The sequence below is a fragment of the Lotus japonicus genome, chromosome 5 (assembly GCF_012489685.1).
Source record: "Lotus japonicus ecotype B-129 chromosome 5, LjGifu_v1.2".
NCBI classification, from domain to species: Eukaryota; Viridiplantae; Streptophyta; class Magnoliopsida; order Fabales; family Fabaceae; genus Lotus; species Lotus japonicus.
This window is the reverse complement of record NC_080045.1, coordinates 15587229-15656249: the sequence shown is the minus strand read 5'-3', so window position 1 is coordinate 15656249 and position 69021 is coordinate 15587229. Positions and strand designations below refer to the sequence as shown.

Below are 69021 nucleotides of genomic sequence, written 5' to 3'. Positions count from 1 at the left end.
TTATCGATCATAAGGCAATCCTTGAACTTTTCCTGAACTTTCTCCTTCATAAATATATTTCATTTAATGAACTTTTGTTCAGGTTTCCCTTCACATTACATCAACCCTAATCGTGAATAAGGAATTTATTCACTTAGCATAAGCTTAAAAACTTGGGCCTTACATTGATAGTGCACATATTACAACCACGACAGAGCCGCTTGAGTTGTTTGTTTTGGGAGCGGTGATCAAAGGATATGTTATGTTCGCTTAGCAGTCTTTTAGCTTCTCTTGTTATTGAGGACTCTAGGGGGCTTCTGATTGACCTTTAGGTTTTTGCATCATGTTTTTCGGCTGGTTGTTAGCTTGAGCGTGCATGCTTGGTCCTCAATTTTTTATGTTTGTGTGCATTGTTTTAGCACTCTTAGAGACTTGTTGCATATTATAAGTGTCATTTTGACAACTTTTTGAGTTTTATTCCATACACCTTTGACCAAGAAAAAAATTGTGAGCTAGAGTGAAGGTACTATACTACTGTGTTTCTTATTAATTGTTGAAAAATTTGTTTCTATTTATTTATTTGTAAATGTAGAATTTCTAGAGAGCATTTTTTAAATAATATCTTGTGAGAAGAATAAATGAGTAGAGATAAAACACATTTTAGTGAGTAAAATAACAAAACAAATAATACTTTTATGAAAGTTAATAAAATTAACTGCATTACTTTTTTTTTTATCAGCAAATTGAAAGTGTAAAAATATATAGGGGGCACAAGGGGTGCCCCAACAGAAAAGCAGGAGTCTAAACTGCATTTCTTACCGAGGGGGTGGTGGTCGGGGGAGAGGCCGACCAAAGAAACTTCTCTCAAGAGGAAAGCAAAAGAAGGTTGGTGGAGCTCTTACTAATTTGGACTCGGGGACACTAGTGCCTGATGTTCTTGCTTTGGAGTCGTTGCTCATCCTTCCTGAGGCGTCGGGGTCAGTTGGCGTGATGACGAGCGCTGGAAGGGATTTGATAATTACCAAACAGGTTGGAGTTGTTTTTAATGGGACTGATGATGAAGTCCTTCAGAGCTACGTTGATCATCTGGTAGCTAACCATCCGAGGTTATATGGAGGTTCTTAGTAATTTTGGTGCTTTGTCTTTAAGTGCTTGGTTCTTGGGTTCGGGGGTTTTTGGCGGAGGTTGTTTTATTTCTTTATAGGCTTTGTTGTTATAGGGTGGTTTTTCCCGAGGCTGTTAGGGTTGTTTTCTTTAGTCTGTTGGGGTCTTTTTGTCTTGGTTTTTTTGATGATTTTCTCTTTTCTTTGAAGCAAATCATTCGTGTTTGTCTTTCCTTTGCGAGAGGCATGCTCTCAGACCTTGATTTTTTTTTTGAAAATGAAAGTAGTATTATTAATAATGAAGCAAACATGAGGAAAATTCTCATGGCAAGAACAAAAGACCAAAACTGCACCTCCCAAATACAAAATAGCTCCCAAAAGTCTCCCCACAAAAAGACTCAAAACATAATCTTAAAGATGAGCCTCATTAAAACCTTGCAAGAAAAACCCATTGGGAAAAACCAAGCAAGGAAAAAGAGTACTACATCCTTAAGATATCCAGTTCTGCATCCCTAATTCAAAACCCCTATCATGAGCCTTACACATATCAATTACGCCTTACCCAAAGAAAGCATCTGCTTTAAACCCAGCAACACCAGCCAAAACGCAAACCCCAAAACCATGCAGCAGTAAACAACAACAGCAAATTCGTATAACAACAGGAAATTAATTGCCAGCAGCAACAACACACAACATCAGCAGAACAGCAACAGCACAACAAATTTATAAACAGCAACAGCAACAAGACCAGCAACAACAACACACAACATCAGCAGAACAACAACAACACAACAAATTTATAAACAGCAATAGCAACAAGACCAGCACAACAGCAACAACAGCTTCCAAAAATGCAGCTTAAAGAACAACCTCTCTAGCAGGAAACGCAACAGCACAAGCTAATTTTCATAGCAACAGCATGACAAGCTCCAGCAAACATCATTAGCCACAACAGCAAACGCACAAGCTAATTTTCACAGCAACAACACACAGGTCCAGCGATTAAATTAATCAGCAACAGTAGTAGCAGCACAAATTAACAGCAGCAGCAGCCAGCAGGAAAATAAAACAAAACAGCAACAGCTCCATCATCAATGACAGCACCAGTAAAACGTTTATAAGGAAACTCCCGCTTCAAACACATAAGACCCCCCGCTGTCCCTTCAGAGTGACCTCCGCATAATGCATCTACATACCATGCGTCCATGAATCTACTTTATGTTGCTCACTTAAATTAGTCTCCTGACACGTCATCTGAGATGTGGATGATTTTGACGAATTTGAGCCTCTAAACCTCTTATCATCAAAGCTTCTGACCTTCTTGGCTTCAGACCCAACTGCTTCCCAATCAGCCACGTTTGTTGCGCGCGTGTCGTCACTCCATCTTCTCCTGGAACTGGCTCCAAAAAATCAATAGGCAAAGGCTTTGGCATACCTTCGACACTCCCGTAATCATAAGTAGCATCATCCTTCTCAATTAAAATAATACAGGAAGTACCTCCAACATCAACAGACATTGTAAAACTTTGTACTAACGGATGATGCATCCTAACTAAAATTCTGGCATAATCAGCCCGATGTCGCGACACAGTTGCAGTATCAGACATCACATAAGTCCCTAGTCTATTTCCAACAGCAGTAAAAAAAGGTTCAGTCCATAATCCCAACGGAACTTGCCAGAGACGAAACCAAACAAGGTGTGCAACACCAAAAGTAAGAACACTACACGGTCTGATATCAGATAACTTCTGTTCCAAAAAATATTTGCATTCTGTAATCGTGTCCTGCATCTCTTCCTTGTTTTCAAATTCCAATATCACTTCATTTGCTCCCAACGGAATGAGTCGAAAATTGTACAAGCCAATTTTACTAAATTCATCTTGCAAAATGTCCACTGACATGGTCTCAAGTGTGCGCGCCTGAGCACATCTCTGAACCCACCCCTCATCCAAATCTGACATCGTGAAACACAACTGACGACCCTCTGTCTGTCGTGGAGACTCCTTAGGCTGATCTGATGATTCATTTTGTTTCGTAACTGCACCTTGTTCACGCACCTGTGGAAGTCCCTTTGGTCTCCAAAATTTTCCTTGAATTTCATACTGATATCGTCCCGGCGACGGCACCTTTGACCTCCAAGAAGGCCGCTGAAATTTTGCCTTCTGAACCACAATGAAACTGCCTTCCAACTGCAAGCCATTAAACATACGAATCGCCTTCCATGCCTCATCATTGCTCTGAAAGCGAACAAATCCATAGCGAAATCGTCGCCCATACTTGGTTTTCTGCTGTATAAACACGCCACATATCCTCCCTGCTTTCCCAAAAACAGACCTTGATTTATTAATATAATTTTCACTTTCAAAAATAAAAGTTAATAAAAAACAAAGGTAGTACATTTTATGTTTCTATTTATAAATCACTTTTAATAAATTCACATGAATTAATAAAAATTGTTAAAATTAGTTATCATTTGGCTTAATTAGTTATCGACGGCTAAAAGTCATCGGTAAGCCAAAAAAATCGTCGATCATGCTTAATTACCGACAGTCAAAAAGTTGTCACCATTTGGCTTGTCAGTTATTTTTTCCAACAACTTTCAAAAATTGTCTGTAATTACCGATGATTTTTTATGTCGCTAACTTAGCGATGATAGTTATTGGTTAAGTGATTGATGATAATTGTGATTGGTGAGAATTAAATGTGGTAGCTGAGAGATGTAATATTAAATGATAATATATATGGAAGAAGATGTGATAAATAGTCTTGAATTTCTAAAACAACAACCATTTTGGAAAATATGTGAAAAGCTAAAACAACAACCATTTTGGAACGGAGGGAGTACTAATCATCTCAAGAATAAAATACAATTCATTCCTTTTGAGATTCTTCCATAGGTCTTCTGTACCAGGAATGGAGGAGATAGAACTAAAAATTCTTTTTTTATCCTACTTACCCCAAGGGAGCACATGATCTTAGACTTCCTTAGATTGACTATTAGTCCATAAGCTTCAAAAAATTCATGAAGAACTGAAGGCATAAGCTTAATCTAGTTACTATAAGCAATGTAGAAGAGAAGAAGATCATCCACGAGGAGTAAATGAGATAAACCAGTTATGCGCCACATGAAAAGGCTTTCAAAGGCTCCACTATATGTTGAATGTGGATAGACAGCTTCTCCATACACAAAGGAAATGATAAGTGGATAAGTGATCACCTTGCTAAAGGCCTTTCGTGGGAGAGGATGAATCAAACCTAGATCCACTCCATAGAATGAACAACTCAATTAACTGGACACACCACATGATCAAAGAAATATTAATGTCCGGACGACCATATTCCTATAGGGTAAAACAGAGGTAATCCCAACTCATATTATCATATTCCTTATCAAGGTCAGTCTTGATAGCAACAACCCATTTCCTACCTTTAGTGTTCTACATATGATGCATAACCTCCGACACAAGAGTAGCATTGTCCATTATGCCCCTACCGGGAACAAAACTTCCCTACATAGAACCTATGAGATTAGAGATGAAGGGTCTCAATCTCTTAGCAAGGAATTTTATGATGATCTTATACGCTACATTCTAAAAATTGATCGGTCAAAAATCCCTCAAGAGTTTAGGGTGATTCACCTTCGGGATGAGGATGATAAACATATCAGACAATGCACGGTCAAATTAAACATACCTAAAGTAAATACGTCCTTCACAAAAATCCAAACATCCTTTCCTATAATGGGCCAATACTGTTTGAAGAAGAAATGTTGAAATCTGTCTGGCCCAAGAGCCTTGAATGTTTTCATTCCCATTACAACAAGTTGGACTTCCTCCATGGAAATCGGGGCAAGAAGAGGCTCGGAATCATGCAATTCAACTTTGAGGAATATTGTGATCTAACAATATTTATTTTTCTTTATTAGTTTATTTAACTATTCTTTGTTGATGCATGGAGCATATCTCAGCTAAGTGTGTTTTTATCAACATAGTCTAAAATTGTTTTTGATAGAATTAATTTTGAAAAAATTAATTATGATAGACGTGAGTTGAAAGTGATGTGATTTATGTTTGCATGCATTTATAAGAAAATGGATTTTGTATAATAATGTCGTGAAATTCAATTGTAAAATCTCATAATTGATTGTGTTCAACACATAAGTTACTTTATCTAACTTATAACAGAATTTAACATAATCAACTGAAATCAAGTCTCCAAAATAACACTCTCAAACATTTATATTATCATCAGAATTGATTTTACTCTATTATAATTGATTTTGAGGTTCCCAACAGGGTACCAAACAGACACTGTAGTTACCATGGTGCTTGGTTTTGTCACCACATCCATGCTTGATACCCCAAAAATCCAGCTAAATCTCCAGCTCTGGCTTTTACATAAGTAGAATGTTCTTTAACTAAATCTCTGTTCTTTTTACTTACCCATTTTCCAATATGATAAAAGCAACTGAAATTGAGAAAAAGAAAGAAAAAAAAAAAAGAGCACAGATTTTGATTCCTTGCTGCTACTGCGTGCATAATGTACCAATGTTGTACTTTTTCAAGCCTTGTTGGCTCAACAAGTGACTGCCAAAGTTTTTAGATTTGGAACGCCAATCTCGCCTTGAATCTCTGCTGCTTTATTCTTCTTTTGCTTTTGCATGTTCATTGGGCCAGTATAGTGTCATTCTAATGCAACAACTGACCAAAATAAAAGAAAAAAGCTGAAACAATTCCCTCACTTTTTGAGGCAGCATGCCCATGGAGGCATAGAAAGATGAGGAATTGTGGTATTACCGTAAATGCCCCCACCCATGAGTCATTCATTACCCATCCCTTCATTTTGCATTTTACATTGCAATTGCAAAGCATCAAAATGATTTAATTTGGATCTACGTTAAACCTTCCTAATCACTTCTTTTTTCATATAAGCTAGCTACCTCTCTAATTACTTTGTTTCCATCATAATGCATGTTTAGGTCTAGGAATGCGATTAGATCCACATCTAAAACAAAAATGTGTTTTGAGAAGCTAGCTACTGAAAGTAGTTTATGCAATTGTGAATTGATTCTAAGTAAACTTGAAATTGATCCAAACATTCTTTGCTTCTGAGAAAATTATGGTTTCCATAACATGGAAATAGTGTCACATATCCAAACACACATGCGTAGGGTTTTAAATTACGATCACATTCACAATTATGCCTTAGAACGAATGTGGGTTGACGATGCGTGTGCAATAGCAGTTGCAATATTATTATAGACCCTAAAAACCTTTATGTTCCCGTCAAAATTGTGTTTACGGGTTGCAATTATGTTTGTGGACCGCAATTTAAAAGCATGCACATCCATTACAACATAGAACACGTTTGGTTTTGAGATTGAGAATTTCATAATCATTTTAAAAAAGAAATTAAAGTGTAGTTTTTAATATTATAGTGTTTTTGGTGCAAACATTATAGTGTTTTGAATTGTTTCCATTTGTCAACCAACCACATTAAACAAATACTTTATACTACCATTTAGCTTCATTAATGATTCATGCAGTTTTTTTTACATAATACATGCAGTTTGCGGCGGTCTCTAACGGTCACAAAATTAATACTATACCGTTTGTACATGTGGCGCTCTAAAACAGTGAACAGAAAGATTTTATCAATTGTTTTGGGCCAATTTCAAATACTATTTTGACAATGCAAGCTGTATTAGGTGCGATTTACTGCGATTGACTTAAGTAGCTTTGACAATTTTACTCTGATTATCAAGTTTGAAATTCAGTCATGTTCCTCGCATTTGCATGTTTGCTTCGATCACTGCAGGGTTAGTGTGGGAAAAACTTTGCTTGCTCATGACTTAAAGTGGAGACTTCTTTTTTCTTCCACGACATGGAAAAGAGGAGCAGCAGGCAAATCAAATAATGGACCACTCTGTTTTGTTGAAAGCCTCAAAAGTTTTCCCAATAAAATAAAGGTTTAAATATGCTAGAGGTCCCTGGAATTGTACCCTATATGAAAATAAGTCCCTGAAATTTTTTTTCCCGATTCTCGGTCCCTAGAAATTGTTTTTTAATCAGAATAGGTCCCTATATGTGGCTCATTTTTTACACAATCATCATTTCCACGCGGATTTCTTTTTTATTTTTAATGCTTAGGTGTCTCTTTCTTATTTAAATTAATCTAACTTAACACTAACCTAATCAACATTAATTTTCAATCCCTCATCTTCTTCTAGGAAAGAACCATTAAAATTTTCTGGAATCTAAACCCTCAAGCCACCACCACCACCCTCAAGCCAAAACCCACAACCACCATCCTCAGCACCAACACCAGCCATGGCCAAGTCGTGCTCCACCACTCCCACCATGCAAACCACCTCCAACTCCTCTCTTTTCTCTCCAAAACCCAGCCACAACCAAAACTCAGATCTGAAAACAACAAACCGAAACCCAGAATTTTCAAAACCTAAATCTACAAAGGAAAATAGAACATGGTAATTCAGGAAATGCAATATCAAACTGCATTTTCAAGCCCAGAAATCAACCGCCCCAACCCCAACCCATAACCTTCAACTACCACAACCGTTCCCAAACCAAAACCTTCAATCACCACAGAACAAGAAAATGAAGAAAGGGAGAGGCAGAGTGAGGCACAAGAAGGCGCATCTGATCTGCTCCGTTTTGTTTAGCGCATCCACTGCCCCTCAGGCCTTGATCTCTTCTTCTTCTCTTGACCAGAAACATGGCGGGTCTGCTTCAAAGATTGGGGCGAGGGAGCGGTTGTGCGAGAGAGGATCTGCTTTCTCCAGCGGTTGATCCTTCTCTGCTGCTCCCACCATGGTTAATTTATGTGATCTCTTCTTCTCTATGGTTACCTTCTCCAGCGACATCAACCCTCACCCCCACCCTCATCTGAAACCAAAAAACCCCAAATCCACCAGCACCACCAACTCATCTTCTGGTTTTTGGATTATTGGGTTAGGATTTCTGGGTTTGAGTTAAGAAGAAGAGTAGGAACAAGGTGGATGAGGATAAGAAGAAGACAATGAAGAAGGCGTTAATTTTTTTGTTTTGTTTACAGAAGGCGTTAATCAGAGATAAAGAAGTTGAGAAATGTGTTTTAGTTAAAGATTATGATATTTTGTTATTTTTTTTAGTTATCAGATTAAGTATTTTTTTGTAATGTTGTTTTTTGATTAAGATTAATTTGTTAATTATAATTGATTAATTTTTTTTACAGAAAAAGAATTATAATTGATTTTATTAGGGTTAATTATTTTTATTTATTAAATTAATTGATTTATCCATGTGGAATAAAAGAAAATTATAAAGGCCACGTGGAAATAACAACTGTGCAAAAATAGAGCCACCTAAGCTTTAAACACGCGTAGGGACCTATTCTGATTAAAAAAAACATTTCAAGGGACCGGGAATCAGAATTTTTTTTTTCAGTGACTTATTTTCGTATGGCGTACAATTCCAGTGATCTCTAGCATATTTAAACCTAAAATAAATCATTTTCATTCTGGTTAAATTATAATATGACCTGTGAAATTTGCACAATTCAATTTCATTCACACAGTCAATAATTAGTACCACAGTGGTCCACAGCTCAACAAAAAGAATTGTTATAATTGTGGACCATTCAATTTCAAACTCCTTCTTTTTCTCCACCAGAAATTACAAAACAAACTTTCAAAAAAAAAATTACAAAACAAAAAAGTTCAGCATGCAGACAAAGATGGTACAACAAGAGCTATTCTAATTTTCAACTTTCTAACCTAAAATGAATTAAAGATAAGGGGAGTTGAAAAGAGGGTCATATGACAATATAGTAGCTAACGAATTGAATAATTATATCTTCACACCTCATATACCTCAAAAATGAGGTGTGAAGAGGTGGAGGAAGAAAGAGATAGGAAGAAAGGAGAGAGAAAGTAAACATGTGATAGGTGATTTGATTGATAGAGAAAAGAGAAATAGATATAAATGAAGGTGGAAAATGAATGGAGATGTGTGTATATATCATAACTCGTAACTAACTATAGAAAATAAAGAGTGAACAAGGCAATGTTAATTCATGTAAAATCTTAACACCATGACTCTCAATCTCTAGAGATATCCCATAACTTTTTAGAGATTATTTATCATCTTGTAATAATCCGATCAACAGGAGGTAATAATGTTTTTTTAGTGATCTCAAGCGGTCTTGTGTAGTATCACAAGATTACATATATTGGTCTTTAATTTCCAGTAGTGTTTAGTAATTAAAAGTAGCATTTCAGACAATTTTACACGCTCTATTAGGATTTTGAACTTAATTTCTCTGTTCATTCTCTCATTGTCGAACAATAGCCTACTTCTCCCTTAACCTCTATATTTCGAAGCAGCCTAACCTTCTTTCATTATTGAACAACAACCATATTTCTCCAGCCCAGCACTCATGACTCATGAACCTTAGATTTGGAGATTTTAGTTATTGTTACATGATTTGGTTAAGTTTCAATGCTATTAATGTGTCTTCATTATTATTATGGGTTTTTAAATATTATTTTTGCATTACGTTTAATGATTACCTCATCTCCACAAGATTAGCTAATCTCTCGAGATTGACAACCTTGCTCGAGATATTTGCTTTAAAAGTCTTTTCTCATTATATTTATTTAGCTCATTCCTAGCCTAAAATAGGATTTTAAACTCACACTAAGGGCTTATTTGATTACAATTTTTGAAAATTGTTTTCTGTTTTTAAAAATTGAAAAATTTAAGAACTTGTTTGTCGCAATCTATTTTCAAAAACTGTTTTTGAATACAGTTCTTATTTTTCAGATTTTTAAAAATATCATAGTTGCATGTTTTTAGTTTTCAAACTATAGTTTTTTTTTTAATTGAAAAACATCTCATTCAAACAGTTTTTTTTCTTATAAAAAATTGTTTTTAAATACATAAAACTAAAATTGTAACTGTAATCAAACAAACCCTTAGATTGTCAACACAAATATCCTGTTATAATCCTAGCTTAATTATAGATTTATAAAGATGAAATTTTTCCACTAAGAAGGGGCAACGATTTTATGAGGGAATATTAAAAATTAAATAAATAAACAGTCACAATACATAGACATCCGCTAAAGTTAGACACATCTCTGGCATTCGGGTTGGTTATGGTTTTCAACCACCATAACCTGCAAGCGTTTAAAAAATGTGAACCACGCACAAAACTAAATGTTCAAAGAATGTCGACTCGCCACGAATGTCTACTAATCTTTTTACATGAATAAAAAAGGAGTATACATGGATTGTGGGCTATCATAATATGTGGGCCGAATGGGCAAGCGTCAAGAGTTGGGCCTGCTAGGTGGTGGACCAAAGAGTTCGTATGTACGAAAGAGCGACTTCACAGAGCGGCTCACATGTTAGCCGGACATACCGCGGTTGGATCATCATGTTTTGGGTCAGGCGGAGGAGTCCCTTGAGGTTGGCCTTGTAGCTTGATGAAGAAACTCCATTGTCCTCCAGGGAAGGTTCCGCAATTCCTTCCTGATTCAGCGGCACGTGTCCAATTAGTCAACCGAACGGATCTCGTGATTCCCACCCAACTAACCCGATCTCGCGGATTAGTCAACCGATAAGATATTATGTACTTGATCTAGGGTTAGGGGCTCACCTACTATATAAAGGGGGTCTTCGTTACCAATTGTATGTTCACCTTCTCACTTGAATAATACTTGTAAGTTTCTTTGCTCATTCATCTAGGTCTTAAGGTTTTATTCTAGAACAGATTATATTAGGTAGATTATATTAGGTGGTTTGTCAATAGTCAACCTCCTTTATACTTGCAAAATAAAGCAAAAGTTTTACCTTAATTAGAGGCGGCAGCACCAAGAATTCGTATGCTCATATAACCTTATCGATCAAAAGCATCATTGCATGCATTCATGACAAGAACTAAGGACCTATTTGTACACAATTCATATCAAAGAGAATAGAACACTATGAAAGAATTAAAAACAATTATGTACACAATAGATGCAGCAGACAGTAATATGTGAAATGACTGTAAATAATTTGTCTGAACAGATCCCACAAGTGTGAAACACTTACTCCTACTTTTTTGCATATATTGAGACTGATTCCCAACAAGATGTGGTATATTATGGTCAATTACCTTGTGAAAAGATGAGCAGGTTTCCATTAACTATTAGTGTAATATCAAAATAATTCCTCTGCTTTTCATTTCATTAGTTGCCTTATTACTATATATCATTTAATTGATAATAGTCAAACTACATGTTGCATAGCAAAAGAATCAATTAATGACTACCTTCTACAAAAGAAACTATAGGAATATAGTTTTTGCCTTGTTACTAGAAACTATTCTGAGTAGCTTCTATCATAGCTACTATCTTCCAAACGTGTAAAATTAATGAGTTTTCAATCTCACACTCAGTGAGTGTTGGTCAAATTCATAACATATTTGAATCATTTTTTTTTCAAAATTAATTTTGATACTAAAATGTTACTCACATAAGCTTCTACTCAAAATTGATTATTGCTTTCAATTGAAGAATAATTTCCACACATGGATTCAAAGTCATATAACATAACAAATTTGTATGTTTGGGTACACAAACTTTAATCTTACTGTGATAAATTACACAATGAACCGCCATTACATTATAGGAGTAGTTACAATTCGTTAGTAGTAATATTTTAGGTTTGTTCTCGCGCATGCTGTTGCCTCATTGATATGTTTGATTTAAAAGTCAAACTGGAAATATGGTTTGTGATCTCTAAACATGGGTAGCAGTGAAGCCGCGTAATCCTGTCGGATAGAACAGAGCACTAGCCCTCCTTTGCAGCAAACTTCTACTGAAAACCAGATTCAAATATTGAGCTTGCCTCTCAAATCTCTCATCTCATTAATTATTCCAAAATAATTCACTAAAAAGCATATATGATCATTTTTGTATAACCAAAGGTATATAACACTAGTACCTTAATAAAATAATCATACTTAGTATATATCTTTGTTTGTTCCACAAGTATCTTGCTCTTACTAAATTCGTCCTAACATTGGATCAAACTAAGGCTGGATCCATTCTATAGAAGTAGTACTATAAAGCTCTGGCAGACTGGCACAATACATTATACATGAGATCACCAGAATCAAGAAGCATGGCATTTTTCCCTTTTCTTTTACCCTATATATCACACAACATACCAACCAAAAGAAAAAGCAAAAACCTTGTTGTTCAGCCTCAGTGACTGTATCTTCAATAAAGGAGTAGTGGACAACAGCAATCATTCACACAACAACCATTCCCTCCCTTTAATCATCAAAAGATTCCCTCTGTCCTTATCACAAAGAACATATAATAATACCTCCACACTCACCCTCATCATTCCCATGATAATCACTTTACAATTTTTGCCTCAAAATTCTTCATCATAATATAACTCTTATTCACTCTCACTCATTTATTAAATTTTTGAAAAACACAACCATTGTTTTGTTTCCACTTCATTCCCGCCAGAGAGTACAAACAACAACATGAACCATGTCTTGTTCTTCTTGTTGTTCTTCTTCTTCCACTTGGTGTTACCATGTCTGTCGACACTGAGTCTCCACCATAATGACACACATGCACTCACCCTCTTCCGCCGCCAAACTGACTCACACGGCCGCCTCCTCTCCAACTGGACAGGAGGCGATGCCTGCGTCGCCGCCTGGCGCGGCGTCGCTTGCTCCCAAAACGGCCGAGTCACTTCCCTCTCCCTCCCTTCCCTCAACCTCCGAGGACCCATCGACGCTCTCTCCCCTCTCTCCCACCTCCGCCTCCTCGACCTCCATGAAAACCGCCTCAACGGCACGGTTTCCCCGTCGCTCCTCTCCAACTGCACCAACCTCAAGCTCCTCTACCTCGCCGGAAACGACTTCTCCGGCCACATCCCGCCGGAGATTTCCTCCCCGAAGTTCCTCCTCCGCGTCGATCTCTCTGACAACAACCTCGCCGGCGACCTCCCCGGAGAAGTTTCTCATCTCTCCAGCCTCCTCACCCTCCGCCTCCAGAACAACGCCCTCACCGGCCGCGTCCCCGACCTCTCCGCCGCCATGCCGAACCTCACAGAACTCAACTTGACCAACAACGAATTCTCCGGCCACGTACCCTCCTCCATGCTCAGCAAATTCGGCGAAGAAACATTCTCCGGCAACGAAGCTCTCTGCAGTGCCAGCGCCGGAACACTCCCTGCTTGCTCCACCGCCGACAACCTCCCTTCTCATCCTCCTGTTCAAACCGTTCCTTCAAACCCGAGCCGGTTCCCGGAAACCAGCATAATCGCCAGACCGGGAACCAAACCACCGCGCAAGGGTTTAAGCCCCGGCGCCATCGTCGCCATAGTGGTGGCGAATCTCGTCGCGCTGCTAGTTGTAACTTCCTTCGTTGTAGCTCATTGCTGTGCCCGAGGAAACGGGTCCCACCCTAACTCCCTGGTGGGTCCCAGTGAGAAACGGAAGAGTGGGAGCAGTTACGGCAGCGAGAAGAAGGTGTACGCGAGCGGCGACAGCGACGGAACCAGCGGCACGGAGAGGAGCAAGCTGGTGTTTTTCGACCGGAGGGGTGAGTTTGAATTGGAGGATCTTCTCCGTGCTTCGGCGGAGATGCTCGGGAAGGGTAGTTTGGGAACGGTTTATAGGGCGGTGCTTGATGATGGATCCACCGTTGCTGTGAAGAGGCTCAAGGATGCAAATCCATGTGCTAGACATGAATTTGAACAGTATATGGATGTGATTGGGAAGCTTAAGCATCCAAACATTGTTAAGCTTAGAGCTTATTACTATGCTAAAGAAGAAAAGCTTCTTGTCTATGATTACCTCTCCAATGGAAGCCTACATGCTCTTCTTCATGGTTAGTTTTTCTCTATATTCATTTTAGACTTAATTGCACTTTTCGTCTCTAATTTTAGACCCTTGTGCAATTTTGTGTTTGTGTACGGACGTTGCTCTCATAACATAAAGTTTCTGGATCTGTCACTTTCAACTGATAATTAGTCTTTGCCTATTCACTAGTTTGTTGCGCTCATAACATAAAGTTTATGGATACGTTACTGATTTGGTTGGATGTTGATAGGGAATCGTGGTCCGGGGAGAATTCCGTTGGATTGGACTACTAGAGTGAGCTTGGCGTTAGGAGCGGCGAGAGGGTTGGCTCGGATTCATGCGGAGTACAGCACGGCGAAAGTGCCTCATGGGAATGTGAAATCTTCCAATGTGCTTCTGGACAAGAATGGTGTGGCTTGCATCTCTGATTTCGGGTTGTCATTGCTGCTGAACCCGGTTCATGCGATTGCGAGATTGGGTGGTTATAGGGCACCGGAACAGGCTGAGCAGAAGAGGCTTTCACAGCAAGCTGATGTGTATAGTTTTGGGGTGTTGTTGTTGGAAATTCTAACAGGGAGAGCTCCTAATTCATCATCACAGTATCCTTCCCCTGAGAAACAAGAAGCTAGTGTGGATCTTCCAAATTGGGTTCGCTCTGTTGTGAAGGAAGAGTGGACTGCGGAGGTGTTTGATCAAGAACTTTTGCGGTACAAGAACATTGAGGAAGAGCTTGTGTCAATGCTGCAAGTTGGGTTGGCTTGTGTAGTGCCGCTTCCGGAGAAGAGGCCAACCATGGCGGAGGTTGTGAAGATGGTTGAGGATATCAGGGTGGAGCAATCTCCTCTGGGGGAGGACTATGATGAATCGCGAAATTCGCTTTCGCCTTCAGTTCCAACCACTGAAGATGGTCTTGCTTAGCAGTACTAGCATATATTTAGCAGTAAACTGTGTTTGCATGCTCCTCTTCTAGTTGCATTGTCTTGCTGCAAATTATTTATTGATGTTTCTGGCTCTTAATTCTGTTAAGTGTTCTTGTAAAATTTAATTGTGAGCTTTGTGGAACTCCATTGTTTAACGTAGCAGAAATCTTATGATCTTGAGATTGAGCTTAGAATAAGTCTTCTTGTGTAGTTGAAATTGTATAATGTACATTTGAAGTTTGCAGCAGTGGACATTACTGATATATTTCAATGGGCAATCATGAGTTGTGTCACTGACTCACTGTCTGGTGTTTATTTGACACTTGTTAATTGAAAATTGCTTTGTTAAATTTCTACCATTGGTTAAGGGGGAAAGCTAGTTCACAAGCACCAAATCTCTCTCACAAGCAACTTTGAAATCATGGGATTTGCTTAAAAGCGCTTTCAAAAGCTAGCATGCGACATATGATTTCAGTTAACTGCATGCCATTACAATTAGTGAATACCTTTAAATTATTCAACACAAGAACTATAAATCTCAGGCAAAATTCAAAAAGTTTTCACGTTCCACATTAAGATATTGTTTTAAGGAAAGACAGCTTCATTGTCAAAAAATGAAAAAAAAAAAAAAAAAAAAAAAAAAAGAAGAGGAAAGAAAGCTACTTCTCAAAATCATTTCAATTGAAATGACTAAATAAAGCTGAAGACATGCCTCAATTATTCCACACCTCTGTTTTCTCAATTCTTTTTCCACTTTTTTTTTTTTAACCTATCTCTTCTTTTCTCTGTATATTATTTATTAATTTTTTACTTTATCTTTTTTATTTCACTTTTCTTTTTACTTCTCTTCCCTGCATATCTTTCTCCCTTTTTTTCTTTTTCTTTTTCATCCGTCGGTGTCATTACACTCAAACCTATAATATATTCAGCCCCCTTTGGAATTCACTTTGCCCTCCCCCTAGTCGATAGTGAACTTTTCCCAAGATTCACCAGATGGAATATTAGGTTTTCTTTTTTTTTTCTCTGCTATATTTTTTTTTTACTCTTTTTTTCTCTACTTCCGCGGGAAACACCTTGCTCTAAACGAATAATGACACTCAGAAACTACTCATAAGAGTTTTAAAATCAATTATAAAAGGATTTTCACACATTAACCTAAACAAAGTGATTATAAGTGCACTTGATAACAGACAAAGTTGAATGTGTTGAATGACACCTTCTCTATATTCCCAACAAAGGAAGGTACTACTAATACATTAACATTACTATGCTAATGCTACAATTAATCTGGGAACAATATACACAAGCATTTTTTTTTCTTTTTACAGATATATATTAAAGGTACAACAACTACCACCTAAAAAACATGGTGACAGGGAATTTGTGACTTCGGCTCCAAAATACAATTTCCACTACACACACTCTGAATCTCTGCAGCTTTGATATTTCCTTATCCAAGTATCTCCATGGTGGTCAGAATCCCACTTAATTTAGTGACGCCTAATAATAATTAAATCGGTTGAAGCAAATGTTAGCTTATTGCTCCAGCTTGGTCAATTAGTGTGCCAACTTGTTCTCCACACAAAGCTTTTGAGATGTTCCCAGGTGCCAATAGATTAAAAACCACAACTGCACATTTAAATGGCAGCAAAATCCATCAAATAACTACGTAATAAATTGTCTGCTTCCTCGGTGGCTTCAATAATCTCGTGCGTGTTTGTTTTACGGTCAAGTTAGCCAAAAGTACATTCAAACTTCAAAGTGCCTATTTGAGACAACTTATAAAATGAAAACAATGTTGGGATACTCATAAACTTCAATATAAAAGCAAAATGGCACCAAGGAGGCAGTGTCTAGGGATTCAAGTGTGCTACAGGACCTATTTGAGACCCACTGTAAGTGCAAGGCGCAAATAGAAATGGCAATGCATATGTATTTCCTAAGCAAAGGAATAGTTGAAGCACCAAAGTCAGAAACACACCCATAAAAGGACCAAATGCAACATACTAACCTGGAATAGCATTTTCCTCACAGAATGTCAGTGCTGACATATCCATAGAGGTGACTCCTCTCGATGCCAATTCCCTGAAGGATATATGCTCGAAAGTGAAATTGTTGTCTCGTGAGTTGCAGTCATATACGCCATCTACGTTGGTACCTTTGAGGACAGCCTGAGCATTAACTGCAAAGTAGAAGGAGAAAGATAATTAGATATATGCTAATGCTTACTAAAAAGAAAAAGTATGAAAAAAGATGGACGGGAGCATACGCTCTGAAGCACGAAGAGCTGCAGCAATGTCAGTTGAGAATAGGGGGTTGCCAGCACCTATACCAACACCGCCAAATATAACAACTCTTCCTTTCTCAAGATGTCTGATGGCCCGCTGCCTATTGTATGGTTCAGCAAACTCCTGCATGGCTAATGAAGTTTGTACACGAGTCTGAACACCCATCTTCTCTAGAGTTGATTGGAGCAATATTGAATTCATCACAGTTGCCATCATGCTGCGCTTAAGAAGCCACTATTCGTTCAGGTCAATGTTTTAAAGTAAAGTAGAAACAAAAGCAAATCACTTCAGAAAATATATTAACCAGGAAGATTAAGAAGATTTTATGGCAATACAAGTACGTAACATATGGACTAAAACGCCAGAGAGGCGGCCCCAATATTAACCCATGTGCAAGGCATCAGGATGATACTTGCCTGAGCACAATGGGAAGCCTACAAAGTCAAATAACATAAGTTGGAAGCACTTAAACTATTACAAAGGAAATAACTTTTATACGTAGTTCAATACAAATATATTCGTTAAAATCGAAAGTGCCCAAATTTGAATATGCAACTAAATGAAAGAAACTCAGAATAGCAACTATAGGAAGGAGAAGAATGGGTTTATGCAAATCATAAGCAGAGGCACATCCAGTCAGAAGAGATAATAAACATAGACAAGACACAGGACAAATGAAATCCCTCCTAGGTGATTCTAACCGCGGTGGCCTTCTCTAGCAGTAGCACCACCAAGGAGCTCTCTCTCGCCCACATCACATTTTCGATTAGAAGTTCTCTTTTATTTTTTGGCTCGTCCATTAGTAATAACTAACAAGGGCACGGATGCTGAGATCAAAATCCATTTTTCCATTTATTTTCTTTGTGTGAAAGACTACTAGTAAATTTTCAGTGGCATTATTAGAATTTGCATTGAATTTTTAGTGATTAACCTTACCCAACTTGGTATGCAGTACATCTTTCTAAGCCTGTCGCAGTCACCCAAGCATCTCCACAGAAGAAATTACGACCTCCAACAACAATCACCACCTGAAATATCAAACAGAAAGACATAAGCTTCAGCTAAACTGAAAGGGTGGCAGAATGCCAGAACCAGAAGACAATGAAGAGAATTGATACCTCGACGCCAAGGCGGGAAGCTATTGCAACTTCACTTGAAACTAACATGGCCACCTGACAATTAATTTCAACAAACAAGTGGAATAAGTTTCGTCATATGCAGAAAACATTTAGACCCCTACTTGGAAAAGGCTAGGGTCACGAATCAAACAAAATAGTCAAATTTTCTCCATATGAATAACCATAGCACAACTGTTTTTCCATTTGAGCCGAGGTACATCCAAACCACAAACCTTAGGGTCAAGATTGCAGGTATCAGATCCAGTAAGAGCTGCTCCACTAATTTTGAGCACTACCCGCCGCCATCTAAGGTTTGACAATGCTTTGGACTTCATGCTGTTTACTTGACCTCCACTGCTAGGCGTTGCTACTCCATATCTACAAATAAGGCAGTGGAAGGTTCAATATTCATAATATCACTAGAATATGGACTAGAAAAAAGAAAAAAAAAAATCATATTGAATGGCATTCATCATGAAATAGTCCAAGTGCAACACAGTCCACATTCCACTCCACCCTGGTAATACCTATGGCATTAAACAATTCACTGATTAAGCTCAGAAGTAATTTGTGAACTAGAAGTATGCTAGCAGAGATTGCATGATGTTATTTGTAACAACAGCACTGAAGAAAATTGCAAATTTTCAGAATCAGTCAAACCCATCGTAGTACTAAGATTCCAACATCCTATTCTTCTGTATAACAAATAACATGACAAAGAGCCTATATCAGGTAATACTAAGATTCCATAAATTGTAACACGCTACACGCTGCACACCTGTAGTATAAAGCAATTCTACGAAGTTTTATATGTTTCAGGTTCCAAATTGTTAGCATGTAAGAAATTAAGAGCCAGTTTGTATGAGCATTCACATGGCCTTAGACGCCCTTTTTTTCAGAATTGACAATGTATAGCTGTTGGAGAAACGAGGGCATGGCAGGTTCAAACGTCTATACGAACAGGCACTAAGTAAAATGGTGAAAAAGCTGCTCAAATCAGAAACCAAGTGAACAAATTCTATGCATAACAAAGCACAGTTAAACCCATATATATATGTCATAAAGTAGTCAAATTTTCCAGAATCCTATCCTAAAGTCAGCAAATCTGTACCACAAAGTAATGTCATAAAGTTTCAATTATTATTATTATTAAAATTATTATTCGAATCCATAAGCATATGAGTTAATTAAGCACTAAGTAAAACAGATTAAAAATGAACAAAACAAAGCAAGGAGAAGATAAGAGTGTGGAAAACCTCTTTGATTGTCTGGGTGAATTGGAAGCTGGAACAAGTGCTTTGTCCTCGTCGGAGAATTTGGTCGGAAGAGAATTTCCAACGATGTGTTCCATCTGCTTGAACCAAGGCCAGTGACTACTGGAGATGCAACCATTGTTCATCCTATGCCTCTCCAGCTTATACCGCTTCTTCAGATTATCCACCTTGTTCTTACACTGCTCCACGCTCTTCGATTGATTCTCACACCGTTCACTCACCACCGCCGCAACCTCCTCCCAATCCCTCCCTCTCAGGTTCCCCCGATTCAGCTGCGTGAACTTCTCCGTGTACGCCTCAAGCAAGCACATAATCGCCGTATCGCTCCACTCCTCACGATCCTTCCGATACTCTGCACCGCCGCCGCCGGATCCGCACGTGGACGTCGACCTCGGCCTCTTGTTGAACGCGTACGGTGAAGTCCCTTCGCCGATCTCGTCATGGTCCTTACGTTTCTCGCTCACGGCGTCGTCGTCGAACGGGTTTCCGTAATCCTCGGCGGCGGCGTCGTCGTCGACGTTGACGGGTTTCGGTTGGGAGGTGAAGTGGTGGTTGTGGTGATGAGGCGCGTAGGGTTGGTGGAGGTGGTGGTCGTGGTTGTCGTCACGGAGGAGTGAGAAATCGTCGTCGTCGTCGTCGCCGCAAGAGGCCATAAACGGCGTCGGAGACGTTAGGGAAAGAGATAGAGAGATGAGGGAGATGTGGTTGACGGAGCGTTTCTTCCGTGAGCAGATCTGGTATCTGCCGTCACGCGTGGTGACGGTCCCGTTAAGTGACAAGAGCGAGTGTACTGTACGCGCTTTCGCGAATGACGCGCCATACTCACCCAAACATGTTTTGGGCCAATTGATGTTTCAGTTTGGTTTTTTTTTTTAAAGTGATCAAGGTTTTTGTTAACAAAAAAAAGTTATCACATTTTTTTCAATGTTCAAAACACTAAATCGGTTATTGAACTTATCAAGACACCGATTAAAGATTCAATTGTTAAACTGTGGTTAAAATTTAAATCATGATTGAATTGATAGAAATTAAACTTAAGTAGCTTGTTCTCAAGCACAAAGAAACAAACATAAGAGTTCTCACAATGGTTCATGCAAAATAAGAGAGTGAGTGAGCTTCAATAAGTGAAAACGAGGACCACAGAGAAACAAAGATAAGAGTTCATAGCAGATTATCCTATGACATTTAGTGATTGCCAAACAAATAAGCATAATGCATAGAATCTGCTAATGAAGTCAAAATCAAACAAGGCAGGAACGAGCAACAAGACGAGGTTTCACCATGTTGTAATGGGGCTCAAGCCATAATCCACATGATTTCATTAATTTATGTGACAATGCCACTTAGGCTTCCCGTGACATGTGGTCACGGCGGTCAGCGCCATCACATTGATAGTGACTATTTCCAACTATTTCCCTTATGTTTAGGGGCCTATCTCAACTTTTACTTTGGTGAGAGACGAAAACTAAATCTCACTTGAAGTTCAGGAACGAAAAACAAAACACGTATTTAACCAATCATAGAATGGTTCATCAAATTAGCGGTGAGCCAATAAGATCAAGATTGTGGTAGAACGTGGTCCACTCTCGCAACTTTGCACCCTATCTCTTTGTTGCCATTGGATTAATCACACGGCCCATGTTTGTGCTCCAGGGATCCTCTTTCTCACTAGGATTAATACCCGTGCGATGCACGGACCCTTAATACGTATTTTTTTTCTTCTGGTTTTATAACTACTTGAATTTTATATGAACAATTGATTAGGGATACATTGTTGAATGGCTAAAATTAAGAGCTATAAGAACACAAGAATAATGTAAAAAATGATAGTAAAATATGCAAGAGATGCAATTAGATACCAAAACACCAAGGGGTGTGAGGCACAGAAAAATGATTCTACAATTTATCAAAATAAATTAAGCAATTCACATATTGCACAAAATTTAATTGTTATGTATACCACCATATATTTGTAGATTAATTATTTTAATAATAGAGGATGTATCTTATGAGAAAAATGTTCTTATATGAGAACATAAGAATAAATCATGACCGTTGGATCTAATCATGGATGGTCAAGATTAAAAGGTGAAGTCATGTGACATTTTAAAAAAATCACATGATTAGATCTAACGGTCGTGATTTATTCTCATTTTCTCACATAAGATCACATTTCTCATAAGATACATCCCTATTCACATAAGATCACACTCATAAATAGACTCATGATTGGCGCCACTATCTTAATCCTTAATTATCATATAAAATGATGAAAGACAACACCAAGGGTCATATAGAGAATCCATGTTTAACCAACGTTACCAATGGCCAAATTAAACATCTTACATCTTTCTCTCTATATGATGTCTTTCACTTGAATCCTTATGATGATCATTCATATATCGAATTTTTGTGTCACTATCAATGAATTATCATAATTTTCTAAGAATACCATACAATTCATGAGAAAAACTATAATTTTTGTACACTCCAATGCATTTTCCATCAAAAAGAGTTGTTCCACCCAACTCCAAACCCAAATGTGAGTTGTCCCATCCCAACCCCAAACCCAAATTCAAATAGAAGTAAAATTAAGTAACAAACCATGTCATAGTCAAGCAAGTCTTTTTTTTTGAAATGGTAGTCAAGCAAGTCAAGGTTAGCTCAACAAACTTCACAATAAACCACACGTCCATCAGGTAATTATTATACTACTACTTCTCCCACAAATCAAGAGAGTAATAATTGCTAAAATAACTCCTAATGCTTTGAATAAAAAAAATTTATATGGAGAATTCAGTAGGGTAAGCTAAAGTAAATAGGTGAAAAAATCTACACACAAAGCAGGCAAAGTTGTCAATACATGAATATAAGATCAAAATATTTGATTTGATATGTACTTGAATTTCACTACAACCTTGCAAAAAGGCTTAGAGTGGAATACACCTAATCCAACCGGTCAGTAAAATATCCAATGAGGATTATGTAGGATTCTTGCAAGTGAATAGAAAAGGATATACTTAGTGAAGTTAATCAATAATAAACATTTAACAATCTCAATCTCAAATTTTATGAGAAGTAGAGCTCAGAGCAAAGTATATGTAGAAAATAAAATTGCATTAGATAAGCCAATAGTGGAAAATTTGAGTTTTTAGATAAATACTCTAGAATAGAAGTTGATTAGAAGAATAGAGATACTTCAAAGTTTAACAACGCTTCAAACAAATTTCAATTCTAAATGTAGGGAGTAATAGTGTAATACAAGATCAGTGGTTAGATCTTCAGCAACATATATAACAGATATGCCATTAACATATAAGTTTAGCACAAGTTCCTAAACATATATGAATAAAGAAACCTATATGCATGTGCAATCAGTACAGCTATAAAATAACATACTGCAGGCCGAACTTGCTAATTTCATTTACATTGCTCAAATTTTAGCTTGGCATCATATAAAGAAAGATTCAAATATGAAGACTCCGTTTAGGCTTGATTTCGTAATCCCTAACATGTATCTCTTTAGTCCTCATCAATGGCCAAATATACATGAGAAGACCAACTGGTAAAATGCATGAATAAAGCACAACATTTCAAGTGGTAATTAAAGTATTATGGTAAAATCAATAACTTCCTAACTATGTTTAACAACTCAGGTAGTTAAATTCTTACATAAACATTCAACAATTTATCTTAACGTACATCTTCTACTTTTCATGTTTCTCTTTTCAATTTCTATTGAAAGTAAAACTAAGGGTGCATCAATAAAAAGGCCAAGTTGCGATCAGGGTACCTTTCTCCACAACACACCTAAAAAAGGATAGCAACACTCTCATCTACTTTTTTTTTCTTTTTTCTGTAGTACACTTTCAACTCTCTATACCCTTCTTTTCTCAGTAAAATTATCATATCAGACCATTTCTAGAATTTTTTAAATTGCACATTATACCACTACCATTTTATAGTTGACAATAGAGATCTTAGCATAAAATTAAGGAATAAGACATTCGGTGAGTCAAAGGAGGAAGATGGAAGTTTTTCAGAACCGTACCATCACCATGATTAAGCCTATCTTTTAGCCACTATAAATTTGTTCTCTACCATATGGTGAAGGTAATTGATGACTCTTTCAATGCAAATGAAAGCACTCACATGGTCAATTACAATTTATTCATTGCCAGAGCTACAAAGACAGAGCAAATGCAAAATATCATATTACAATAAGAATACATTCAAGAAGTTGCTTTATAGTTTCAAACTTCTAAGACATTAAGTTAGACAAATTAAGCACTACACCTGTCAAATAATGTTAAAGCACCACATCTGGACTAATTACACTTAGAAACACATAAATAAGGAGTAGTAGAGAGATTAATATATCATTTATACACTTTCTTGTTTAAGTTTTCTATGATTCTAAAAGGAAATATAGACTCAGATATCATTTATACCTTCTCGACGGATAACAAAAAGCATACCTTATTTCCTATCTCTCAACTTTAAGGCTTGACCAAATTGTTAGCTTCCAATTGTTTCTCACTCCTTTTACCAGCATGCCGACATTTCATCACCATGCCACTTGCGTTTTGACATAATAAAAAAAAATGTTATCTTCTAAATCTATACTCACTAAAATACTACTTGAAGTTTTAGTCCCTATGTTTGTGAAATGGTATGGGTGCCAACTTATTCTTGAACAATTTCAAAAAGCAATTTGAGAGCAACATCCAACAAAAAGTCACGCATTTGACTCATCAATGGTTGGACACGTTAAAACCACTCAAATGCAATAGAATAGATTTAAACCTCTGCTAGTTAGCTTTAGTTACTAAATAAAAAAATTCAACAGGTTGATAAGATGCATAGAACATGTTTACGGCAAATCTACACAAGTGCTCATAAAAAACTCCTCTGATAAATATATAAAGAATCGTTTAAGTTAAATGCTCCACCTTTAATCAATATCCATTAAGCTCATCCTTTCCACATTTTACCACATTCTGGTCTCTGCTTGCTTTGGACTTTCACAACCCATAGAGAATAAATCCTACATGAAACCTCCTTGATAATCAATATATTAACTCCAAAGATACCTCCTACATGGGAGAGGGAACTGGATGAAGAACCCCAGGAGAAATGAGAAACCACACAATGAAAGGGGCAATTTATAAGCACATACCTGCCTAACACTTCCAGCAAAGCTCTTTTCTCCAAGCAGTTACCTTACTTTGAAACCTTTTTACCCTGCATCATTGAAAAAAAATATATCAGTCAAATTAAAATTACACACAGCATGTAAAGAAGAAGACCAGAGGCTGAATCTATGACAAAACTGGATAAAACAAATTAATCAATACACACTAACACTGATGAAGGTTTAATTATCTGATCTCCTCATTTTCTCTATTGAAAACAGAAGTAACACTTTATTAATGTCTAAAATTTTTCCACATTAGTACCAGATATATTAATAAATTACATGTCAAACACATTAGTAGAAATTTTTGCACAAAGGTGCAATTGATAATGAGAAACTTGTAGTGGCTCAGTGAAATGCTCTGATTTTCCATTAGAACTACCCATTAGCCTCTGGTGTTAGTTATCATACACAATATTTATAGATTGAATTGAGAATCGGAGGTATGCTAAAAGTCTAAAACATCTTGAGTAAAGTTTGTACAATTTCTAAAAGTCAAACACATCTAGAAGAATTTGGAGTTTGATTTCACATTTTTCCTATCCAAGCTGTCCATTTTATCAATCTATACCTTAATCAGCATCAATGTGTTCTTTTCATTTTGCCATATTGTACAATCTACATCACCAGATATTGCAAAGAAACCAATCCAATGTACAACAGAACACCAAAGATAAATATCCAGAAAAAAGAAAAGAAAATTAAGAAAACTACAGTCACAACACCCAATGAAAAAGAAGAACAAAGTGGTGGTGGACGAAAGTGTTACGCTTACCTTGCAAGGAGAAGAGGAACGAAGTGGTGGTGGACGGAAGCGGAGCGGCGATGGCGACGAACGACGGCCAGGAGAACGGAGCAGTTGAACTTTGAAGGGGATTGATTTGAGCAAAATTAGAAACTCTATGAAAGAAGAAGAAGAAGCCTGTTAATTGATTCAAATTTGAAATAACAGGTTTGAAATCTATTAAAGAAAATTTCAGTTCATCTGAAAACTGAAATCTCAAATCCCAATTCAGTGCACAACGACAAACATACGAACATACTCGGGAGATGAGTAAATTTATAGGAGAAAATTGTTGCTTACATGTTAGGGGAGCCTTCAAAAGAAATTGTTGGAAATCATCTGGAAAGCAAAATAAACGAAATTACAGCTTGAAGGCTTCAGGGAGCCCTTTCTTCGAGAATCCTACAGAAGATGCCAAGAAAAAAACGTCACAATTAAGCCATTGACGCAACCTTTAGGCCTGCAGTTGAACCTGACCGAAGCTATGAGATTAGGAGGGGGAAGAAAAAAGCAAAGCCGGTGACAGCAAACGCAACAGCGGATGATGCTGTGTGCGAAAATGGGCCACAAACATAATGAGGCAAAAGCCCAACCGATGGAAAGATAAAGAAAGTTGCCCAAAAAAAAATGTCCCCTGAACAGTAACCGGGATTTGAAAATTAAGGATAGAATATTTGATTTTCCTTTTTTTTGATAGATTCATGAGCCGTCACACTCCCTCTTTGCCACTGAATACCAATTTCTATAATCCCCTGCTTCTTTCTTTGTTAACTATTATCTACTCTTGCTCTGCTATCTTTTCTCTTCTGCTCCTTTGACCCTTGTTTTGGTTTCTGTTTTGTCATTTTATCACTGTTTTCATCAATTAACAACACTTCTTGGGTCAAGTGTTTGTTAGAACCGTGACCCTTTAAGATGGAACGAAGAACAAGGAACTTCGCAATCGACCTGGTTCTCTTCGTTGCTTCTTTGCCGTTCCATCTATCTCATTACGTGATTGTTGAAGATTGAAGTAAAGGGTCACAGTTCTAACAACTTGTCCTACACCCTCAAATACACATGTCACATACCCTTCTTTGCAATCTCATTGAATAATTTTATATACCTTTGCTGTGTCTGTGTGTGCTTGATTCTAAGAATCTATAGTTTATATCCATTACCTCTATTTGATCTCCAACATTAATCAAAAAAAATCACTTCAAGTTAGGGGCTTACCTTCAGCTTTAGGTTTTTAGCATACTGGTACTCTGCATTGAGACTTTAAATGATATTAAATATATAGTTTGTGTACAATGGATTATATAGCGGACACTCGTGTCAATTCTCAGTTTACTTTATCTTGAGGGTAAGCCATTTTCCTTCATTAGTAATATTGTAATGAACTAATAATTAGGGAGTCAATCGAAGAGAAGGGGTTGGTTTGGTATGGATTGTTGTGATAGAAAGAGGGCTTGGTTGGGTCACATACACAATCAGATAGGGGCTTACCTTCTAAGGTACACTGAGATCAGAATAGGATGAGATTATGTGCTTTCCCATTGGAACTTTGCTTGGTTTTATTTTCAGAGGAAGTGATGTTGGGATCAACATTAAAGACTTGTGTATATGACAGAAGAGTCGACACTACAGTGAGAAAAAGGTATGGGATAGAGAGGGATGGGTTTGAGGATTTGAATTGATGAGGTAAGGGTGAATGTACTCAGGTTGGTCACCATTTTTTAGGACCCAGTTTTGGAAGAAAGAGTTTGTGGAAGTGGAGTTCAGACAAGATTTGGGAAGAAGATGGTGTGGGGGGTCAGGGAGGACAGTAGATTGTGTCTTTGGGAATATAAAGGTGTGTCTTTTTTTAGAATTGACAGTAGAATGTCAAGAGTGTCATTCCCTGTTGATGACAAGGTACTGGAAATGGTTTCCTAAAAAATCTAAGATAGAATTACGTGAAAAACAGTTAGGTATGACTGATAAATCCATATTGTAGTCATAACTTAAGTCTAGGTTATCTAAATTGCAGAATTTAATGTCCAAGTCAGCCTAATTTTATGTGTTGATTATTTGGCCACGGAGAAAGGGTAAATCCCAAAAACTCACTACACGTGAGACAAGTCAACTGTACTAGGAGGATTATCTTTTAATATTTCTAAGATAGAACTTATACAAGGGCAGACTGTAAGTCTTTAAGCATGTACCTGGCTTTTATCCATCATGTGCATTTATTCATTACAGTGGTAGTTAGTATTACTCCGTTCTATATGATAATTAGCAAATATATGTACCCAAAAGAGAATAATTGCAACAATTATTCAGCAATGTGAGTTTTTTTTTCTCTTAAATTAATATTTCACCAAGCTATCAATTTGCTCATGTCACCTAATTAAATTTTCAGCAGAATTGGGTCATTTCTTGATAGCATCCCAACAGCCGTTGATAGTTTCTTTGAGAACTCTGTCTCTGTCTTCTGTCAAGTGAAACACATATAAAATCTCATCTCATTTGCATGGCAACGGTTATCTCGTCAGTGCACACCACACTGTTTTCCAGAGCCTCTCGCTTTCGTCACAGTAATGGCCTAAGAAGCTTAACATTTTGTTTACCTTTCTCATCTTCCGCTGCTTCTGTATCTACTGATAACCTTTCACTGAAGAAATGGAGGCAGCCGGTTGTCTCATTTTTGGATCTTGGAGGAGTCAAGATTAGCATAGAAGGTATTTTGGCTGTTGCTTGTGGTTTTGTATTTTTGTTGGTTGACCTTATTTTTTCACTTACATCTGAATTATACTTTCTTGTCAATGGTATTTGAATTTATATCACATATTTTGATCTACAAAGTGAGCTTTAAAACTCAGGTTTGCATGTCTTAGAAGTTGAGTTAGGCCTAACTCTACCCGAAAAGCTAATTTTGAGGTGAATGGTGAGGGTTGCTCTACCCTCTAGTCAATGTGAGACTTCTCAAGTCACAACACACCTTACACCCAGCGCTGAACATTTGGAGCGTGACATTTGCAGGAATGAACATCTGTGAGTGGCCATATATGGGTGGTTTCCAATAAATTGATCTAGGATAGACTTTCATACCATCTTAGAATTTGGGTTACGCCTGACTCTACCCTAAAAGCTAGCATAGAGGTGAGGGTTGTTCTACCCTTTATAATCACTTATTTGGCCATATTTCTAGTCAATGTGAGACTTCTCAACAGTATGCACTAAAAGATTCCAATTTATGTTTTCCCCATAGTTTTGAATCATTTGCAACTGACAAATGTCTTTTACAACCACAAATTGTGTTAATCCTTAAAGTAAATATCCATGACTTTGACCCCTTTGCTTACTTTGTGCAAGTGAATGACATTGAAGTTATTTTATTGAAGTTCACATTTGGATGTAATTGTCATGGCTAAAGTGTTTGGGATGTTATGAGCATTGTAAGACACTATGAATTGCTTTATTCGTTCTACTTTTCTTACTCTGTATGTGCCTTTATGTTTGCTGTTTTGCTTCATGTTAATGTTTTATTTTAAACTGTTATTTGGTTCATCAAATTCTTATTATTTTTGCTCCATGGTCTCCTAGATGTAGTGAGGGACGATCCAACAAATAATGTGCCGGACAATATATTTACAAAACTTGGAATGCAGCTTCATAGGAGGGATCAACACCCTCTTGGGATCCTGAAGAATGCAATATATGAGTATTTTGACACAAATTATTCAGATAAGTTCAATAAGTTCGATGATCTTTGTCCTCTTGTTTCAGTGAAGCAGGTATGGCAAAATGTGTTGAAGAATTAGTTTCCCTTAGCTTCTATATGATCCAATATTAGCAACTATTGTTATATGTCGCATATGTTTATACTCTGTTTGCTACTTCTATCCTTCTAGATTTGTGCTGATTGTTATAATGAGTATTGCATGCATTTGAAGCACCTTATTTGTCATGGATGTTATTTGAGAAAATTGCACAATGATCTTCATCTGCAGGTGTAATTTCTGCTCTCTTTTTTTCAATATTCTGTATAAACTTTTTAGTTTAAAATCTTACAAAGCCATTAAAAATAAGTGATATTAATGTTTTCATGAATTTATTTCATGTATTTCATACGTTTACCCCAGTGATATTATAATTTGATTTCTTTGACCTGAACATGTAAAGTTGATAAGTTATAAAAACAATACTTTTACTTTGGGATTTAAGGGATGGTATAAGTATAGGAGATTAATTGATTGACCCAATATTTTTTCCTGGTTTTAATCCAAGGCTTGGGTTAAAACTTGTTTCGATTTCTATTCGGGTGCCTTCTTGGTGGCTTTTGATCAAATGGTGTCATTCTTCAGTCTATTGGTGCTGCTTTTAATGAAATGATTTCATTCTTCAGTCTTTTCTTTTATATGAGTTGCTTTTCATCAAGTGACTTCTTTGGTCCTCTCCTTTCCGAAAGTTGAGTAAAACAAAAGAAAAAGGGAAAAATATTTTATGTTATTAAAAAGGGATGATTATAGTTTGTGCACGATACATATATTAAAAGGAACTCTATCAGTGATAGCATCTCAATAACTGTTGATTTCTAACAATAATACAAATAAAACTCGATATGATTGATAAAGTATTATTTTTGTTTTAACAACACATCAACAAAATATTGTTATGCATTAACTAGATTTGGCTGGTAGAAGTTTATGTTTCACAATCTTAAAAACTAGTATGATTGATTATTGAAACCTGAGGTATGAATACTACTATGTTTTGCTGGTGTTACATTTTCGACATTATAAGTGGAGTGAGTCTGTGAATGTGTCTCTGAAGCTCTGCTAACCTGTAACTATTGTTGTGATCCCTTTCATTTTGATTTATTAGTCTTGCATATTGCATCCTTTTTGTTGATAAGGTAGTTTAAACTTCACAATAGGGCTTCTTTATGATAATCTTCATGCTGCAGAATTTTGATGATGTCTTGGTTCCTGAAGACCATGTCAGCAGGAGCTATAATGATACATACTATGTAGACCCTCAAACTGTTTTAAGGTGCCACACAAGTGCTCATCAGGCAGAATTATTGAAAAATGGAAATACCCATTTTCTTGTCACAGGAGATGTTTATCGAAGGGATTCAATTGATTCTACTCATTATCCTGTCTTTCATCAGGTATGCCCCTATGCAGTAACTAATGTTTTCTACTGATTAACTTTATGTAATTTCCTTTTTTTTATTATGCAGATGGAAGGTTTTCGGGTTTTTGTTCCGGATGAATGGGAAGCATCTGGGATGGATGGCACATCATTTGCCGCAGCAGACCTAAAGAAATGCCTTGAGGGTCTAGCATGCCATTTATTTGGTATTTCCAATTGCCAACATACACGTCTTTATCAGTTGCTGCAATTTAATAATTTAATGGTCTTGAGTTCAATTGTGGAAACATCCTTTCTGCTTACAAGGGTAAAGCTGCATACATCTAACCTTCCCCTGACCGTAAAATGGTGGGAGCCTCAATGCCTCATGTACTAGGCTACCTTTCTATATAACAGTGTAGTTGTTCCTAAGTAAATAATAAAAAGACACAATTGTATACAAGACAATATCAACAATCATGCGCATATGATAGAAAAAAGGCCTCTTTATGCATATCAAGCAATGCTCACAGGTTAAAAGAAAATTATAATGAAATGGAAATTATCACTGCATAATTCTTGAGTATAAAAACCTGTAAGTAGGAAAGTGGACAACTGGACATTTTATGTACTTTGTGGTGATCGTCTCATTGTAATGCTTAAATGGTTTCTTTACTCAAGTTGTCTAGTTATGAATTTGAGATATTCTTCTGGAACAAAGTATAATGTCCAAGATGTGGATATTCTTTTCTATTTATAATCTTTTGCATTGTACTTTAGGTGCTGTGGAAATGCGTTGGGTGGATACCTATTTTCCGTTTACTAATCCATCATTTGAGCTTGAAATATATTTCAAGGTATACTATGTTCATTATTGTTTCTTAAATGAAACATGTTCTCATAGTTCCTGTCACTGGTTTTTCCATGTTCTATTATTGTCATTCTATTTTAGTGAAATTAAGTAATGTTTTATATATCATTTATTTCAGGAGAAGTGGATGGAGGTTTTCGGGTGTGGAGTGACAGAGCAAGAGATTTTGAAAAGAAATGGGAAACCTAATAATGTTGCTTGGGCTTTCGGCCTAGGGTTGGAGAGATTAGCTATGGTTCTTTTTGACATACCAGACATCCGTCTCTTTTGGTCAAATGATGAGAGATTTACCTCTCAGGTATTTCGTGGATATGTTTAACAAACACCTTCAATAATTTGTCGCTTTTTCCTGGTTGGCAAGATGTTATTATATGGAACTATGGAAGTATGATTTAATCATCTTGAGAATCAAAGTGTTATGCCATAAGTTTCATTCTTTTCTGATCTCTTATGTCTGATATGTGTTTTCTTAATTATTTTATTTACAGTTCTCCAAGGGTCAGTTGGGAGTTAAATTTAAGCCATTTTCAAAGGTAACTTCCACATGTGCTTCTATGTGTCTACCCGTGGGTTTCTACATTCATTGTCATTGCACTGAGTTGTTCATGGTTAGGAATATTTTTTATTCTTTAGAATATTTACTACAATTTAAAACTGCATATAAATTATCCATGATTGTGAAACTTAAGATAGTCCACACAATTTGTTATGCAAAACTCTTCATATTTTTCATGTTGTTTTAGTGAGTTTTTTTCTGTCTACATAGCAAGTTACGCTCGCTAAACTTAGAGATATTTATGCCCATGGATTTGATACTTCACTATGTTAAAGTCCTTGTCACGATCTAGTTCAGAATTTCAGATACCATAGTTATTTTAAACTAATAAATTTATATTATATTATCTGCATTTTGGTTTCATTCTTGTCAAATGATACTCATCTACTAATATGTAATGCCGAAGCAAAGGGCATGTAACTAAGCAATCTTACTAGCCCTTTTTTATGCACAGTCCTTGTGGGATTGTGTTCCTATGTCTGACTGTCTTGTTATTAACCATGGGGAGTTTATGTTAACTTTATAATTTATATTATTCTCTCTGCTTTGCAGTTTCCTCCCTGCTACAAGGACATCAGTTTCTGGATCAATGAATCATTTACTGAAAACAATCTGTGTGAAGTTGTCATAGGAATAGCCGGGGATCTTGCAGAGGAGGTACATGATACACATTTGATTAATTTGAGCATAATTTTCTCTGGCATATTAATTATATTTCTGTAAGTTCTCAAATTAGCTGCTTTCATGATGTTCAATGGAAACTTTATGCATGATTCGGGACTATGGATTGGGGTGACAATATTCTCAGACGCTGCAGCTTTGGTTTCTTTAATATTTCAAAAAAAAAAGCTTTGGTTTCTTTAAAAATCATACAAGCATCAAACACAAATTATAAACCTACTAGAATAATTCAACCAGTAGCTTAAGTCATCATTTGCCAACAGTATTCTTATCCGCTTAAATTTAATTGGTAAAAGCAAACCTCGGGAATAAGTTGCTAAACTAAACAAAAGACTAAAACTAGCCTTTGCAACTTGATCTTGATGGAAAATAACATATATCTTGATGAATTGTAAATAGGCGTGCTTGATCTCATTGATCTGTAAAATACATTCCTATCATCTCAAATGAAGCGATCAAATTCTTGAGTTAGCAGCAATTGTTGTTTGTAGACTAGTGTTTTTAGAGGCTTTGATACCTTGTTTGCAAATAGCTCCTTGTGCCTAATAAATTTGTGGAGAAATAGTTTTTGGCTGCTTGTTCTCATAATAGAATATAAAACTCCTGAGTCTCTTATTTGAATAATTAAAAGGCTTAATTGCAACTTTAGTCCCTGACGTTTATCAAAACCACGATTTTAGTCCCTCACCTAATTTAATTACAAGAATAGTCCTTCACGTTCCCTCCTCTTTGCAACGTTAGTCCTCCTGTCTAATTGTTAACGGAGAAGGCTTATGTGGCAACGCACGTGCCTCTCATGTGACCAAGAAAAACGATTTAATTGCAATTTTGGTCCTTGACTTATACGCATTATGTAGTTTTGGTCCTTAAAGTTGAAAAATTGCATTCAAATTTATATAAAAACAAAAAAAAAAACCAGTATTCATATTCTTCAAATTTAATTACATATTTAGTAAATCATAATCAGACATCATTTATAAATTTTAATTTTAAATAATTAAAAACATATGTATTGATTTGTTTATACTTTATAGAATAATAAAAATATATTTAATCAATACATTTAACTTAATATAAAAGATATCTGAAAAAAATATGGAGGATAATATATAAATACTTTCAATTTTAATTAAATTGGATAGAAAGAGAAAAAATTATGATTGTTATCAAAACATTACTGAATAAGAATTTAAATAAGTATTTTATAAAATCATAATCAGGCATAGTAAAATAAATTTTAATTTGAGTAGAATTTTTGAAGATGAATAGTTATCATTTTCTATTTCTTTATTGTTTTTTTATTAATTTATATGCAATTTTTGAACTTTAAGGACCAAAACTACACAATGTGTATAAGTAGGGGACTAAAAGTGCAGTTAAATCATTTTTCTTGGTCACATGAGTGGCATGTGCGTTGCCACATAAGCCTTCTCTGTTAAAAATTGGACGGAAGGACTAACGTTGCAAACAAGAGGGAACGTGAGGGACTATTCTTGTAATTAAATTAGGTGAGGGACTAAAATCATGGTTTTAGTAAACGTCAGGGACTAAAGTTGCAATTAAGCCTAATTAAAATTGGCTTCAAACTTACATTTCAGGATGGTACATTGGTACATCATAAAGAACTTAGACTAGAAAATTTTGGGAGTAAGGGCGGTTGTTTAGCAGGAAACTATTTAATATATTTCTCTCTGCTATTGCTAGTGTTCTTTCTGTGCTTAATTTAGAGCAAGTTGTGGTAGTAAGATATGGATGCAGCCATGTAGAAAGAGAATATTGTTTTAGTAAAGAATGGGAATGGTTTGGACTTGAGTTTATATTAAATAAGACAGGGGTAGTCTCCTCAAAGTTAATGTATAATACGGTATTACGGTATAGTGAAGCTAATGTGCATAGTATCTTCCATGTACAATATTAACATACTTCCTCTAGTTGGAGCACCATAGATGTTGCATGCAACAAGTTTGCTCTGATAGCTTCAATCTGGGTTATCTGAGATGAATAGTAATTATGCCTGCTAGTTGGTCATTTGAGTTAGCAATGCACCCTGAAAGGATTGTAAGTGGCAGAAATTCGATGAGTTTGGTCCTCTCATTATTTAAAGTGATTAGAGACTGCATGCATGGCAGCTTGACTATCAAAAAGTAGCTTCATTCATCAAGGCCATAGTTTGAATTGGTCTAGCAGGGATTTTTTGCTCTTTCTCTTTCAAGAGATGATGTTGTCTCCAATCAGAATGCAATATCATAGAGCATCTCTTTGTAGTAGAATTTCTCCCATCAGCATTACCATAACCAGTCCCCTGTTTCTTGAAATCACAGGTGCAACTAATAGACAATTTCACCAACAAGAAAGGAATGACCAGCCACTGCTACAGGATTGCATATAGGTCCATGGAACGTTCTCTAACTGATGATGAAATTAATGATCTGCAGGTATTAAATATAATTATAAATATCGGACACAAGTCTTGGTTTGAAGTTGTCATATTTTGTTTCCTAAGCTATAACATAGTAACATTATTTTCCTTGTCAATGCAGTGGAAAGTAAGAGAACAGGTGCAGAGCAAATTGGAAGTTGTCATAAGATGAGCTTTACTGTGCTAAAGCTATACAGCTTTGCTGTAATTTTTGTTCTCATTTTTTTTGTACAGATGTTTTATCTCCCCCAACAGCAACTGAATGACTCAATGGATAGATTTATTATTTATTTTCTCTTGGTGAAAATACACTATATGGTTGTATCTTCTGAATTTCTGATTTTCCACAAGAACATAACATTTCTGAGGAAAATAAGCATAACTGCTGACTGCTGTAGTGTAAAATCGGTGGACTCCTTCACGTAATGGTAGGCCCTCAACAATAAAATTGAGTAACAAATGGCTTGTGGACGATTTTATATTTCAGATTCCTGTTTTTGTCTCAATGTGTGCAAGGGAAGGGGTAAGTGGATTTGTGCTATGCATGGTATGCCTATGCCATAAGAGTGTAAACGCTAGTTGCTAAATTTTCTGAGATTATAATAAATAAATGTCTGCAATCCTTTTGGAATCATTTATGTTTTTCATTAATTGATGGCTTCCTTTCCCTTTAGTCTGCTAGAGAAGTTCAGAGAAAAGAAAAAACTTGCACAACATACTCTTGTGGGTACTAGGTAAATCGTTATTTCATGCCGTCTTGTTTTTTTTTTTAATGATTCATCTCTAATAGACTAATACTATGTTCGAATCTGATTTTTTCCAGAATCAATTCTCAACACTCAAAAGCTACTCACAAAAATTATGCATATGATTTATTTGACTTTAGAATTAATTATAAAAAGATTTTCAAACATGCACATGCAAATTGCATGTCAATTAACCTGAAATTTGATACGCTGAATTCTTTTCTTGTTGAAAAGCATCCTTCATGGTAATTTCTTTTGTGTAAAATGTGCAGAAGTTCATGACCTCCTAGTGATATTTCTAGTGATGTTTTTCGATGGATTTTTGGTGCAGCCAACTCATTGTGGAAAAAAGATAATAGAACCTAAAAATGAAAATTAGAAAACAGGAAATAGAAAAAAAAATAACTAAAAACTTACCTCACATCACATGTGGAAAACAGATAACTAAAACCTTGCCTCATATTACATGGTGTTATTTTGTTCTTATTTTTCTTTCATTTCACGGGTCTATTTATTTTAAGAAAACTTTTTTTTTTAATTTTCATCTTCTGAAAAAATTTAGAAAGTATGTTTATTTTGGCCTTTTGTTTTCATTTTCAGTGTCATGATTGATGTTGTCACCGCCACACCACTACCACTACCGCCTCCTTTGTCACTGCCCCTGCCATCGTTAGTACCACAACTATCACTGCTACCAACACCATCTTCACTGCCACCACACTGTCACCACCACCACCTTCACTATTGCCGCCTTCGTTGTCACCGCCTCTGCCATCGTTAGTACCACAACCATCGCCGCTACCTTCACCGCCTCTGTCGCCGCCATCACACTGTCACCACCACCACCTTCATTGTCGCTGCCTCTATTGTCACCGCCCTTTCCATAGTTAGTACCACAACCATCACCACCTCTGTCGCCACCACCACACTGTCACCACCACCACCTTCACCGCCGTTACTTCCTCCTCCTTTGCCTCCATCATCGTTGCTACCATCACCTATGCCTCACCACATTTGTCACCACCACCGTCGCTGCGATGTTACCTCCATCTCCATCACCATCATCGTGGCTCCAACTCCACCATTACCGCTTTTCATCTTAGTGTTTGGTGGTGGTTGTGGCGGGGGGTAGCAATGGTTGTGGTAGCTCATTATTATTTTCACTGAAAATGAATTTTTTTAATCATATTTTCTAAAGATGTTCTTAGTTGTAAAGAAAACAGAAAATAGGCAAACCAAATAGGCCCGAACATTTCCCTAAATTTTCTTCCTTCTTATATTTCTTCTATTTTTTTATTACATAAAAAATTATATGTCTCCCTACCGTCCTCTTACTTAATATTCTATCCATAATCAATTCACCCTCACTTTATACGAGAGATAAAAAATATATAGCTCACTTTGACGTTTCAGTTTTGATTATGCGGTATTCCCCCTCGAGGTCAAATGAATGTATGAAATAAATATGTGATACGATAGGAAAAAAAAAGTGAAAAAAGGAAAAGAAAAATGAGCTTTGGATCCAAACATCTCAAATCAGCTTTGAAAACCATGTTTACCAATATGCCAATGTCTTCCTTGCTGAGCTTCTCACAGTAAAGTCGGCCGTAGACCTGATAATCAGCCTTGACTTACCTCAAGTAGTGGTGGAATCTGATTCTTTGGAGGTAGTGAATCTGTTGAACATGGAAGTAGATGACTCTCACCAGTTTGCTCACATTGTCCGAGATACTTCTCTCCTGCAAGAAGCTCATGGTGCTTTAGTTTTCCAACACATTTCTCGCGAGGCTAATGGCGTCACTGACTACCTATCTAAGCTTGGCCTTAGCTTCTCTTTTGGCTCCCACTTCTTTGACTCTCCTTTTGGTGAATGTCACTTGCTTGTAGAAAGGGATCTTCTTTCCTCAGAGCTCCCTGATGTGGGAGCGTTAATGCCTTAGGGCTTTTGTTTTTGTTTTGGGCTTTCGTCCCTTCCTTACAACAAAAAAAAAACCATGTTTACTTCCCAAACTTGCGTATGAAAGAAGTCGACGCAGAACGAAACACAATCTATATCAAACTCATTCACTCTTAGAACTCACTTCTCTCCAATTCCTATATCTTTCAAATTATGATACTCTCGTGGGAAAGTTTTCTACAAATTATTCATCTAATATATATAATATTATAGATATATAAAACGAGAAATAGACCCAATTTTTTTCTAAAACAAGTAGGCTGCCAAACAAGTATGAATAGATTTTTACAATCTTCTCCAAAGAGGAACAATATTTTTTTGATTTTTCTCATCTCACATGGTTTGGAATGTGTCACCTACCATGCCACCCCTCCACCTTGTCACGTGCCTAGTATCAATCATCACCTTTCCCCTCCTCCACGAAACCAATCTCACAATCCGACCGTAGTCAAACCATCCGACAGCTCACATTCCGCCACGTGTCAGTCGAAATATTTTCTTTCCCTTTTTCCCTTCCCCATCTCACTCTGTAAAAACGTGAAAACAAACAAGAATCTTGTTCGTTCAAAACCAGAGACACAGCACACAGTCTCTCAACAACGCAGCACGCCACTACTCTTCAACCACCGCCACCGTAACTCTTCCTCTCCGATTCCGCCGCACGCCGCCGTGCTCAGCCAAACACCATGCCTTCCAGTCACTTACTTCTCGAGGAACCTATTCGGATGGCTTCCATCCTTGAACCATCCAAAGCTGTTAGTTTCTCTCTTCAACTGTTTTCTATTCTATGGATCCATTGATTCCATTGCATGTTTGTTTTTTTGAATCAAACCCTTTTTCTATTCGATTTGGTTGATTTTTGTTTGCAGAGTTTTTTCCCAGCAATGACTAAGATCGTTGGTACACTGGGTCCTAAATCTCGATCTATTGAAGCTATTTCTGGTTGTCTCAAGGCTGGCATGTCTGGTATGTCAAAATCTTCAATTCTGTTGTGTGTGTCAGACCTAGTTTTCAATGTTTTAACTGAAGAATTGGTTTAAGGATTATGGTCCTGTTTGGGAAAACAGCTTAATTTAGCGCTTATGATATAAGTCCTTATTTGTAAGCTGTTTTAAAAAAATTATCGAAATAAATTGAAAATAAGTTATATATAAGCATAAACTCTTTTTCATAAGCTATCCTGACTAGCTTATTTTGAAAATAAGCTCAAAACAGCTTAGCTTATGGTAGACCATAAGCTGTTTGCATAAGCTCTCCCAAACACTGGCATAAGCGCTTATGCTATCAGATAAGCTCAAATAAGCTCTTCCAAACGGTGGTGGTGTTATATGGCTTCTCTGATGTTTTTTTGTTGTTGTTTGCAGTGGCTCGGTTTGACTTTTCATGGGGTAACCCTGAGTATCACCAGGAGACTTTGGAGAATTTAAAGGCTGCTATCAAGGGTTCCAAGAAGCTCTGTGCTGTGAGTTTTCAAGTGTAGCTCACCTTAATTACATTAATTTACAAGATTGGGACAATAAAAAACATCATACTTTTCATGATATGGTTACTTATAGAGGTTACTTATACAGGTTTCGATACCATGTCATGAACTATATATCTAAATGGAACAATTATGAGAATGATTATGGGCTTTGCTATGATAGAGGTCCAAGGCTGCTCAAACTGTTCTCTTTCTTCACATGTATGCATTAAAGAGGTATAGGTGGGATGGGAGTGGGACCCTTCAAATATTTATGAAGAGAGAAATAGACACGAAACTTCAACATGAGAGAATTTGGACATGAGATGATACTAATCTGGGATTTACGGGGTCGTTTAGAGGGAGTGTGGGCATTGTCACATTGTGGAGTTCCTCTTTTGAAGTTGCAAATATAGAGGTTCAAATATCAGTTTTATATCATGTTTTCTTCTCGTATGTATTTCCGTTGTTAGTCATATTACTTACACAAAAGTTTAAACTGTTAGATGAAAGTTCATAAATGGTTTTGTGTCTAACAGCCCACTGTTTTTGTATGTTCACTGTACATCTTGTCAAGGTAGAGCTTTGTTTGCTACTTTGGAAGAATATCAGATTTCAGTATTCTTGATTTTCAACTTATCATGGGCTTAATGCTAAAAAAGGGAACTATGCTGACTGTTTGTTACTCTATTGCCTTTGGTAGGTTATGCTGGACACTGTGGGTGCAGAGATGCAGGTTGTTAACAAAGCTGAGACAGCAATCTCACTTCAGGCAGATGCTGAGGTTGTTCTAACTCCTGACGAGGGACAACAAGCTTCTTCAGAGTTATTGCCTATCAACTTTGATGGACTGGCCCAGGTTCGTTGATATTTTCCAACATGTCATTATATGATGTGACTTTCTTGCATGTACATTGCCTCCACAGAATAATAACCTGAATGTTTCTTTTAATTTTTTGCACTTTGTTGCCTATGTAGCACATGCTTCGAGTCAATTGCACTTTCCCATCAGGGTTGCTTGGCTCGAAGTACTAATTTTCTTTTCTTTTTTATCTATATGTGCAATTTAATTCTTGCTATGGTGTAAGCAGCAGTTAAATCTCACGTTTAGTTTATTCCCACATGAAATTTTCCTTTCAGCACTCAAAAAGTCAAATTACCTTTAGGTGTCTTTGCTTGAATTGTAATTTGTTGCTTGCTTAATTCTAAAGTTCATATAATAAAAATATTCCTATCGTTTCAAAGCTATATTTAAGTTGGTCTTCGACTTTAATGTTTGTCTTTGTTCTTAATTGTTTACAGGCAATGAAGAAGGGAGACACAATTTTTATTGGTCAATACTTGTTCACAGGAAGTGAAACTACTTCTGTATGGCTAGAGGTAATATAAGTTGAATCCAGAGTGAAAAATGTAGTCCAATATATTTGTTGTATCATTTGTGTTCCTCAATCTCCTTCTTAAGTGACATGTCTTGTTCCTTTTCACTTGGGTAATGAATTTGCATCTTTTTTATGTGCATTAACATTTGTTTTGGGACTCTACTGTGATTTCGTGTGATGGAAATCAAATTTTGTTGAATTGATATTTCCTAAACCTAAGTAGGTTCCTACAGATAAAAATGTGGTGGGAATCAAGTGAGAGTTTGATGTCCCCCCTTTAAGAATGGGCTTTATATAGATAATAAAAGAGAATCAAACCCATATACCCAATGCCTTATGGTTTTGGGTAGAGATTTGGTGTTACAATCACTCTTGTAGTCTATTGCTTCACTCACTGGTACAGGTCCCCTTGCTTTTGGACTCACTGCACTCCCTAATAAGTGGTTTCAAAGCCAACGTTTCAACTACCGAGTATTTGGTTCTTTCGGAGTACCTTGACACGCATGATGATTGATGAATTCTATCTGAAGTTGTGCAGGTATCTGAAGTCAAAGGAAAAGATGTTGTTTGTATTATCAAGAACTCGGCTACATTGGCTGGGTCGTTGTTCACTTTGCATGCCTCTCAAATTCATATTGATTTGCCTACCCTCACTGAGAAAGACAAGGAGGTAAGTCTTCTTTTGTGAATGGCACATTTGAATTATTTACCTTTCACTTTGCACGGAATGTTTTTTTCTTAAAGTCTTGGGGTTATTTTATTAATTTCAGGTTATAAGCACCTGGGGAGTTAAAAACAAAATTGATTTTCTGTCATTGTCATATACTCGACATGCTGAAGATGTTCGCCAGGTAATTATTTAGGAATCACTGGGTTTGTCATCTCAGACTCATATTCTATTATCAGATCCTTATGTGTTACTGTAATGCAGGCTCGTGAATTCCTTTCTAAGCTAGGCGATCTTAGCCAGACTCAAATTTTTGCAAAAATTGAAAATGTTGAGGTGAGTTGCATATCTTCATAATATACTCTGTAAATTCCGTTACTCTGTAAATTATATTCTTATTGGCATGCTCAATTGTATATGTACATCTATGTTGTTTCTTAGGGGTTGACCCATTTTGATGAGATTCTGCAAGAAGCTGACGGTATTATCCTTTCTCGTGGAAATTTGGGCATTGATCTTCCACCAGAAAAGGTCAGTTTCCTATTGAAATTCATTTTGTAGGTTGAAGCACTTCTTGTCTTGCAGTCTCGTAAGAATAAATAAGGTTATTGTTTGTCTAACTAGTTTTATATATTTTCAAAAATATTCCAGATGTCTATGTCGGGACTATAAATATAATATGCTTCATATTTTGAAAACTCTGAAGTCTTTAAGTTTATCTATATTAATCATGCCAAGATTTATCTAATGAGCAGAGGGCTAGAGGTTTATCCATAGACCCAAAAGCATGAAAAAACAAAAAGAGGATGTTTTTTCGTGAGGTATGCTGCATATTTTCTAGTGGAATAGGATGTTCAATTGAATCAACTTGATGAATTGCAACCTATGTCATTGCCATTTATGATGATTATATGCTGATGACTGTCTCCGTCGTGTGAATGCTGAACTGTCTAACTGTCTAAGACCGACTGTTTGTAGATCTTAATATTAACCAACTTCCATTTGCATTTGTAGGTGTTTCTATTTCAGAAATCTGCCCTAAACAAATGTAATATGGCAGGGAAACCTGCTGTGCTTACACGTGTTGTGGACAGCATGACTGACAACTTAAGACCAACTCGTGCTGAAGCCACTGATGTTGCCAATGCTGTTTTAGATGGTAAGTAATTCGTCTACATGATGACACTTGTTAGGTCGGTGATACTAGACTGTCTGGTTGATGTTGGTTTCGATAATCTCATGTAACATTAAATAGTTTATCATCGTTCATCAGACAGTTAGGAAATATCTCTCCTTTTTTAATATTTAGGTGGTTTACAATTTCGAATGATACCATTTTTCTTATATTAATGCTAATCTAGGATTCTGGAAACTACCTGTTAATATTGGTTTTCTTATTTATTGATAAAACTTTCTGTAAATGATTTAACGGGCAATTTGACCTTCTCAATAATTTTGTGCTTCTTTTATCAGTGCTTTGTCTGCTGTGTTTTAGTTAGAAAGACTTGATGTATATGCTTGTTGAGCTGTCAATAAATATGCAGGAAGTGATGCAATACTTCTGGGTGCTGAGACTTTACGTGGGTTGTACCCTGTTGAGACTATTTCGACTGTTGGTAGAATTTGTTCAGAGGTAACTTCATTTTATGGTTCATTAATTTTCAACTGAAAAATAATGGATTTGTTCTTATTTCCTGATTCAGATTTTGTGGTTTTTGGTAAAAATCTCTCCTCTTTATATTGACTGAGATTTGTTGCCTTGCCTATGAATCTGGTGTGTCTTATAATTTTAAGGCAGTAGATGACACACTGGGACTTCAGCGTAGTGATTGCTTACATGGCAATCAGTGTGATTTGGAAATGAAATTTGGTTAGATCAAAGGGGTATATAGATAGAGAAGAGAGGAGAATGTAAAGGGGAGTTGAAAGGGTGTAGTAAGGATTAAGAAGGGAGAGAATCAGGCACTCCCAAAATTGACTGAGCTATCTGTGTTTTCTAGTTCTTGTTACCTTACACAGTTTAGCCCCACTGTCTCTGGTGTTCCTCTGATATCAAAATAGTAGAGTGAAATATAACTCAGTTTGTTGCTCCATGTTACTATCAGAAACACTTATAATTTTTACAATTGTTTGAGCGGGTAATTTTTTAAGTATATATGCACCATTTAGTTTTACTCGTGACAGATGTATTCTGCTATATATTTTGTTCTTGTCACTCAACATGTTGGCTGATATCTCTCCTATCTGTTTTTTGTCCTTGTAGGCTGAGAAGGTTTTCAACCAAGACATTTATTTTAAGAAGACAGTCAAATTCGTTGGAGAACCCATGACCCACTTGGAATCTATTGCATCCTCTGCGGTAGTTAAATATTCTCTTATTCTTTTTAAATACTATTTTCATTTGCATGGCTTTCTTTTGTAATAGCAAGAGAGAGAGAGAGAGAAAGAAGTTAATTCCTATTGCTTTCTTTTTTTATTGGCTTGGTGCTTGGTTCCATTTCACCTTTGAAAGTAGGCTTCTCATTCGCCAATTTTCACTTTTTAGGTACGAGCTGCTATTAAGGTGAAGGCTTCTATTATAATTTGCTTCACTTCATCTGGAAGGGCTGCAAGGTACTACGATATGAATGTGTTCATAGGTAGTGGCTTAAAAAAGTGAACCAGTTGCAGTCAAATTGATTTGACTTTGGCAAACAAACACTATCCTCAATTAATGTCTCTGTCAATATTATATCCTGCATTTCCACTTGTATCCATAAGATTTTGTCTAAAGGTGTTATATGCTCCTTTCAGGTTGATAGCAAAGTATAGGCCAACAATGCCAGTTCTCTCTGTTGTGATCCCCAGACTCAAGACAAATCAGCTAAAGTGGAGCTTTAGTGGTGCTTTTGAGGTTGGAAAATATTTGATTTAGCTGCCTATTTTCTGTTAATTATCATTGGCTATTATTGATACTATTCCTCCCCCTGAGTTTGCGTTGACTGTAGACTTAGGTTCAAAGAAATGCTTAATAAATTATACTATTTAAATGAACCAAAATTTTGCCCATTTTTTAATGCCGAAGAAGAATTTGTCTTTTCATATTTCCGATCAGCTGCCAACCCATTGAGGGGAAAGCTTATTTGCACCTAATGTAAATAGTTTATTACTCTAGTAAATGTTTTATTAATAATGAAATGGCCAATCTGGTGCTATAAACCTCATATCACGGCAGGGTTCAAGGAATGGTTGTTTTGTCCTCATAGTAGGTCTATTAGATTTGGAGGCAACCTTACCTTGCATCTGCTGGAGACTGATTTCACAACTTTAACCTATGACCTCCTAGTTACACGGAAGCAACTCCCAGCTGTTGCTTAAGGCCCTCAAATATGCTATAATAATAATGATTGATAATTTAATTTGACTTTACTGTTAAGTATTCTTAGCTTAGTATAACTATATCTTGTGTAAAGTAAATGCTGTAATGGATCTTATAGATCTTTGAAGATGCTGCTGTACATGATTGGATATACTTCTATGATTAGAATATTTTACTTGCCTGGATGTGGTGTGTTGTTCACATTGGATCACCACCTTGTTTACCAAACTTATGAAGAAATTCAATTTGTGGCACAGGCAAGACAATCACTTATTGTACGAGGCCTCTTCCCCATGCTTGCTGATCCTAGACACCCTGTAAGTTTACTTTTATGAATTCTCAGTTATTATTGTTTCTTGAGTAGATAGACGATTTATGTTGAAATTGTTCTTTTGGGGATAGACATTTGTTGCTCAATTGAGGTCAAGGTTAGAAGCTGGGACTCTAGGGGTTCTGGGGTTGTGTTCTCACACTCACTGACAGCTTCTATGCTTATTATGCTTTATGATATCATTGTCCGTGTAAATGTCCAATGATGTTGTGAGTGCTACTTTGCATGCACCCCATCACATGATGACCCCCGCCCTAGTAGATGTTAATTATACTCTCTGCTGTGCAGGCTGAGTCAACCAGTGCATCAAATGAGTCTATTCTCAAGGTTGCACTTGATCACGGGAAAGCAATGGGAATTATCAAGCCACACGATCGAGTTGTTGTTTGCCAGAAACTTGGCGATGCATCTGTGGTTAAGATTATTGAGCTTGAAGATTGAAGTGCATTGATCCAACTATGTTTTTAGTTTTAGTTTTTAAAAACCCTTCCCAAGTTCTTGAAAGTTGCAGATGATTCTGCTGCAAGTGGAGAGGTTTTCTCCACTTGATTTTGATGGCTAATTTATATTCCATGTATCGGAAATGGAATGTGATACCAATTTGAGGGAATGTGCCCCTTGGTTCCAATTTTTTCGGTTTAATATTCATACAAGGACACAGTTCGAAAATGTGCTTATTGGATACTGTTGCCAAACTAATAATGAATTCTTAGTAGCTTGTTTTTTGTGTGGCTAAATACGCTTATGAAGTGGTTAATACTTCTCTTTCTCATTGCCTGTATTCCCCATGCTTTTATCTCATTTTCCTTCGTTTTTTCATTCGATTCTGGTTGTCTCCATAAATGGCATATCACTCACATGAAAATGATAAAATGAATCAGTGGCACGATGATTTTGATGAACTTGAGCTCCACAAAAACACTTTCTATGAAAATTAGCACACTTCAGCTAAAACAGTCATTCTAGTTTCATATTCCCTTCTCAGTTTATTAATTGAAGACTACCTAAGAACTACAATTAGGCTGGTGGATATTCCCTTGGAAGGTTACAATCAGATTTATATAAGATCTCTAATCGGAGATAACTTACAACAATGCCTTAAATCCATTATATCCAGTTTTCCAATTTAAAATTGTTACCTAATTATTTATTTCCATGTTACTAACATGCTTAAATAATCAACTAATAGACAAACGTTTTCTTCTAAACGTTTTAGACAAAGAAAAATAGGTTTACTTTAGTTTATCACGTTTTCTGCAGTCTACCACGTAATCCTAATCACGTTCCCTGCCCCTTGTGAAGTGTTGTGCTCATTTGCTTTGTTCCTGCTGCCTCCATTAAAGACTATGAATAGAGTTACCGGGACAACTCCCAACTAGATTTTAGATGTATTTTAAGGAAGAGTGGAGAGACTTGACCAATGCGAGACTAAAAAGAGTTGATCAGAGATTGACTTTAATTTGTAATTTGTAATTTTTGGCTTAATTGCACTTTTGGTCTCCCACTTAGCCTGAATGTGCAATTGGAGTCCCTAAACTTCAGGATTCACATTCTTGGTCCCCAAACATTACACTCCGTCGACCGTTTTGGTCCCTCATCCATATTCGGTTTGAAAATTAAAGATTTATGGGTTTTCCATAAATTCTTCTTCACCTTCATCTACCAAACCCAGTATATTTCATCACCTTCATTCCCTTCATCTCCCAAACTTAGAAAAAAAATCATCATTTTTATCTGCAAACCCACAAACCTAGAAACTCACATTCATCAATCAATTTGATTAATGGGTTGTCCAAAAAAAAATTCTACCCTGCTTTAGTGCATGGATTATTTTGTAGATACTAGACTTATGACGTAAATAGCACCAAATAATCTTTACTAATGATCAGTTTTGGTCAATGTTTTTATTTTTATTTTTGCTGCTAATGTATTTATTATTTATCCATTCCCTTTGAAATATGTCATAAAGTCACACTCTACTATTTACGTTATCATTAAATATGAATAATTTAACTTGTATAAACACCAAGGCGCCCATGGCCTAATGGATAAGGCGCTTGACTTCTAATCAAGCGATTGTGGGTTCGAGTCCCACTGGGCGTGCAACTATTTTCTTTTGAATTTTTTGATAAACCTGACAAAAACTCAATTAAATGTGCTTCTAGCAATGTCAAGACATGTATTTCTGCAGTTTACAGCTTGTTTTTATTCCACAAATGTGATGTGAGTTCAGTGTTGATTTCTCTGGTCAAGCAGCTTCAGTATTTAAAATCCAACTTGAGGGAGGGAGAGTCTTATTTATCATTTAATTAAGCTTAGTGCTAGGGGAAAGGACAATCTTGGTTCTAATTTTGAAGTCAAAAAATGTGCATATAGCAATTTCAAGACATGTATTACTGCAATTCACAGCTTGTTTTCTTTCCATAAATGTAATGTGAGTTGACTGAGTTCAGAGTTGATTTCTCGGGTCAAGCAACTTCAGTATTTAAAATCCAACTTGAGGAAGGAAGAAACTTATTTTAATTAAGCTTAGTGTTGGGGGAAAGGACAAAACTTGGTTCTAATTTTGAAGACCAAGATGGTGTCTAGAACTCTAGATTATGTAGACACAAACATGAAACATGCTATGTTTTACATTTCCAATAAGAGAACAACCACTTTCATCTATTTGCTCTCATCTACACTCTGACAACTATAATTTCATCTATCATAAAAATCATCTTCACTAGTTCTAGGTGGAAGAATGTTGCTGTTGTTGCTGCTGTTGGTGTTGAAGATTCATCAATTCAAGCTCCTTCTGATGAATAATCAAAACCATTCTCTCATTTTCCAATCTTCTTTTCTCATTTTCAAGTTTGGCTCTTTCCATTTCCCTCTCCTTCTTGCTGCTAAACCTTGCCCATTTCACCCTTTGCTTTTCCAGATCAAAGGCTTGAGTTTGATAGCTCAATTGCTGCTCCTCCAACTGCATTATCCTGCTCCTCATCCATTGCCTCTTCTCCCAAGGACTCTTACCCCCATCTTGGAGCACACCACTCACCTCAGTGTTCAGTTGCTGCACCAATTGAGATGGTGTTGATGACACAGAAACAGAACACCCTGCTGATTTTCTTGTCCTCTTCCTTGATGACCTTCCATTGTCATTCTCATCCTCATCAACTAGAGTTCCCCTTGAACCACCTTCTGCTGATTCATCTTCATCATCATCAGAAGATTCCTCAGAATCCTCTTCCTCTTCTTCATCCTCATCCTCCTCCCCACTTCCCAATTTCATCATCCTCAATCCCTCTGCCCCTGACACACCCAAACTTGCAGTCTCTGATGAATGAAAACATGACTGTTGCTGTTGATTCTCCTGCTGCTGCTGCTGTTGTGGTTGAGCCTGAGCCTGAGCCTGAGGTGTTTCACCAGGAGAAGCTCCATGACCACAACTATTATGGTAAGCACACATTTCCCTGAAGAACAAATGCTTGGAATTGAGCAACTTCCTCACTTCCTCTTTCATCTTTGGTGACAAGTCCATTGTGTCCAGCAAGCTCTGATTCTCAACCACCCTGCAAGCTGTTCCCTTTCCAAGTATATCATTCACCCTCTTGTACCTCTTGTTCAAATCATTGAACTTATCCTCACATTGCTGAGGAGACACATAGAACCCCTTTTCCATCATAGCCCTTGACACTGATTTCCACTTCCCTTTCTTCTGCAGCAACCCTGATTGCTTCTTCTTCCCATTGGGATCAGTCCCTTCAGAACCAGCTTCATCACCAATGTAGTAAACCGCCATAATCAAGAGCCTAACCATGGTGTCCGTCCACTTCATCCTCTGCCACGGTGAAATCTTCCTCTTGGGATCCCCAGAGGTTTCATCAGCAGGGAAACCAAGCTCATCATCATCACTGATTGAGCTTTGTTGTTGCTTGTTCTTGGCTGAAGAATAGGGAGAGTACCCATGTTTGATTGGTTGCTGTAGCTGTTGTTGTTGGTCATAAGAAACCATCTGGGGATGATGCAAATGATGAGGATTTTGCTGATTGGTGAGGTTTTGCTGCTGTAAAGGGTTGTTGTTGTTTTCTACTCCTAGCAAACCAGAACTAATGCTAGTAGAAAACATTCCACTACCTAGTCCATTGCCTTCCATCAAACACCTTAACTACATAAACCAACAACAACCTATTTCTACAATCTAAGCCAAACAAACTTTGAGAAAAAGAAACTTACCCAGTTACCCTTTTAATCAAATAGTTGAACAATGCACAAAAGGGTCATCAAAAATTTGGAAAATGAACCAAATTGAGGGAGAACAAGGTGTGGCATCACATTATCTAGAAGGTGAAGAGGAATTAAGGGGTTTGTTACATGGAAGGTGATGATTGAATATAATGGGTTGTTTGAGAGAGACAAAAGGTATAAAAAAGAGTAAAGAGGTGGAGAGAGAGTGAAGCAACTGGTTTTGTTGGTGTGGACAGAAAAAAACTGCCCATGGTTTTGTTGGAGTGGGGAGGGTAGCTTTGGAAAGATAAACCCACAGGTTTTGTGTAAAACTGGGGAGCATCACCGCTTCATAACGCCAACATGGACACTGGTTTCTCTATATGTGCACATTTAGGATCCGTTTGGTGGTCAGGATAGGATATGATAGGATATGATATGTGAATAGGATAACAATAGGATATAATAAGAGCAGAATAGACTTTTATCATATCCTGTGTTTGAGGTGCACATGATAAGGACATGATATGATAAGTAAAAAAATATCATATTTATATTTGAATAAAAAATACATTTAAAAATTGATCATTCTATTAAATTTAATTTCTTTACATTTTCATGAATGAGTCTATATTTTAAAATAAACAAAATAAATTTAAATTTTATTAATTAGCCTATTTTATTGTTTTGAAGATAACCTATATTTTAAATAAAATTATGCGGTTAACCAATTGGTTTTCATTTAGTTGGACACGTGATAATTAACAATAAAAGTTAACTAAACTAAGAATACTATTATTTCAAAAGTACTTTATATATAAATTATAAATTATTATATAAGTAGATAAGTAGTTTTAAATAATAGGAGATGAAAATAGAAAATTAATCTATTACTATTAAAAAATTAATATTTGTAATCAATGGTTTTCACTTAGTTGTGACACGTGATAAACAATAAAAATTAACTAAATTAAAAATATTATTATTTCAAAAATACTTTATATTTAAATTATTATATAAGTAGATAAATAATTTTTAAATAAGAGGAGATAGAAAATATTAAATTAGTCTATTATTATTAATAAATCAATATTTGTAAGTTAGTATTTTATTTTACTATTTATGAATAATAATTTTATTTATTTTTTATTTTAGTTAAAATAATATTTTTATATTTATTCATTAATATTATTATAAATGATAAATTATAAAATATTAAAATAAATTAATTTGGAGTTAGGATACTGAAAGAAAATATATAATTGGTATCTTATCCTGTTCTATCCTAAGTCCCCTCTCAAGATAACTTTTACACATGATTGACATGATAGGATAAGAGACAGGATAGTGTTATCCTATCCTGCTGGCGCAACAAACAACAGATAACAACAGGATATGATTATTATCCTGTCCTATCCTATCATGTCCTGGTCACCAAACGGGCCCTTAGATTTTCATTGAAGTCAATGATATTATACCTAGTTTAAAATTGGGATATCAATTTAATGCATAAAGATGTTTACATATTGGGTGAATATTCAATTTTGTTATTACCCGTTTGATGGTCAGGACATGATATGATATAATATGATTATAATAATCATATTATGTTGTTATTTTTTTTATTGCGTCAGCAGGATATGATAACACTATTTTATCTCTATCATATCATGTCTCTGATGTGTAAAATTATCCTAAGAGGGGAGTTAAGATAAAACTTATTATTACAAGATAAGATATCAGTTATATATTTTCTTTCAATATCCTAACTCCAAATTAATTTATTTTAGTATTATAAAATTTATAATTTATAATAATATTAATAAATGAATATAAAATATTAATTTAACTAAAATAAAAAATAAAAAATATTATTCATAAATAGTAAAATAGGCTACTCACTTACAAATATTGATTTATTAATAGTAATAGACTAATTTAATATTTTCATCTCCTATTATTTAAAAATTATTTATCTACTTATATAATAATTTAAATATAAAGTACTTTTGAAATAATAATATTTGTAATTTAGTTTTTTTTATAGGCAAATGTTAGTTGTTAGAAATGTTAGTAAATTAGTATCTCTCCGGGTTCGAACCCGGGACCCTTCGCCCTCACCCCACCCAACTTTTATGTCCCTAGCTCTTACCACTTGAGCTATCATTCGGAGATATATTTATAATTTAGTTAATTTTTATTGTTTATCACGGGTCACAATTAAGTGAAAACCAATTAGTTACATATATTATTTTTTTAATAGTTATAATAGACTAATTTTCTATTTTCATCTCCTATTATTTAAAATTATTTATCTGCTTATATAATAATTTATAATTTAATTTCAAAAAAAATTATAATTTAAATATAAAGTACTTTTAAAATAATAATATTCTTAATTTAGCTAAATTTTATTGTTAATTATCATATGTCACAATTAAGTGAAAACTAATTGGTTAACTGCATCAAAACAATAAAATAGGTTAATTAATAAAACTTAAATTGAGTTAGTTATTTTAAAATATAGACTCATTCATGGAAATGTAAAAAGTTAAATTTAATAGAATGGTCAATTTTTAAATGTATTTTCTATTCAAATAAAAATTTGATACAATTTTTCCTTATAATATCAGGTTCTTATCATGTGCACCTCAAACACAGGATATGATAAAAGTCTATCCTGCTCTTCTCATATCTTGTTGCTATCATGTTCACCTATGATGCATGGGTACTCCAAAAATCGCATTGTACCTGTACCGGGTACGCCATGGGTACGCCGTGGGTACGTACCTGGTACGTACCCAAGTCCACCCAAAAAAAAAAACTGGGGTACGTTTTTGGGTACGCCACGGGTAGGTTTGGGTACGCCCGTGGGTACTCCGGATACTTTTTTTTAAAAAAAAAAATTGTTCAAAACTACCTCGTTTTTGTTCACTGATGATGGAGAAGGGAATGATGACACCATTACTGTTTGAGAGAGCTTTGATTTTGTACTGTTGGTTGTTGAACAATCTATCGTTTAATTGTTTTGTTGTGTTGAACAATCGTATTGTCTCTTTTGCACTATTTTAATTTGTGTTACTGTCTATGTTGAACAATCTTATGTTATGTCTCTTCAATGTTACTCAATCTTATGTTATGTTTCTTCAATCTTAAGATTATCTATGACGGTATGTGTTTGAAGATATATGTTAAGGTATTACATATTCTTTTGATGATTTTCATTAGGTTGTGATGGTTTTTATGTTGGTTTTTCATATAAGTATTGACCATTAGGAGATTTGATATTTTTAATTAATAATATTGTGGTAGAAAACATTTTATTTCTATTTATATATATATATATATATATTTATATAAATATATATAACTGGCGTACCCGTACCCTAGTTTTTCAATAAATGTCGTACCCCGTACCCGTACCCGGTACCGGTACCGTACCCGTACCCGGTACCGGTACCGTACCCGTATCCATGCAACATAAATGTTCACATATCATATTCTATCATATCATGTCCTAACCACCAAACGGGTCAAGCGTAAGCGATCAATTATTTAGTCCTAAAACAAGAAAATACTTATGTGGTTATTATGTTAGATATCGTTTAAGTTAGACGAATAAAATGTGGGTCGGTCCGATAAAACATCAATTGGAGCATAATTGATTGGTGTTTTATTTGATGACTAATTTGACTAACATTTGACATAAGTAAATAGTAAATACCATAAAAAAATATTTCTTTTAAATATTAACTTATACTACGAAATTGAATATCACTCTAAATTTGACTAATTTTATCATATAAAGATTTTTTTCGTATTTTATAAAAGAACCGATCACTAAATCCCTAAATATTACCCATTATTACCCGTTGATTATGTTTAGATCAAATCGCTATAAATAAAAAAAAATTACAATAAGATCTCACTTACATGACACCCGTAGTAATATATCCTCTTATTTGTACCAAAAAAATATGATAATATATTCTCTTATATTAAAATTTCATTCCTATTATTACGCAAAATTTGCGTATCCTTTTATGAATGTTAACTATATAAATCTAGTAAACATGTCAAAATTTATAACAGCAGAAACAAATACAAGAATTTCATATAAGAAAATGCATGATATACAATTTTGATTTGAGAATTGAGATGATCAATTTGAAGAGTATGTAGAAATGTTGGTCAACATATTTTCGATTGTTCAATATCAATTTTTTTTAATACATCTGAAAATTAACGCAAAAACGATAAAACTAACTAGCAACGTCGGAGTCCTTAATTAAAAGGACTTCCAGCTCTACATCTGGTTGGTTTAAAACCCAGAAATCTGTCGTAGCAGCAGCAGCACCAAGCTTGGCCAAATAATCAACAGCTTTGTTGCACTCCCTAGAGATCACATTCAGAGTCACCAGCCAATTTCTTGTCAAGAGCTCCTTGATAGAGAACAAGACTGAGTATGCAGAGTGGAGATGGAGGTTGTCACCGTCTTCCAAAGTGGATACCAGGTTCGCACAATCAGTTTCACAGCGAATCTTTCGATGCCCTTGATCCCAAGCAAGGCGCAAAACGTCGCGGAGAGCACATGCCTCAGCCATGAACGGACTGGCCAAAGGATTATCAGGAACCTTTGAATAAAAACCACCCAACCACTTACCTCGATGGTCACGCAATACTCCTCCACTTCCCATAACTTGACTCTCCTCTCTATAGCTGCCATCAGAGTTGCACTTGATGAAGCCTTCTTCAGGGGGTTGCCAGGAATGCAGCATAAAATCCAAAGCTGTAGCCATATCTGGGTGAGCCCAAAATTTATTTAATAACACCATAATCACATAATTGTCACATTACGTAATATTTTATTTTTGTCGAATTTTGATGTTGTGGGAGCAATATGAAATATAAATTAAAAAAAAATTAGCATATATTATTAGAAGTGAAGACATTTTTTGTGAATAAGAACACGAGTGAGAGCAATTTTTTCCAAATGAATCATAAAAAACCACGTACTTTTACTACTCAAGTAGCACATTTAGCAATGTGAAACATAAGTGAGAACATTTTTTACCAAAGATGTCATAAAATATCACATACTTTTACTACTCAATTTTTTTTCTAATGATTTTTTTTAAACCAAGTGAGGACACGTGCCCTCATACTCTTTAAAGTTTAACCTCCCTCCGTCATTGTATAGGGAGATGATGTATCTAGTGAGAGTATTTTTTTTATGTGAGAGTAAAAAGAATGATTTTTAACCTTAGAATTAAATGAATGGTTAAGATGTGAACCTCTTTTGAAAAAACACCTCACGTTACTTCCTTTTCCCGTTCCCACTCGATCACAAACTCTTTCCTCTGAAATCAAAATCAACCTTATGAGTACCTAGAGGATGGCGATGGTGTTGATGGACCGCAGAGAGGGGAGTATCTGTAGAAGATGCTATGACACTTTAGTATGTACCAATGTGAGGGAGAAGTCCCTGGGTCTCACTAAGATAAAATATCAATGTTTGAATGAAAAACATGTAAATGAATGACAAAACTTGTATTTACAAGTTGGAGTCCATAATGGTTGTCACTTCAAGTCCATATTCTAAGTTGGCGCTTAACTACCACTCCTGCCTCCATTTTCGCCCTCCGCTCTCGCCCCTTACCCTTCCACCATGGCAACAAGGTCTGTGCTATTCTATTTTTCTCTATTATTGGAAGTTAGGGTTTTTGACGTTGAAGGGTTTTGCTTATTTTGAATGTTTAAATCCTCCAAATTGGGGGCAGGTTTTAAATGATATACAAATTAAGCAAGGAGGGTTTTGGAGGATTACACCAAAGTCCCTCGTTTTCATCTCCTCGTTTTTTTAGAAATAATCCCAAACAAGTGGAGGGTGGGTCTGCCTAAAAGTTCTAGCTTTTCCTCACTTGTGGTCAGAAAAATATAATTGATTGCCGGATTTTATGGAATTGGAACAACATTGTCTATTTTGGTGCTTGTATGACATCTTTTATTATGACAATGACTGTGATTTTTGAAAATTTATTATTCTCTTCTTTTATATGTTTATATGATGCTTTAATCATGATTTACAATAAAAGGGGAAATATTTAGTTTTACTTATGTTTAATGGACCAGATTCTGAGAGAAGGAAAAAGGATAGTGTCTGGTTGGTCATCATGAACCATGATACACTGGAAAGTGTTTTGGCTGGTAGATGAAGTTTAGGGAATCAAAGCTGCTAAGCAGTGCCGGATCCAGGACCCCAGGGTCAGAGGGTTCAAATTTTTCAAATGAACACATCGGTATACCAAAGACTTACCTTAAATTGAGCCAGGTAATAACAAGAACGGAAGAAGCCAAGAGAACAAAATACAAGTAAGGAAATGAAGGAAATAAGATAAGTGCGACAAAAAATACAGCAATACATGAACCATATACTAATGATATCCCACCATCTTCTTAAAGGAAAGACTTTAGTGTAGCAGTAGCCATCTCCATTTGAGTGTAATCGTCATTTATTGGTGTCAATTCATAGCTGAATTTAATTCCACCACAAACAAAACTTATTGCGTAAACCGCACCTTGCAAGAAAACCACCTTAATACTTATGCAGACACAATAGCAAGTCCCTACCGTGCATACCACCACTTCGTCCACTATAATTAATATCACAGCCTAACCAGCCATATAAAATTCAATGGCATCATGACAATAAAACACACCCTGCAGCCAACACTTTGATCCTCTCTACAACCTGCCAAATAACTGCAGTATGTGAACCCACATCAAATCTGAGTTATGCTCTCCTTCAAATTCTGCAGCCATTCGAACACAGAGTATACACATGCACCCTTTTTAGCTTTAATCCACACTCAGGACCTTCATCCATACCTTCAACCAAATACTTTAAGTATCATCAATGCATTCCATAGGTTCATTAAGCCATTCAGCAAAAGAATGAATAAAGCTACTATTTTTTGCACGTAACCAGGTCCAAGCCTTCACCTTTACCAGTTCAAAAATTTCCACTGGATTCACAGCTTCTTCCCTAAAAACAGAAGCATTTCTATAATATTCATTATTCAATCCCATGAACCTTCACTATTCCCTCAATGCATACAATACGCATATAATATTCATTATTCAATCCCATGAAAAATTTCAACTTTCTCACGAATACAAAATAAACCATAAAATCCTCATCAACACAGGAGCCACCGCCCACTGCAAATCCCTCTCCAAGATTCCCCAACAAACAAGCCCAATCCAAACACACACCCCAAAATCCCAATTCTAAAACAGCAAAAATCGATTACCCAGAAAGCGGAATGCGAATCGCAGAATTCCATAGCTATGTACTCAAATCAAAAGCTGAAAAACAGAGAGAATTGAGAAATAGAGTAACAAAGAGGACCAGGAGAACGAACCTATGGATCGAGCTGGTGAATGGGGAAACCCGATGAAAAGTTAGAGACAAAAAGACAGAGTCTTGATTGAGAGAGTTAGATTTAGGTAGAGGCCGGCTGGTATATTGTGTGGAGCAGTAGCGTGGTGCTGACTGGTGCCGTGATGGTGGCCGGTGGTGCACTGGTGCGTGTGTGCGTGCTTGACCTAGAGGGTGAGAGCTGAGTAGTGAGTGTGAGAGAGAGGGTCTGGGTGCAAATTAAAATTTTCAGGGGTTCAAAAAAATAATTATACAAGGGGGTCAGTAGAATTTTTTTTCTTTCAGGGGGTTCAACTGAACCCCCTCAGTCTAATGTGGGTCCGCCCCTGCTGCTAAGTACTGCATGCACCCTCAGATGGATTTATCTTCCTGTCAGTCTTAGATAGTCTATTCTCATGTAAGTGTTGTATTTCTTTTGTTGTTTTGATGTTGTACATGTCAATTTATGAAAGTGTATGGCGCAAATGGGCCTTTGTTTGGTTTACTCATTGCTATAGGCAAATATGCAACACTATGAATAGGTTTTGACATCATAGATAAGTGAAGATTTGAATGTTGTGTTCATTTTCCAAGAGTATGAAAGAACGGGGTAACGTTTGGTAGAAGAAAGTGTTCAGCAGTTCTTTATCTTTCAGTTTAGTCACAGATCAACTGTATGTTTTACAAATATAAAGAGAAGGAGATGAAATAGTAACTTGGCTCTGCTTGTATTTGAAAATAGTAACTTTCCTGTGCTTGGGTAATTGTATACCTGCTACTTCAGTAGGCATGGAAGTCTTTAGCTTCAAATGGAATCATAAATCATAGGTAGATTGGTCCATGATGCTAAGTTAATTCACTTTGAAGTTAGTTTTTGTGGTTGAAAACTGGCCCATTTGCATGGTACCATTTGTTTTTTCTTATCTCTAACCACTAACTAAGATAAGGCACCATTTGAATGGTACCATCTAGTTGGTGCCTAGTCATTTGAGAATACCCACGAACTATTTTATAAGGCACCATTCAAATGAGCCCTGGATTTGGCACCCCAGGGCTTAGAAATGGCACCCCAGATTTTTTAAAAAATGCCAGAACTACCCTTTCGGACACCGGGTATCCGTAACACTTCGGAATCCAAAGTTTCGAATAATACCTTGTTGAATCTGACACTTAAACGACAGACATAATTCGGAAACGTACAATCCGAAGTACTTCGGATTCGTACAATCCGAAGTACTTCGGATTCGTTGAATCCGAAAACCTGTCGCACACTGCCACCTTTTGAGCACCATTACTCCTCCACCACCAACTCCATCACCATTACTCATCCACCACCAACCCCATCACCACCCCCCCATTACAATCAGATTCAAAAAACTCCACCACCACCACTCTTCCTCTTCTTCCTCCACGTTTGTTTTCCTCCCCCTCACCACCATCTCCTTCCAAGTTCCACTTGCTCCACCCTCAACCACCATCTCCTTCCAAGTTCCACCTTGCTACCAAGTTCCTTCTGGTAAGTTTCATTTCTCTCCCCCTTCATATCCTGCTTTACTTATCATTGTAGTTACATTTCATTGTTGTTTGTTGGAAGTTCGTTTTGCACCACCATTGTTTGGTTGTATTCTGATGCTGTCGAGCTTGATACGGATTGTCTGTATCCGAACGAATTCGGATTGTCTTTATCCGAACGAGTTCGGATTGTCTGTATCCGAACGAGTTCGGAATCCCAATGTCCGAAGTAGTTAACCAGTTGCAGTTTGTTACATGCAGGCTGAATGACTGAACCGTACCTATATGAAGAAGATTTACTGGTTGATGCCGCATGCGATGCCGCATGCGGTTCTGGGAATGTTGAGCCTCCTAGCAATATCATTCCGTGGGTGCCCCCTCGTATAAGCGTGGACGCCACACATTTATTTACAACTGACCAGGTATTCATTGAATAATTTTTGTTGGAACATACTACTATGTATTTGGAAAATGATGTGATGATCATTGAATAATTAGTGATGGTTGGTAGGATGTTTTATTTCTAAAGCAATATGTTATCATTGAACAGATATTTGATACTCGTGATGAGCTTGAACAATGGGCTAAGAATGTTGGAAAGGCGAATGGTTATGTGCTGGTGATTGCAAGGTCTGACTATGCTATAAGTGGAGGAAAGGTATTTGTTACTATTAAGTGTGCGAAGCATGGTATTTACAGGCCATACAAGGACCCGAATACATTCAAGTACAAAAAGACCGCATCACAAAAGACTGATTGTAAGTTTAATCTCAAAGGACGACCTACGAAGGGTGATAGAATGTGGTGGCTGAAAGTGATGGATGGTAAACACAACCATGAACCAGCTAAATCACTAGTTGGACACCCCTACGTTGGTCGACTAACAGAGGAAGAGAAGGGGCTTGTGGGCACCATGACTAGTACTTGGACTCCACCGAGACAAATACTAGCGGCATTGAAGGAAAACAATCCAAGTAACTTGACTACAATCACTCAAGTTTACAGTTGCAACAAAAGGTTTAAAAAAGAGGAGAGGGGACCATTGACAGAAATGCAACATTTGATGAAGAAGTTGGTAGAAGCCAAGTATGTTCACTTTGAAAGGCAACAAGCTGATTCAAGTGAGATTAGGGATCTCTTTTGGGCTCATCCTGATGCGGTCAGACTCTTCAACACATTCCCTCATGTGGTCATCATGGATTGCACGTACAAGACAAACAGATATCAGATCCCCTTGCTTGAAATGGTTGGTCTCACTTCTACGGGGTTGACTTTCTCCATAGCATTTTGCTACATAGTTAGGGAGCACACAATTGACTATGTTTGGGCCTTGGAGTGCATGAAGTCTCTTATTGCCAATGATGCCAGATTACCTCAAGTGATTGTGACTGACAGAGATTTGGCTTTACTGAGTGCTGTTAAGCAATGTCTTCCCAATTGTACCAATTTATTATGCCGGTTCCACATAAACAAGAATGTGGAGGCAAAGTGCAAAGTGTTGATTGGCACGGATGATTTTGCCCTTTCAGTGATGGAGAACTGGAAATGCCTGATTTATGCTGAAACAGTGGAACAATTTGATGAGGAATGGAAGGAAATGTGTGTCATGTGTAAGGACTTCCCAGATTTCATATCCTACATTTCTACTACATGGGTAAAGCACAAGGAGAAATTTGTGAGTGCGTGGACCAATTCTGTGTTGCATTTTGGAACTACAACGAGTAACAGGTACAATGCACACTTTATTGGTTGTGATCTTTCATTTCATAGTCTTGCTTTATTAGCAGAAATTGATAGAGTATGATCTTTTGTATGCAGGGCTGAAAGTGCACACTCAACCTTGAAGAGGATGCTGAAAGACGGCAGAGGTGACTTGTGCGCCTCGTGGGATGCAGTGGATAGGTTGACCACTGTACGACACAATGAAATCAAGGCATCATTTGAGCGCAGTATCAACCTTGTAGAACATCGTTTCAAGTCGCCCATGTATACAAATATCAGGGGATTTGTGTCCAGAAAGGCCATGCAACTCATGGAAGATGAACAGAACAGAGTGATGCGTGATGGTTGTGGATGCGCATTCCAAGTTACCCATGGGCTTCCTTGTGCGTGTGCACTTCATAGTTATGATAGAATTCCGTATGAGGCAATCCATACTTTCTGGAAGATACTTGGTTGGGACCATGTACCCATTGGGAGTCAAGCCTCAAACCAAGGAGACCTCAAGTCAGAGATTGATGGCTTGACCGCTTATTTCAACACTTTGGATGTTGCGGGCCAAAGTATGCTAAGGAGGAAGGTAAAAGAGCTATATTGTCCTTCTAGTAGTTCACTGTGTCCTCCTCAAGTGAAGATAAAGCCCAAGCGCTCGTCCAAGGCTATGGAGAGTAAACCACCTAGTCAACAAAAACCATCCTTACAACGTGATCCTTGTTATTGGGAACATGTTAACAATAGCCTCAAGCCAACACCTAACAAAGTCTCTTGTCCTCGAAGCAAGAAGTCTAAGAAGAGCAAGCAGTCCTCCACCAGCATATACTTGGATGATTTGCCATCTTTCTTCCATCAATATATAGAAAAAGTCATAGATGTTATTGCAGATGGTAATTGTGGTTATAGATCAGTTGCTGCATTGTTCAGACCCGACATAGGTCAAGACGGTTGGGCTTTGATTAGGGAAGAGTTGCTTGTAGAACTCTCAAAGAATACCGCTTACTATAGCAACATATTTGGTTATGAGAGGGTTCAGTCTCTACAAAATCGTCTCATCCTTCCGATTGGTACAATTGCAACGGAAGACAAGTGGATGTCTCTACCGGAGATGGGGTACCTCATTGCTACGAGGTTGCAAGTTGTCTTCATCTCCATTTCACTAAAAGGTTGTTACACTTATCTGCCATTGAGAGGAGGCGCCCCACCGGAAGTACATCCCGTTATAGCAGTTGGTCACGTCACCAACCACTTTGTTCAGGTATAACTTTTATGAAGTACCTTACACTCGCTTGTCACGTTAAATTAGTATACTTTGTACTCAGCCACTTTGTTCTTATCTAACTTTATTGCTATACTCTCAAATGTAGCTAAAGCTTAAGCCGGGACATCCTATGCCAACAATAGCTCCCCAATGGCCGTTTTTGGCCAAAGAACCCACCGACCAATGGATCTTCCCGTATGCGGCGCGTTTGGCTACATTTACGGCAGAATTGAATGCTTGGATTGATCCTACGGGTGGTCCTCAAGAGAATGTCTTTATAGACCTTGGAGAAGATTGAGACTAGGATTGATGTTTGTAGCAATGACATATGTACAACTAATTAGAAGTTCAAAGTATTATGATGTAGTATTAAACTATTTCTCATGTGCATTTTATCTGTTTCTGCCCTGCAATGTAGCTGGTTATGAGAACTTGTGATTCTGCCTGCATTGTTTCTGGTACTGTCATTTTAACTGGTTAAGCAAATTTCGGAACTTTGGTTTCCGAAGTACTTCGGAACTACGGAGTCCGAAATATTTCGGACGACTCCTTTCCATTTCCGTGTCATATACTTAAATTTGGCACCCCCAAGTTTAAACAATCTTCGACATTTAGGTTTCCGAGACAGTTCGGATTTATAGGATCCGAACAACTTCGGAATCTGGGGATCCGAACGTTAATTTTTTTTCTCATTTTAATTTTAAGTCTCTCCATCACTATCCACAACCAACCACAACCAACCTCATTACTCTCATCCAACCACAGCCAACCTAATTACTATCAACCACCAACAACAACCAACCCCATTACTCCTTCATCTATAAATTTGCTTGATTTAAGCTTTCTTGTATTCATCCTCTCCTTTCATTCTTTCAACGAAACCTTCAAAATCAAAATGGAACAAGATTTGCCCACCTTCATCCGCCCTTGCAAACTCCGAGGCAACTCTTCTGCAAGTTCTCGTCCTCTCATTCCCGGCCCTGCTGGTGTTGTCCAGGCCGCCATGATTCAACGCAGCTCCACCACCGACGGACACCTCATTCCAACCCAACAATTTGTTAGGCGCGTCGTCGAAGACGGTCACGACACTGATCCCGATTTTCACTCCAATGCTTGGCTTTCAGCCCTGCAATTAGGCGGATCTGCAACTCCTCTGGGTTCAATCACTCACCATCTAGAAAGGGTCGATCTCATCGTCGCAGTTATCAAATCATGCACGCCAAACGGATTCGGCGATGTGTCAGTTACCCTGAAGGTATTTCCATCTTCCGCGTTCTTTTTCATCAATGTCATGGTATTTAAATGTCCTCTGTCAATGCCATATGGGTTTGAGTTGCAGGATCCTACGGGCACTGTCGGTGCTAGTGTCCATCACAAGGTTTTCACTGAAAGCGAATTCGCGAAGGACATAAATGTTGGATCTGTTATGCTTATCCAGAAGGTTTATTATTTCTAACCGACTTGACTATTGTTTCTACTTCTTTAGACAATTTGAACATTATTTCTTCCTTTTTTGCTTTTAGGTAGCTGTGTTTTCTCCTAGAAAATCTAATTGTTACCTGAACATAACATTGCCCAACATAGTTAAGGTATGGAAATCTTTTTTACACATATATAATTAAAATAAAAGTGACTGTGGATTTTTACACATCTCAATTTTCGTTTATGTGAATTTTCACAGGTATTCTCCAGTGACTGTGGACCTCCATCTGAAACATTCACCGACATTACAGAAGATTGATTAATGTTATTTGGCTAATTTTGAATTATTTGCAACTTTAAAAAATCCTTGACCTGGATTATGTAGGCTATGTTGCGTCCCTTGAATTATGTACGTTATTTTGCTTCAATTGGATTATGTGCGTTATTTCACTTCCCATTGGATTTTGTTTGTTATTTTACCTGATTTAAAAAGAGATAAAAATGTAATCAAATCAAGTAAAGCGTGATAATGTGAAATCCAAACTAATAATGCGATAAAAGTACAGACCGATAATAAAGCGTGTATAAACTAATAATGCGATAAAAGTACACATAATAATAATGTCACTGCCCCCTGCCCCTACGACCCACCCTACCCCTACGACCTCTGCCTCCGCCTCTGCCACCTCCTCTATCTCCGCCTCCTCCTCTGCCTCGACCTCTGCCTCCTCGTACACCAACGAAAGTGACGCCCTGGGTCCTGCTCAAGTCTCTGATGACAGTGAGGCACTTCTCTAATAAAGTGCGGGAGCGTGTATCTCTAGGGGGACCGTCGTCGACCTCAAGTCCCTGCTCTAGCAAATCAACGGCCCGACGCAAAGAAGCCTGAAAATAAATCAATATACATGTTAGTAAACCGCATACACAAAACCACAAATGCATAAAGAAAATTAAGTTCACACTTACCACAGCACTGAGATCGGCCCTACTCTCATCCGGGATGATGAACCGGTGAGATACACCGGTGTACCAGTCCAGGTAATCATCTACTGCCGCTCCATCCACTATACTAGGGACCCCCCCTGGAATCAAGTGTGGCTCATAATCCTGGTATGCTGCATCAACGACCTCCGCAGCAGAACTCATGCCCATCACAACAGATGGGTGTCGCGGGATAGGCTGCACGTACCCAAACTGCCGCATCACACGCTCAGGAAGATGAGGTCGCACGGCCGTCCGGATGGGAGTCCGGATGTAGCCTGAGTATAAAGCTCGGACGTCCAGCTCTCTGTGACTCCTGTGCTCCTCATACGGTGTCCATATGACGTCCTCTGCCGTCATCTCATCGAAGAGAACTCGCCTCTCCATCAGTCCAGCATGCCCAGCCCGGGACTCCATCCACCTGCACGCTCTGGGCTGGTCCTCCGTGTACTCGGGGACCTCAATCCGCTGAATAATGGTGGGTGGGAAGTGCTCAAACACCCAAGCTACCAGGAGGGAAGAACAACCGCTCATCTGCTTGGTCTTCCTCCGTGAGGCATGACCAAGTGCATCATACAGTGTAGCTAGTGCAATGGCGCCCCACGCATACTCTGACACCCGATCAAGGTGCTGCAGCATGCCGATCCAATGGACAGAAGTGTAGTGTCCTCCACTCTTGTTCGCAAACAAGGTCGAGCCGAGGAGGTGAAGTAGCCACATCCGTGCTGCATGGTCATGCCGATGCTCTAAAGTACAACAAAGAAACCATTAATCATTTAATTCACATATAATAGTTGCAAATAAATTAAGTATACAGTACAACTAACCAGCAAGAGCCCTAGTGTAAAGAGTCTGCAAGAACCCGAATCGCAAGCCAATGGTCTTCACCGCCTTAAACTCCATGATGTAGTCCGTGGCTACCCCTCCTAAGAGCAGAACACAGGTCTCCGCTGCCTGTTCTCTGCTGGCCTGTCCGGGAGTATAAAACCTCTCACCCATCGGCAAATGAAGTATAGATGACACGTCATCCAGGGTGATGGTCATCTCCCCGAATGGCATGTGGAAGCTGCTGGTATCCTCATGCCATCTCTCGACGAGGGCAGATAGAAGGGGTGTGTCTATCTCCAGATAGGTGCAACTGAAGAGCGGATAGAGTCCGGTCCCCTCCACACGCTGACGAACAGCGCTCATATCGTCTCCCTCGCCCTCACATGTCAGCTTTGCCAGCTTCATCCCAGCGCTGGCAAACTTCAACACACCTCTATCGGGGTAACGCGGGTCGGTGCCTATAATATGATGCCACAGACACGGCGCAACGTGATGTGGGTAACGGACCAACAGTGACAGATCATCAGGCCCCCCTGGAAACGGTGCCTCTGTCTGGACTGGCACCTCATCCCGTCGTGCTCCAGCATCACCCTCAAGCTCCACACCAACCTCAGGCTCCACATCAACCTGAAGCTCCACATCAACCTCATGCTCCACATCAACCTCATGCTCACTCTCTGTCGAACTCTGAGGAGTCATCTGACGAGAAGGCGGAGAAGGCTCGGGAGTCGTCTGACGAGAAGGCGGAGAAGGCGGAGAAGGCTCGGGAGTCGTCTGACGAGAAGGCTCAGGAATCATATCACAAGGGTCTCGACGCTCCTCATTTGATGTCCCACCAACATCCTGGTCCTCACCAAATCTGCCTCTGACTCTACGAAAAGAAGCATGCAGCCGTCTGTGGCGATCCTCAACATCATCCGGGGCTGTGTGGCGATCCTCAACATCCTCCGTGGCATCATGGGAGCTCCCAGCAACATGTGATTTCCTGCGCCCTTGGCTCTTCCTCTTAGCCATCTATTAAAAAATAATACTCATCAGATAATTGTAAAAGTACCAATTGATGAGCTTTATAACTGAATATTCATGCAATCAGCTGAAAGCTAGAAGAAACTTAATATTCAAGAGGCTACATATATCAACCAAGACAGGTTATTTACCTCTGATAAAATGAACAGTGATTTCTGTTTGTTCTTTGATCCCAACTCTAATCTTTTCAACAGTTTCCTGATCAATAAACCAGTATATGTAAATAAAAAGAATGTCTAACATACTTGATCAATAAGCATGTCTAGCCTATTTATGTACTCAATGCCAGTATGTATGGCTTTCTTAAGAACTTGTTTTGTGTTGAAACACATACTTTTCTTAAGATACTCTAGTAATAACTATGGTTGGATGTACAAACTCTTTGACAAGTAATTTGGATACAAGTAGATCATCATTTTCTTGATAAGTATCCCTTCACCATCAATTATAATATATTGAAACTGAATTGTATCGCGTGCTCAATTATTGCCGGGCTAGTATCTAGTTTTAATAAATCTGAATTAAAATGTTCACGTTTCAAAGCAGCAAGTTATTGTTGTCTTGTGCAGAGTTTCAGATGAATTATGATCTGAAGAAATGTAAAGTAAGTAAGTAACCAGTGAATGTGTTCAATTTGCCCATAGCTAGAGTTAATGGCTAAGCAGTTGATATTAAAGGTTCAAATCCTACGAAAAAGGAACAAAAGATACTAGTAGTATTACAAATACTAGGAGAATTTCTGAGTTCAACATAATTAAGGATCTATCATGTACATTATTAAGCAAGCAACACAGCGAATTACTACTGAATACGGATTAATAGAAAGCAAGAACACTTAAACTAGTGGCTGAAAATGACAACCTCTTAAAGACAAATAAATACCATGGTACATGCTCAAACATTAACCATGTTGATTATCAAGACTCTAGAGAGCAGAATACCAACAAAGGTAGCTGCAGAACCCAACCTTGCTGAACTAGAAGACTTCTTGCCATCCAATTCTCCTGAACTTGGGGCCGGTGCAGATGCAGATGCCTCTGCCTCAGAACTTGGAGTGGGGAAAAATGAGGAAATATCGGGCGAAGTCTCGTAAGGCAAAACACCAGGAGAAGCTGAAATTGTCGACTCAGTAGTTGAACTCTGAGCCTTTGAAGAATTGGCATTGGCAAGCAAGACAACCAGAATGACAAGGGAAAACAACTTGATGATAGTACTAGCCATGACTAACTTTAAGAACTTTCTCTGAACAGAAGGATGCAAATAGTTCTGAGTGAATCTGGGGATGTGTTTCTACTTTCAAGTGAGGAAAATATAAGCAGTACTTATACCAGTGTCTTTCTTATTTATTGAAACCTTTTGTTTCTCTGCCAATCCAAAATAACTAAACTAAAAAATTATCAAAGATAGAGCATAAGTGTGTTTTCATAGTTATGTACAGAAACACTATGGGAATTGGTTGGGACCAATATGATCTGCATGCCACAACGATTAGAGGTGTTCATTTATCAGGGTAGAGTAAGGGCTGTTTGTCCTAGTTAAGAGTATCAAGTATTGGATTAGCCTTACTTGGTTGAGTATCTCATTCAACATATTAAGCACCAAAATCAACATATTTAAGTAAAACATACAAAAGCCACTAGTGTCCATTGTTTTACTATATGAAGATCAGGATCAGAAGATAAGAAATACTTACAGGTAGCACAGTGAGTCACTTCTAGCACAATCAAGGCACAATCAAGGCAGAAAGCATGCTCCCTTGGCTCTGCATGAACATGAAGAAGTTAATTTACAGTAAACCAACATCAACAAGAGCTTCAATCAGACATCTTCAAGAATGAGATACTAAAACCGCACAATTGTTCAAGCTGCACCCAACAATTTCACCCAACAAATCGCACCCAACAATTTCAACAATACCGCACAATCCACAAATCACTAAAACCCTAATACACAAAATACCAAACCGCACCCAAAAATTTCAAGAGCAACAATTCGAATCCGTAACCCTAACAGCAACAACAAGATGACGAAGATATGAAGGCCCTTACCTCTATTGCGGGCGGAATTCTACTTCCAGTAGTTGACGAAGAAGATGATGAAGAGCGATGAAGGGAGAGCTCTGATGAAGGCTGTGAAGGTTTGGAGGGCTTCGGAAATGGAAGTTCAAGAAGAAATTCGGAATGAAATGGGAAATGAGCGAGCTTTCGAGCCCGTGTTTTGAATTAATACAACAGCCTTCGGAACGTTACCCTCCGAAGCATATCGGAATCTCAAAATCCGAAATACTTCGGAAATGGATATTCCGAAATAAAACACGGAGGGGCATAATAGTATTTCCCCACTTTTAAGTGGGGTGGCATTTCTAAGCCCTGGGGTGCCAAATCCAGAGCTCCATTCAAATGGGTCAGTTTTCAAACACAAGATAGGCACCATTCACTCTTAATCCCGTTTCCCCATTTATAAGCTATATGTCTTATCTCTAACCCACCAACTAACTAAATGGTACCATGCAAATGCATCATGGTGGGAGCTAATGAAGGCCTTGCTCAAGAAATTCCGATGAGAATTGGATAAGGACATTTTAGTTTGTGTTCAAGATGAGGATTGGGAGCTAGAAAGTAGAAGGAAAGTTGAAAGTCGTGGAGAGTGTAAGAGAATCTAATTGTGTGACAGATGTTTACCGTTTTAATTATTTTTTACATGGAATTGTGTTATTCAAGTTCAACTGCAATTTGGTTGGTTCCTATTAAATTGGTTATTTTGCAATGTTGACCTATCTTTACTCTTGAATGCTATCCATTCTATTTGATGAAGTAAATGTACTGGGGGTTGGTTTGCAGAACCTAAATTAATTCATGGATACCTGTAATTTCATTGTCTCACCCTATTTAAATGATGTCAACTTCCTGCCTATATTCCATTTGTATTCTTTATACAAATTGTAGCATTCACCCAAATCTTGATATTGATGCTGCACTCTTTTCCGTCTTTCATCATTCTTATACACCTGAAGACATTTTTCAGGTTCCACACTGTGGCATACTTGCAGCAAATATGGTGGTTTGAAGTGAATGGGGAGGTAAGCTTTCCATTTCCTGCTGATATTTATATTCTCTCCTTTAGGCTTCACCTTGGATGGTTTTCCAAAAGGCTTGGACGCCGTGTATGCAATTTTGAACACACCCATGGTTGGAAAATTAAACCTGTGAAGTTTGAGTTGTCCACTTCAGATGGTTAGCAAGCATCATGCGAATGCTGTATAGATGAAACTGAGCTTGATGATACATATGGCAACCATAAGCATGGGTACTGGGTAGATTACAAGGTGGGTGAGTTTATTGTCAGTGGATCAATACCTACAACGGAAGTTAGATTCTCCATGAAACTGATTGATTTTACACATTCAAAAGGTGGGCTTTGTGTAGATTCTGTATTTATTATCCCTAGTGACTTGAGAGAGTGCATGAGAAGAGGCATTTTGAAATGGTGTTTGCTGTCGTACCTTAAGCCAGACTAAGGTGTGGTACCCAAAATGAGTCGGTTCAACAATAAAGACTCATGTACTGGTTAAAATTTTGATTGT

The 69021-nt window shown here is 37.2% G+C and overlaps 8 protein-coding genes, 1 long non-coding RNA gene and 1 other non-coding gene across 14 annotated transcripts; 6 read left to right on the top strand and 4 right to left on the bottom strand.

Moving 5' to 3' along the window:
• Positions 1–12476: 12476 nt before the first annotated feature.
• On the top strand, positions 12477–15171 carry LOC130721298 (leucine-rich repeat receptor-like protein kinase PXC1). The gene is made up of 2 exons (XM_057572065.1): positions 12477–13986; positions 14209–15171. The coding sequence occupies exons 1-2, from the start codon at positions 12630–12632 to the stop codon at positions 14874–14876; spliced, it is 2025 nt and encodes a 674-aa protein (XP_057428048.1). The 5' UTR covers positions 12477–12629; the 3' UTR covers positions 14877–15171.
• Positions 15172–16034: 863 nt separating this feature from the next.
• Positions 16035–20353, bottom strand: LOC130721299 (uridylate kinase PUMPKIN, chloroplastic). The gene is made up of 7 exons (XM_057572066.1): positions 19541–20353; positions 18518–18662; positions 18285–18338; positions 18103–18194; positions 17148–17383; positions 16890–17060; positions 16035–16507 (listed from the first exon to the last, which is right to left on the bottom strand). The coding sequence occupies exons 1-7, from the start codon at positions 20209–20211 to the stop codon at positions 16410–16412; spliced, it is 1467 nt and encodes a 488-aa protein (XP_057428049.1). The 5' UTR covers positions 20212–20353; the 3' UTR covers positions 16035–16409.
• Positions 20354–24249: 3896 nt separating this feature from the next.
• Positions 24250–25602, bottom strand: LOC130716626 (uncharacterized). The gene is made up of 3 exons (XR_009012100.1): positions 25531–25602; positions 24738–24802; positions 24250–24654 (listed from the first exon to the last, which is right to left on the bottom strand). It is a non-coding gene; the product is annotated as an uncharacterized LOC130716626 (long non-coding RNA).
• A 2324-nt stretch (positions 25603–27926) lies between these two features.
• Positions 27927–35473, top strand: LOC130721550 (phenylalanine--tRNA ligase, chloroplastic/mitochondrial-like). 2 transcript variants are annotated; one of them, XM_057572352.1, is made up of 10 exons: positions 27927–28241; positions 29107–29297; positions 30470–30676; positions 30749–30866; positions 31420–31496; positions 31629–31808; positions 31999–32043; positions 32619–32723; positions 35069–35182; positions 35288–35473. In XM_057572352.1, exons 1-10 carry the CDS (start codon positions 28034–28036, stop codon positions 35336–35338), a joined length of 1296 nt encoding a protein of 431 aa, XP_057428335.1. In that variant the 5' UTR covers positions 27927–28033; the 3' UTR covers positions 35339–35473. The 2 variants fall into 2 exon arrangements, with proteins under 2 accessions (XP_057428335.1, XP_057428334.1); XM_057572351.1 differs by lacking the exon at positions 27927–28241 and adding an exon at positions 28570–28662.
• Positions 35474–38402: 2929 nt separating this feature from the next.
• Positions 38403–45838, top strand: LOC130717055 (pyruvate kinase 1, cytosolic). Of its 2 annotated transcripts, XM_057567158.1 has the most exons (16): positions 38403–38624; positions 38739–38835; positions 39234–39331; positions 40035–40190; positions 40634–40711; positions 41249–41380; positions 41481–41561; positions 41642–41713; positions 41819–41908; positions 42392–42536; positions 42922–43010; positions 43641–43736; positions 43923–43990; positions 44171–44270; positions 44993–45052; positions 45355–45838. In XM_057567158.1, exons 1-16 carry the CDS (start codon positions 38556–38558, stop codon positions 45505–45507), a joined length of 1584 nt encoding a protein of 527 aa, XP_057423141.1. In that variant the 5' UTR covers positions 38403–38555; the 3' UTR covers positions 45508–45838. The 2 variants fall into 2 exon arrangements, with proteins under 2 accessions (XP_057423141.1, XP_057423142.1); XM_057567159.1 differs by lacking the exons at positions 38403–38624; positions 38739–38835; positions 39234–39331 and adding an exon at positions 39731–39749.
• Positions 45839–47096: 1258 nt separating this feature from the next.
• On the top strand, positions 47097–47169 carry TRNAR-UCU (transfer RNA arginine (anticodon UCU)). Its single transcript has one exon. It is a non-coding gene; the product is annotated as a tRNA-Arg (tRNA).
• Positions 47170–47563: 394 nt separating this feature from the next.
• LOC130720408 (uncharacterized) lies at positions 47564–49594 on the bottom strand. Its single transcript, XM_057571048.1, has one exon. It carries the CDS (start codon positions 49202–49204, stop codon positions 47798–47800), a length of 1407 nt encoding a protein of 468 aa, XP_057427031.1. The 5' UTR covers positions 49205–49594; the 3' UTR covers positions 47564–47797.
• An 8141-nt stretch (positions 49595–57735) lies between these two features.
• On the top strand, positions 57736–61693 carry LOC130720828 (PKS-NRPS hybrid synthetase cheA-like). Of its 2 annotated transcripts, none has more exons than XM_057571530.1 (5): positions 57736–58211; positions 58469–58629; positions 58758–59935; positions 60026–61178; positions 61288–61693. In XM_057571530.1, exons 2-5 carry the CDS (start codon positions 58474–58476, stop codon positions 61477–61479), a joined length of 2679 nt encoding a protein of 892 aa, XP_057427513.1. In that variant the 5' UTR covers positions 57736–58211; positions 58469–58473; the 3' UTR covers positions 61480–61693. The 2 variants fall into 2 exon arrangements, with proteins under 2 accessions (XP_057427513.1, XP_057427514.1); XM_057571531.1 differs by having other exon boundaries at positions 58455–58629.
• Positions 61694–61733: 40 nt separating this feature from the next.
• Positions 61734–63284, top strand: LOC130720830 (uncharacterized). 2 transcript variants are annotated; one of them, XM_057571533.1, is made up of 4 exons: positions 61734–62436; positions 62521–62622; positions 62705–62770; positions 62863–63284. In XM_057571533.1, the coding sequence occupies exons 1-4, from the start codon at positions 62077–62079 to the stop codon at positions 62920–62922; spliced, it is 588 nt and encodes a 195-aa protein (XP_057427516.1). In that variant the 5' UTR covers positions 61734–62076; the 3' UTR covers positions 62923–63284. The 2 variants fall into 2 exon arrangements, with proteins under 2 accessions (XP_057427516.1, XP_057427515.1); XM_057571532.1 differs by having other exon boundaries at positions 61734–62622.
• On the bottom strand, positions 63228–65171 carry LOC130719155 (protein MAIN-LIKE 1-like). Its single transcript, XM_057569796.1, has 3 exons — positions 64412–65171; positions 63570–64330; positions 63228–63488 (listed from the first exon to the last, which is right to left on the bottom strand). The coding sequence occupies exons 1-3, from the start codon at positions 65109–65111 to the stop codon at positions 63228–63230; spliced, it is 1722 nt and encodes a 573-aa protein (XP_057425779.1). The 5' UTR covers positions 65112–65171.
• Positions 65172–69021: the final 3850 nt, after the last annotated feature.

What these genes read in the sequence shown, in the direction of transcription:
- LOC130721298 (XM_057572065.1), top strand. Translation starts at nt 12,630, where the DNA reads ATGAACCATGTCTTGTTCTTCTTGTTGTTCTTCTTCTTCCACTTGGTG. An exon ending in CCTACATGCTCTTCTTCATG is followed by an intron (nt 13,987 to 14,208) that starts GTTAGTTTTTCT and finishes GGATGTTGATAG; the next exon opens with GGAATCGTGGTCCGGGGAGA.
- LOC130721299 (XM_057572066.1), bottom strand. Translation starts at nt 20,211, where the DNA reads ATGGCCTCTTGCGGCGACGACGACGACGACGATTTCTCACTCCTCCGT. An exon ending in TCACCCAGACAATCAAAGAG is followed by an intron (nt 18,663 to 19,540) that starts GTTTTCCACACT and finishes CCTTATTTGTAG; the next exon opens with ATATGGAGTAGCAACGCCTA. An exon ending in TGTACTGCATACCAAGTTGG is followed by an intron (nt 17,384 to 18,102) that starts GTAAGGTTAATC and finishes TCTTAAGCGCAG; the next exon opens with CATGATGGCAACTGTGATGA.
- LOC130721550 (XM_057572352.1), top strand. Translation starts at nt 28,034, where the DNA reads ATGGCAACGGTTATCTCGTCAGTGCACACCACACTGTTTTCCAGAGCC. An exon ending in TCTAGCATGCCATTTATTTG is followed by an intron (nt 30,867 to 31,419) that starts GTATTTCCAATT and finishes ATTGTACTTTAG; the next exon opens with GTGCTGTGGAAATGCGTTGG. An exon ending in CCGGGGATCTTGCAGAGGAG is followed by an intron (nt 32,724 to 35,068) that starts GTACATGATACA and finishes TTGAAATCACAG; the next exon opens with GTGCAACTAATAGACAATTT.
- LOC130717055 (XM_057567158.1), top strand. Translation starts at nt 38,556, where the DNA reads ATGCCTTCCAGTCACTTACTTCTCGAGGAACCTATTCGGATGGCTTCC. An exon ending in CTACTTCTGTATGGCTAGAG is followed by an intron (nt 40,712 to 41,248) that starts GTAATATAAGTT and finishes GAAGTTGTGCAG; the next exon opens with GTATCTGAAGTCAAAGGAAA. An exon ending in TCACTGAGAAAGACAAGGAG is followed by an intron (nt 41,381 to 41,480) that starts GTAAGTCTTCTT and finishes TATTAATTTCAG; the next exon opens with GTTATAAGCACCTGGGGAGT.
- LOC130720408 (XM_057571048.1), bottom strand. Translation starts at nt 49,204, where the DNA reads ATGGAAGGCAATGGACTAGGTAGTGGAATGTTTTCTACTAGCATTAGT.
- LOC130720828 (XM_057571530.1), top strand. Translation starts at nt 58,474, where the DNA reads ATGACTGAACCGTACCTATATGAAGAAGATTTACTGGTTGATGCCGCA. An exon ending in GGAACTACAACGAGTAACAG is followed by an intron (nt 59,936 to 60,025) that starts GTACAATGCACA and finishes TTTTGTATGCAG; the next exon opens with GGCTGAAAGTGCACACTCAA. An exon ending in TCACCAACCACTTTGTTCAG is followed by an intron (nt 61,179 to 61,287) that starts GTATAACTTTTA and finishes TCTCAAATGTAG; the next exon opens with CTAAAGCTTAAGCCGGGACA.
- LOC130720830 (XM_057571532.1), top strand. Translation starts at nt 62,077, where the DNA reads ATGGAACAAGATTTGCCCACCTTCATCCGCCCTTGCAAACTCCGAGGC. An exon ending in CTGTTATGCTTATCCAGAAG is followed by an intron (nt 62,623 to 62,704) that starts GTTTATTATTTC and finishes TTTTGCTTTTAG; the next exon opens with GTAGCTGTGTTTTCTCCTAG. An exon ending in CATTGCCCAACATAGTTAAG is followed by an intron (nt 62,771 to 62,862) that starts GTATGGAAATCT and finishes GAATTTTCACAG; the next exon opens with GTATTCTCCAGTGACTGTGG.
- LOC130719155 (XM_057569796.1), bottom strand. Translation starts at nt 65,111, where the DNA reads ATGACTCCTCAGAGTTCGACAGAGAGTGAGCATGAGGTTGATGTGGAG. An exon ending in TTACACTAGGGCTCTTGCTG is followed by an intron (nt 64,331 to 64,411) that starts GTTAGTTGTACT and finishes GTTGTACTTTAG; the next exon opens with AGCATCGGCATGACCATGCA. An exon ending in GGGCCGATCTCAGTGCTGTG is followed by an intron (nt 63,489 to 63,569) that starts GTAAGTGTGAAC and finishes ATTTATTTTCAG; the next exon opens with GCTTCTTTGCGTCGGGCCGT.